We start from the raw sequence: 68784 nt of genomic DNA, 5'->3' as shown, positions 1-68784 counted from the left end.
CCACCAGGAGGAAGCCGCATTTGGAAGGAAATACCAGAGTTCGACTTAGATTGCGGGCTCACCGCAGCAGGTGATTCATCCTCCAAACCCGCTCTGTCTAACACGTGGCAGCCTGCTGCCCAACGCCACGGAGCCTTCCAAGCTGCTCCGCCACGCGGAGACCAAGCGCCTCGCATTGACACACGAGCCTCTGGAGTTTTTCAGAAGGAAAGAAACGTGAACGCGAAGAACAGGAGTGAGCATCGGAGGCCACCGCTTCATCGCACGCGGCCGCACGGAGACGCCGCCCCTCGCGGCTGCAGGGCTGGAGCGAAGCCCTTTCCCGCTGGTGCGGAGTTCGTCCCGCCTGCTGCTAAGGACACGTGTGGCGAACTTTCAGGGGGGGCTGCAGTTCGAAAGGTGGCCCGTGTTCCTCTTCAGGCTAGCAGCGAGCGCGACTCGATGAGCTGATGGCATAGAGGACGCAGAGGCACGACGGCTAGAGAGGCTCGATGAGGCGGCACGGTCCGCGATGCAGGCAGACGCGCCCGCCGACGCTCGCGAGGCGGCGGTGCCCGTTGGTGTGGGATGCTTTTTGGGAGGACGAGCACGAGGACCCGCCACGTGCGCTTTTGCCGCCAGTCGGCACCGCAGCTGCAGCCCCACGAGTCCTCGAAGGAGCACGCATCAGGAAGCCCGCGCCAGTCATCGTGGGGGCGCACGCATGGGCGGAGCGGGTGCGTGGCTGGACGGCTTTCTGGCCTCACCGCTCGGGTCAAAGAGGCCACTTCCGAACGTGAGTCTACGCACGGTTGTCTGTAGGGACATGCTGGCTAGCCGAAAAGGGCCACCTGAATGCGACGTTTTGTAGGGTGTGATTAAAGTGACCAACCGCATCGAAGCACATGCCCTAAACGCCCGTCTGTCCAGGCGGCTCTGGGATGAACGCAGAGATGTGCGTCGCACAGAGGGGAGCTGGCTTCTCCGGGCGACCGCTGGCCAGGGCGAGTCACGAGAGCCGCTCCGGAGAGTTCAGAGGAAGTCGCCACTGGCAGCACCCGTCAGCGACGGGACTTGTTTCAGTGAATCCGCCACTGCAGGGGGGAACGACGATCGCGCTCGAGTCGGCGGATGAAGTGGCTGCATTCGAAGCCAGGCCGGAATTATGGGGCGATGAGCGAACACTGGGGTTTTAACACTTCAGACATTAGCAGAGATTCTAAAAGCCGAGCCAGGGCCATCTCTCTCCCAGCTGGTGCCCGATCATCTACCTCAGCTTTTAGGAGAGTCTGAGCATTACCTCCCAACCACAAACGACCCCCAAACCAGGACGGAATGGATCCGCGACCCGTTTGTGAATAAGCCATGCGAATCGACTGTCCGTGCTAGAAGAGGGTCAACTCCTTAAGGTCGCAATTGACAGTGGCCTTGGAAGTACTGTGGGGACAACTTCAAAGCTCCGCGTGTCCTGGATTAAAGGTGGACTATCCCGCGATCACCGCGAAAGCCCCGAGAAGCCCACTTCCATTCCAACACTCAGTGTTTGTGAAGACTCTGCAGCGACGGCGACCAAGATCACGGGGTAGACTGGACATGGCAACACTTCGCATGTCACTGTCCCCCAGGGTCCCCCAACGGGACCACCTAGTTGCAGGAAAACGAGCTCAGGGCTCCCACTGATCCTGCGTTTATGGTGAGTTACACGATTATTTCATTACGTATTGCAGTGTAATAATAGAAGTAAAATCCCCAATACGCGTCATGTGCTTGAATCATCCCAAAACTACCCTTGCCCCACCTGTGGAAAAATCACCTTCCACAGAACGGTCCCTGGTGCCAAAACAGTTGGGGACCACTGTTCTACGCGAAGTCCTGTCAAAATGGCTTAACTCCTATCACGAAGGAACGAATGGGTGGGAGATACAGTGCGATGTTGATGACTGCCCTTAGAGTAGGCGAGTGGCAGCTTCCAGGTAACAAGGTCTTCTAGGAGACCCTCACGGCCCTTGCCACCTGTCAGCCACCACAGGCAAAGCTTGTAGAGAGGAAGACCCACCGCAGGCAACGCACCTGGCCGACCGAAAGTTACGAAGTCTCCAGGTGGCCCTCGAAGGATGACCCTGTGCCCGACCCCGTCACCCCGGCAGGTCTACGTGGGGCTCCAAAGGCTGCAGGGGCCCAGGAACACTGAGGCAAGAAAGTCCTCAATGTGCTTTGTAGCCTCAGAACCAAAGGTCCAACTGGCTCCTCTGTCAACTGGCAAGTGACTGAGGCCAGCAGGTGCTGGAGCCCCGGGTGGACCTGTGTGCCACTGCAAGGAGCTGCTGAGCCTCTGCTGGCTTCCTCCCAGGCCACCGGCCACCAACTCCCGGAGCCACAGGAGGGAAGACGGCTGGGCGGGGCACTGAGACTGACTTTGCCACCTGTTCAGGGAGGTTAGGTCCCTCGGCGGGGAGTATAAGCATCTTGCTTCGGCCTCAAGTCCCTCTGGCGTCAGGCAGGCTACCATGCCACAGCGGGCTCCGACTGTCCACGCGACCAGCCAGCCTTGGGCAGCACACAGCAAGCCGTGTCGTAGTGTTATAAGAAACTCCTCTCTCCGGCAAAACCAGAAAGGTCGGCGAGCGACAGAGCCTTCGGCCCTGTGGATCTGAGAGGTAAAGGTGCTCTCGCCCAGAGAGAGTCTGTCATGTCGGTGACGCTGCAATGTGGGGAGATGCGGTCAGCTGACTTCTCGATACGGCGCCCTCCCTCAAGTCTCATCAAGGATGCTGCTAAAAGTTCTACGATGAGCAGCACGGCCCCCCGCAAAGAATCACCCAGCCTAAAATGTCAATGGTGCCGAGGCTAGAAAGTACAGAACAAGCCGGGACTTTTGCAAGAGAAAAGCTGGATAGTTCAGCCTTTGGCATCTGTCCAGCACAAATAAAACCTTTAGAATTTTGAAATGTTCATGACCCCAAAGCAGCACAAAAATAAGCCCAACCCGAACTGTCGGAGCCAGTTGCCCAGAGCAGAAATGAGGCGTCTTCAGAGTCCCCCAGGCCCGTCTCTGCAGGCACCGCCGCCTTCAAAAGTTGTGTAGACATTGAAGGTAGCTGGCCATCGTCCTTCGTGCGGGGTAATTTCAGGAAGAGCACGGGGTCGCGATGCTGGAAGACACCTGGGCAGCCCGCGGTGCCGCCGCCCGCACTTCCCGCGGGCAGGCCGCGGCCGGAAGCGCCGAGTAGAGCCTCACTGGTCATGTGGGCGGAGGTTACCAGACCATTGCTTGAGGCGAACGCACAGACTCAGGCTGGACGTGCCCCTCTGCCTGATAAGGTTCGAAGTCCTTGTACCCCGACGAGCCACCTGGGCCACCTCCAGGGACCGTGTGTCTCATTCCCGCCCACCCGGGTGACTGTGCCCCAGCCCGTCTGCCAGCTGCTGCCACCAACGGGCCAGGGAGCTGTGCTGCAGCGTCACCGGCCCTGCTGGGAGGCAGTGCTCAGGAGCATCCTCGAGGCCTGTCACGTCCTCGACCTCCTCCTGTGGAGGACCTCAGGGCCCTGGAGCACCCCGCCTCAGGCCCATCTGTGAACTAGATCACTCTCATCAGCTGTAGACAGTCAGGGACAGGTGTGAGGCTAGAGCTGTAAGTGGTCGCAGAGGCAGTCACCTCATTTACGGTCGAGAAGACAGGAGTTCGAGCAAGAGCTAAAGGCCTGGGATCGGGCACAGCTTCTCGGCGGTCACCACCACCTCGACGCTCAGCGAGGCTCACTAAACCTCGGCTCAACGCGCGACAGCTGCAGATGGACGGCTGCAGTGCTGGGATCCCTGAGGGTACCCTGAAAAACTGTTGAGGGAAAATCCTCCCAAAGAGATGTTCGCCCAGCACACCTGGTCATCTGTCTCATGTGAAAGAAGGGGTCTAAAATGGATACTAAGAACCCTACGCATTGGCAAAGGGGTTGGGCTGGCCGGCAGGTCAAGGTCTTAGGAGATTAGAGACAAGGTTCGGGGAAGGGGCACGAAGCCAGACTTCCCGATCAAGACGGTACCTACCAGAGCATTCGTCAGAGACGGCAACGAACCATCGAGTGAACAGGGTGACGCTTGGCAGCCAGCCGGCTTCTGTGCCCAGCCACCTGCAAGTGCTTACGCGAAGGGTCTACGCCCCCCGTGGGCCCAATGCCAGGGCCTCCCGCTCACTGCTCCCTCTGGAGCAATCCCGGCCGGCAGTCCGGTGTGGGACAGCCCCGCTGCAGAGTGCCCCATGCGACACACCAAGGCTTGGCCAGTCTCCCATCCCAGTCCGGGTCTGCCCAGTCGTCCTTCCTCACCCTCCGAGGTATTTTATAGCCCGAACCTTTTGCATTCCTAAGTCTGCACATCGGAATACGTTTCCCAGGAGACTCAACGGCACAACCACCGTGAAGCATCAGCCGCCATGGACAACGTGGCCCAAGGGCTGGGAGGCACTGGGATCGCGGAGCCTTCGAGGCCACCGGAATTCGCCAGCAGTTCCAGGGCGGCGCAAGACGGGCAGGTTCTGCGGCTTGAATACACTGTACGCGTCGCAGGTCGGGGTTCTTCGCTTGCAAACTAATGGCCGCTACGTAGCACTGTGTCCCAGCAGCTGGAAGAGGTCTGGGAACCGAGCAGTGCATTTGAGTTTCTCCCTCGTTATTCCCAGAGACCCGACCGCCGAGGTTTGTGGGGCCGGAAAGCGCAAATTAAGACCAGCAGGACGAGAGGGCCCGGATCTCGGTGCTCCCGGCAGGGGACCCAAACAGCGCTGCCCGGTGCCAGGATGTTCTGGGCTCCTCGTGCTAATGGATCGGAGATGTTTTCTGCTACATAACACGGAACTCGTGCTTCCTCTTCCTGAGCACAGGTGTGTGCGCACCTGTCCCAGCCCTTCGGGTTCCCAAGTCTGAGTCGGCAGGTCCCCCCGCCCCCCATCTGAGTTCAAACCTCAGAGGCAGCGAATCAGGTCACTCTGAAGAGAAGAGAAACATTCAAGAGAAAACTCCCCGGGTCCGAGAAACAGCTCACCAGAGGATGGAAAAAGGAAGACGATAAAGCTACGTGGGCCAACATCAGCCACAACTGAGTAGTTTTCAGACGTCCTGTAAAGACGCCACCTGAACCCCCTTTCTGCTTGTGTTTGTCTCCGTCAGGACAATCCCGTCCTCACCTCCACTGACATGCATTTAGGGTGCTGTCAATGCATGCGAGAGACAGGAGCTCGAAATTGCATGCTAAGTTCCTCACTCTTTACCCCTCAGACTTAGACCGAGGCCTGGCCTTCGGATCCCGACGAGGCCCTCCGGTGCGAGCCCCACACTCCTGGTTCTGGGGTCAACGACCATCCTCTTCCAAACAGAAGCAGTCGACTGGCAAGCTGGACCACACCGAAATCTAGCTCACCGGTGGGGGCCTCTGGAGGAGAGACCACCTAGGGCGTCCCGCGAACCGAGCGCCTGAGACGTGGCTGTGGGCCATCGGAGCGTCACCTGCGCTCTGTGTGTGGAACGTTGCGATCGAAGCTTTGGACCGGCAGTGCACAGCCTTTGTGGCATCTAGCGCCTGATCTGAGGTGGAGCTGAGGTGGTGAAGCTGGCACTGGGGAGCGGCTGCGCAGACAGACGAGGCTCCGCTCGCTCACCTGCCGCTCACCTGAGCGGCCAGGTTCCTGACAGGCCACGGGCCCGTATTGGTCCGCAGCCCGGAGGCTGGGGACGCCTGCTCTAGACCGTCAGGACCACCCCAGGGGATTGGGCATCCAAATAGTAGTCAAAGTCAGTTTTTTGGGGTATCCTTCTACCCTCAACACTCAAATAAGACTTAGAATCAAATTAGAAGGTGGCAGCTGCCACCTCGCAAGTTACTGCAATTTGTCGCATTAGGCCTTTTGAACTTGATCGCGTGGCCTCACATTCTTCATTGTTATGTAACAGGGTCTTGTGTTTGCCTTGACCAGAGGAGATTAAGTTGGTTCCCAAGTTTTAATTTTACATTAAATAAAAATCATAAGGCAAGAACTTGTAATGGAGGCCATGTGAATCACATGATATTCAGTCAGCAGAATTTTAAGAAACAAGGTAAAGTGTTTAGTGCACAGCCCCCAGCATGGGAGGCAGTGGGAGGTGCCCGCCCCCTCCCCAGGACCCCCTCACCCCGCTCGTGGTGAGGTCCCCCAGCATGAAAAGTCACCTGTTTCGAGGGGACCCTTCTGAAGGAAAGCGGGGCAGGAGCCAAGGTCGGGCAAGGGAAGCTTCTACACTGGAGTCCTGGAAACCCGTCCTCCAGAGTCCTCAGGGAGCCCAGGACTTTCCTGCTTCCCCGCCTGGCAGCGGGCTGAGGGGCGTCCTCTGGCACCACCTGGTGGCCATAGGGCATAACAGCAGACTCACAAGCTTAACACTGGTCCCAGCCCCACCCCGAGGTCTTGCGCCCCCTCTGCCCATCAGACCTTATCTTTACTAGTGCACAGGTCAGGGGGGCACAACCATCCCCTGTTAGAGGGGAAAAAATCTAAACTCGAGTTGCGAAAACAAGACAGGTGCGGCCACATCGAAGTGCCACTAGGAGGCAGACTCCGGCCTGTGGCTTCCATGACGTAGGGCGCATGCTTCACACTCCGTCTTCTGAGGCTCCTCTCCCCAGGGACCAGGGCCGCTGGACAGGGAAGAGCATGCCCGAGGAGCAGCGGTGTGGGACCAAGCCCTGCACACGGGAACGTCATTTGGGGGGAAAGCTGGGCAGGGGACTTCGGCGATGCTGGCCGTGAGAGGTCGGGCTGCCCTTCTCCGCGGCCCCCGCACTGGGGACGCGGGTTGTTTTCAAGGAGGTGCTGTCACAGTTCTGAGTTCAGGCTTCTCGTTTAGCTTGGCTGAGCACTTTGCTAGAGCCCATGGCAAACTGGTAGGACCCAGCTGCCCGGGGCCGGCCCAGTCACCTCTTCCTGGAGAGGTCAAATCCCATTTAGACAGAGAACATCAAGATAATGCAGGGAGGAGGCAAGAGAATTAACAGAGTTAGTCAAGGCACGATCAGAGACAGCAGTGTGCTGATCGGCCCTGCGGCCAGGCCGAGGGGCCTGCGATGCCTGCCGGGATTACCGTGAGCCCACTCCTCACGCCGCGAAAGGGATCCGGGAACCCAGAGTCATTCCCTAGGGCTAACGCTGTGGGAACCTGTGCGCTAAGGCGGGGCGTGGCCAGCAGGCCTTTCTCTCTCCGTGTTCTGCAGGTTCCTCCCCACCCTCTGTCCATGTCAAAGGAAATGGGAACTGGGGAGTGACAGACTGAATTCCTCCAGCACTCCCCCAGCGAGGGTCCCCCGAGTGCCCTTTGCTGTCGCAGCCCCCTCACTCTGCGGAAGAGGGGACCGCACTCTAGAGCGGCACCCCTTTCTAATGCTTTCCTTTTGGCTCTAATGTCAGCGTGTGTGTTGACTTCACTCCCTGCCCAAGGACTCCTCTCAGTGTACGGCCTGCCCCACCCCCAACCTGGGGAAGTTTGCCCTGTTCTGCACCCCACAGACCGGCAACGAAACATCTCATGAGTGAAAAAGGAAGTTGAAACCACCACACAGCCGAGTGGCACTCCTGCTCCCCCTGCTCCCCCTGCTCCCCCTCCCCTCTGCCCCGGAGTCTGAGCTTTCCCTCCGAGCTGCCCCCAAGCGAGCATCTGGGAACTCAGGGCCAGCCTGGCTGCCCCCCTGGGCCGCCACTCTGGTGCTGTGTCCTGGGTCCCCTCAAGCCTCTTCCGATCCTAGTAAGGAAACTGCTCAAATCTCAAGGTCTGCTCAGGCCGAGGCTACATTAAGATAAACCTTTTCCGAACCCAGGTAGAGCGCGCCCTGTGCCCGAGGCTCCAGCCCGAGCCACGTCTGAGGCTCCCTCTGCTGGGAGAGCCCACGTGGCCGAGCAGGCAAGCAGGTTAGAGCCCCTTGTGTGCTAACAGATGCCGGCCTCGGCCAACGCAGGCACAGAGCCGTCTTCCTGCACCTGCGCCCCACACGTGCCAAGGATGAGCAGAGGACGGCAGCAGCTCCGGCCACTCCAGGAAGCTCACTTCCAGCATGCCGGCCCCCGGCTGCGACCGGGTGACTGCAGCGATGCACTAGGCGAGACGCTGGAAGTCCCACGCCAAGCTGGAGTCTGAGCCGAATTCTCTGAGCTTTGCACTGTAAAGTGGGTTCATCTGCCTCCGCTTGTCATGGGCTCCTTGAATGCACCACTTCAGAGACTTCAAGGGCAGGGGCATGGAGGTCAGATATGGGCACCACCGCCAGCCACCCCAGAACAAGCAGCTGAGCTTACGCGAGGAAGGTTTGCTAACCCTCACCCCCGATGCTAGGTAGAGTCCCAAGGCCATTTCCCCCCACTCCCCGCCCCACCCCCGGGGGGGAAAAAAAAATATCTTAAGACCACAAGAGGCAGGGGGCAGCCAGCCATCCCTCACCGGGGCTCCCCCGGCTTGTTCTAGACTGCGACCCTCTACCTCCCCCGTCCAAGTAATCCAGCCTCGTGCGCACAATAAAAGTCTCGCGAGGGCAGCGTCGGTCTCAATGCCAGGCCCCAGCCTCTGTCCGAGCACAGCCTGACAGTGGTCACGAGCAGGCCAGGCCGTCCTGCTCATCACGTGTATTTTTGGTCACGTTAGGGATTTGATGGGCCATGGGAATGCAAGTGTGTTTTTACAGCCAAGGTATCTTAAGTCTGGAGGTAATTTCTTAAGTTTCTTGTGTACTATCCTGGCACTTGGCTCAGCCAACGCCCTTTACACCAGTCATAGCTTAGCTCACCAAGGAGCTGGCCGCAGAGGGAACCGGTTGACGGGCACCCGGTCGGACACAGCTTTAGGGGAAGCCGCTGCAGGAGCTCAGCCCTCAGGCCCGACTCAGTTAACGGCAGTTCTTTCCGTCCAGGTCGTCAGCCAGCTGCGCACTCTAACCCAGAAGTCTCTGGAGGTGCGTGAGGAGAGCCTGTTCCATGACAGTGACTGCGGCCAGGCCGGGCGGAGTCCTTCCGGCAAACCGCCCCCTCTTCGAGGCTCATCATAGGTGTCCGTCTTACAAATCCGCCCCGCCGCCCCGGCCGCCCGGCCCTGGCTCCGGTGACAGCCGTTGTCCTGCCTCGGCCAGCCGTGACGTCCCGCACCTGGTGGCACGCAGTGCCAGCACCGGTAATGATCCTCCTTCGTGATTCTTTGGATCCGCCCAGTGGTGCTGGGAGCCATTTCATTTTGCCACTGCCCACGACGCTGATGAACAGTTACCAGCCTGGAGCGGCCGGCCCCTTCCTCGGCAGGGATCCAGTCCCAGGACTCATCCCCAGGTCTGCAGGTATGAACGTAGCAAGCCAGCCAGGGACCGACAAAATGGGCCTCGGGAAAGAGGCCCCTGCGGGGCTCTCCCAGCTGGCCACCTGCATCTCCGCAGGGAGGGGCCTGCGTGTTGGATACATGCGGGCTGCGGCGTGAGCACAGTGAGCCCCCCAAACGCTGGACGGCCTCGTGCGTTTGAGGAACCGTGCGCTGCACGCTGCGCTGAGAACAACGTGTGGCCGCAGCTGTAAGCTGACCACCAGTGCTCGGCTCGAGACAGAAGCCAGGGTCGGAAAACGGGAACCGAAATTAGAAAACGTTAGAATGCCTACAACTGTCAGCATCAGGACTAGCTGGTAGCATTGGAGAGCGAGACGGGGCGGCAATCTTAGCTTGTCCTTTGCCCAAGGTCTGGGCACCGGTGACTAAGCCAGTCCGGGATGGAACCCAGCAGAGAGCAAAGACAGTGAGACATAACGCCCCACGCCGTCCGACCCAATTCAGTAGAAGGTCCGTTAGCATCGAGCGCCCCAGGAAGGGAGGGGCAGCCCGATACAGGACGCCCACCCGGCGCGGAAGCCCTCGCCCGCTGAGCGAGTTTTCATGGGACACGGGTACACGGCACCCTCACACGCACTCCCTGGGCTTCCAGCCCGAGTCCTTCCTCCCGCGGAAGACAATCCAACCATCCTGCGGGAGTGAGGGGGCCTCGCGTCCCACGCTTCCTGGCCCGGTGCCCGGCGCGCACGAGGCGCTGCTCGGTCTCCCGGGTCTTTGCTTCCCACGCGACCGGGTCGCAGCGAGACTCGGCTTCTTTCCCGCCAGGCGCTCGGCTTTAGAAAACCAGGCTCCACGACGTTTTCCGCGCGTGTGCCCAGTGAGCATGCCATGCACGCGACGGGCGTCTCATCTTTCCTCGTCCAATATGAGATGACTGCTTGAGTCGGCAGTCCACGTGACAAATGTCCTGATACGGTGGCTTAATTTCTCCGTGGTCAAGGATGACACCCAAAATGTCTTGGTAGTAGACAGTGGGGCAGCTGGGGGCACCCGAGGGAGGGATCACAACACGGTGAGTCAACGTGCGAACGCTCGCCGCTTCCGAGCCTCGGCCGTCCCAAGGATCTCCGCCCAACGCCAGTCTCGGTTCCGCCACCCTCGGAGCGAGCCCCTTCCCGTCGGTGTCTGGTGGTGAGACCACCAGGCAGAGGCGGCGTCGACGCAGAGGTCGTGCTGCCCGACCTCCGTCGTCCGTCCCGCCACCTCCGTGTCTAAACCTCCGCTGTGGCCGGCTCCGCGGCGCCCCCCGGGCTTGGGAACCCCTCGGTAGCGCACGCTAGCGCGTCAGCTTCCTCAGAACGAAGCCACAGCGCAAAGACATTCAGGGCTTCAGTGAGACACACCAGATCAGACTGCGAACCTCATTTAGAATTAAAACCAGAGGCTGACTGTCCCCAGACGTTAATGTCCCCTAATTGATCCATTACCTTTGACCTCAGAGTCTGAGGTCACTCATCTGCAGCCACATCTCTGCCATCCCCTTTGAATTAAAAATATGTATCACATACAACAGCCATCTGCGTACAGAGGCCCTTACTACCCAGTCCCAGCAATGCCATCGGGAGGGGACCGGAGCCCACCCAGCCAGGAACGAGGAGCCTGGGGCTTTTCCACGCCCAGGCTCAAGCTGGGGACATCGAGACAGGGTGCTCCCGGCCACCTGCAGGCGCTGCCTGGCTCCGGCGGCACGTGGTCAGGCTGAGGAATGCAGCCCGCGGGCAGCGCCAGAGCAAAGTGGCCCCCAAATGTGTTGCAGTGGCTATTTTAAAGCTTATTCTAGGGGTAACAAAGAAACCCAATTATTGGCAGTGAACACATAATGCAATATGTGAAACTCACTAGGTATCACTAGCCAATGTCACCATAAAAAAAATTAGCAAACCGAATTTGATGACGGGATTATACATCTTGAAAATGAAGCCTACTGTAAGGTGCTGCATCTGAGCATTTTAGAGTAGAAGCCCAATCGGGGGTGGGACGAGGAGCGGCTGTTTCAGAAGCGTTTCTCCGGTAGGACAGCTGCCTGTATTCTCGGTCTGTGCCCTGCCCGGGGACTTTCCCACGGCCGGATTCCCTAGGATGGGCGGCAAACCTCCGGCCTGAGTGCCTGGGCCAGGGTGGACGCCTGCGAACTGGGATGTCATGTCCTTGCCTCCACGGGGCTCCGGGGCCCAGGGTTGGGGCTCTGGGCAGGGGCGTAGCAGGGCGGTAGGACAGGCCAGCCCCTTGTTACCCGTTATGAGTTGTGTCCCCCACAATCATACATTCAAATCCCAATTCGTAGCACCTCAGAATGGGAATTTAGAAATAGAGCCATTGCAGCTATGTTAAGATGAGGTTACACAGGAGATGAGCCCTAATCCAGCATGGCTGGGGGGTCTTCGTAAAAAAAAAAAAAAAAAGAAAAAAGGAGGGGGTGGAGTTTGGCTCACAGTGAGGATGTCATGTGAACACGGGCAGAGATCGGGCTGACGCTTCCCTCAGCCCGGCTGCCAGCCAGGCCCCAGAAGCTGGGAGACAGACAGGAAATCAATTCTTCCCTGGAACCTACAGAGGGCACCAACTCTGCCAATGCCCTGACCCGACTCCTAGCCTCCAGACGGAGACAAGGCCTGTGGCTCGTGACACTCGGTCACGGCAGCCCCCGCACACACAGCTTGCCGGTCACACGCAGGACATCGGGCCCGACTTCAGGGTGGGGATGTCCCGTGGAAGTAAGACCGGCTGGAAGGAGCAGACCTCAAGGGCTCAACTGTGTCTGGTCAGATCACCGCCCCCAGCCAAGAGGGAGAAATGAGTGTCCAGATGATCAACATCCCTGTCTCCATGGAAACGAGTGGGCAGGAGCCCTCTCACCTCGGGCAGCTGGGCCTCTGTCCCCACCTTAAAGTAGACTAGAGAGACCAGCAGTGTGAAGAGGGTTTAGGAACAGCCAGCGACGACTTCCAAGGAGCAGAAGGCAGCAGTCTGGAGTAGGCGGTATTGGCAGAAGCTGGAGGGGTTTCTGGGGTGCTTGGACACCCCGAGAGCCTCAGTCACTTGGGAAAGGGGTTGGAGCCAGGGCTGCAGAATTGGAGCTTGACCACACCCTGTGCCCAATGCACAGATGGCCGCGATTTCTCCATGGCTGCCCTGGCCAGGGGGAAGGACCCACGTGCTGACCGGACCAGACAGCGAAGGCAGGCCTGGGGTCGTACGGGGAGGCCTTCCGCGGAACGCAGAGCACCTCTGACCCGAGGCTCCAGGTCATCGGCAAGGGCACCAGCGTGACCCTCCGACCTCACATCCCACAGCACTGCGGGATGCCAAGGGATCACGCAGCACGTGCCTACTTCAGGGACGTGACCAGGACAGGTCAGTGCCCAGAGCCAGGCAGACCAGTGAGCCAGAGACAGCCGGATCGTCTTCTGGAACTAAGTCAGGAGAAGGAATAAGCAGAAGCACTGTGACTCTGGATGTCCGAAAGGGGACAAAGCTTTTCAGCCGGAGGGTGACTGACAGCCTAGCACTTGCCTAAGGAGCTAGTGAATTCTACCACTTCCTAGGACAAGTTACGTTCTTGAACAGGCAGCTTCAAGACTTGCAGAGTCAGCGCTTCTCTGCTGCGCTCAGGACAACGGCCTGGGCTCTGAAGGCGGATCCGAGTTCGCATCCTGGCTGCACACCTGCTTTTGAACTTGAGCGAGTAGATCTGACCCCCAGGGGGAGCATGCAAGCCAACGCCCGTCTCGAAGTGCTGCCAAGCCGAGGGCAGAGGAGCCTGCTGCTCTGGGAAGGGTCCCTCCGGGAGGCTGGGATGAAGACAGGCTCCGTCACCTGTCCTCAGGCCGCCACGTCACCCACTGCGCGGAGTTCCCAGGCCGCAGGGAGAGGCAGGGGCGCTGCGTTCATTCTACAGCTTATGGGAGGTTTGACATTAAGTTTAGTTTATGGAGGTAACATTGGTTCATACATGAAGTCCAGTTTTCTATTACCATGTAGTCGACCTATTTTACCCAGCTGACACGCCCCCCGCCCCCTCCCCCTCCCCCTCTGGTAACCATCTGTATCTGAGTTTTGTTCAGGTGTTATTTGCAACAACGAGAGTGGATCCTGGGAGTATTATGCTAAGTGGAATAAGTCAGATGGAAAAGGACAAACACCGCCATTGACTGCAGTTCTTTGTGCAAAATAGAGGGGCAGGGGACCAGGGTGACGGGCCCAGGCTCCTGCTGCCATAGAGGCACTAGTGCAGCAGCATAGGGCACAGGCTTAGGTCCACGTCTCTGAAACCGGGTTCCCTCACCTGGACCTTGGATCAGGTAATGCAGGTTTAGCCGCCCGCGAAGTGACAGTTTAAATGAGCCAGTAGATAAACCTACTGGAGATAAATGGAAAATTTACACACGAGGTTCCTCCGCTCACAGGGATCTGAAGTCTCAGCACTGGTTACAGGCGTTAAGACGTTCACCTGTTTGCAAAGAGCAGCACCCTGCTGGACCCTGTTAAATACTATGTGTTTTCAATTGAGCAGCCCGAGGAACCCAGCAAGCAACCAGCACTCAGGATTGGAGAGAATTCACTCCTTGCCTTGGAATTCTTAACCAGAGGTTAACATTTGTGTAGGTTTACGTGGGCAGGATTTTGCATCTCTTTTTTGACTAAGGCATGGAGGACAAAAGCAGCAGGCGTGTGCCCTAGTGACCGCCCAAGCCCCTCGGTAGCTCCAGCAGAGAAGCCGAAAGCCCCACCCCAGGTCTCCAGGATCGCCGAGTCAGTACCCTTGTAGTTCAGGACTTCGCCACCACCCCTATCCACAGCCGGGTGGACTACAGATGGGCCCTTGATCCAACATGGCACAGGGGCCCTGAGAACTTGGAGGTGAGACACTGCTCATGGTGCAGACTAATGGCAAGGCCGGCTTACAATAGAGGAGATGGAGGTGGTCCTTGAGTGAGGGTTACCTGCGCTTGTTTACGAGCTACAGGGAAGGACCCAGGAAAGATTCCTAGAAGGAACACTTGCCCCACTGCACAGTCCCTTCCGGGACCTGGCCTGGCGATACAGTGCCACCTTGCTCACTGTTCCTGGCACAGGGCCCTTTGCAGGGGCCACATGCGCCTGAACAAGGAGGTCCCTTTCCTCCGAGCCTGGACATGAATAGGTTTGTGGGCCCTGAAGAGCCGAGAACTCCTGGCCAATCCCATCTCTCCACCCTTCCCTGAAGCTCGAGCAGGAGCCTCATGTCTCCCGGATACTCTTGTTCACAGAGACGAGACAGGGGCCAAGGCTAAGCACACTCAGGAAGAGGGGGATTCCCACAGAGCCACATGCCCCCAGCCCTCTTCGCTACAAGGCACTGGGCAGAACTGACCTGATACCATTTCCCTCCTGTGATGGGAAAGGGTGAGGCCTCGTACACAGACCTAAAGCTGATCTAAGTATTTCGTCCAAGTTACTCAAGTAACAGCAACCAGTTTATCCTAAGTCGGCCTGTGAGTTTTCCTTAGGGAGGATTTGTCTGAGTTACCCCAAACAGTGTTTCTAAGAGATGCTACCTTATGCTTTAGATATTTCAATGCAAGTCCAGGTGATGCCTCCCTTGCTTATTGCCTCCCGGACGCAGATCAGCAGCTTCATGCGGCTCACTTGGGCCCTTCGTTAAGCGTTGGAAGAACACGTGGCCCCTGCTCCCGCTATGCTTACCAAGGGGGACGGGGAGGCAGGTCTGTTAATCTAGCAGATACAGGGGTGACTAACAAGCACTACTTGAGTAAAAACAGTTCGAGGCTTCACTTGAAGGGACTGGCCTTGAACATTCAGTCGATTACAGAAGTGAGGTGCTCCAAAGTGGCTGAACTAGCAGTGAGTCACTGGGGTACACGCCTTTCAGAAGGCGTGATGATAGGGGTTGACATGGGTGTGGGAGAAGAGTGGGAAAACCCAGTGGAAAGTGCTGGAACCACAGGTAGGCACAGCTGACCCCGCTCAGGCGTCACTGAGCCCTCACAGCTGAGACAGCCAAACGGAATGGCTCCGCGGAAAGGAACCACAGGAGACACGCCCCGCTGCCCCTCTCCCTTTCCTCCCCGGCGGCTGCCTGAGTCACGTTGTCTGTAGACATACTCATGGTTTTCATGCACACAGCAACCCCGCCCGACCCCAGGCTTAATTCCCCAGACCACCATTACTTCGAGCTAGGAGCAAGGCACAGAGCAGAGCAACCTGCCAGGGGCTTGGGGGACGTTTCACCAGTTTGCTTTAGTCTCGTTTCGAGCGGCATGAAGTCCAGCGAGGACTTACTATGCACTTGCATGAGGGTCACCAGCTTGCAAGAGTGTGAGGTTGGTGCCTTAGTTCCCCCTCCACATACACGCTCTGCGGGTGAACTTGTCACACCTGCTCTCAGCCCGTGTCATTAAGGTCTGATCATCAAATCCTGGTTTCTCAGGATCGTTACAGCCCCCACGTGCAGACCACTTGTTTTGCATTTCTGCTTCAGGAGTTTCACCCTTTTGAGCAAAGATAACATTTCTAGGGTCCCTTAGTTTACAAAGCTACCTTCGCTTGCGGATTAGCATTTGGGGTGTTGGGTTATCCATTTGAGTGTCTACAACGTGCTAGGGATATACTAAGTCAGGGGAAGGCATTATCAGAGCTGCAAAGCTGCAGTTTAAACAAGGTAGTCAGGATGGGTGATGAGAAGTTAACACTTCAACATTTAAGTACTTTTGACTAATTCCAGGTAGAAAACATCAGAGGTCCTGGAGTTGGGAGGTCAGCTTACAGAAAGAACAGGAGGGTACAGCCCAGAGCAGGAGTGTAGATGGAACCTCAGGTGTCCCTAAGACCTACGACGCAGGGCCCAGGAGACCATTTCAAGGACTTTAGTTTTTAGAAAGTTGGAGTTCCTAGCCGAGAAAGATTTGATTTTCAATCTAAGAAACTCAGGCTGCAATCTGGAGAACTGAACTGAAGGTGGGGGAGGGGAGGAGCACAAGACCATAGAGCACAGCAGCGGTAACCCAGGTGCGACTTCAGGGCTCCGTTCAGCGACAGGCAAGTGATTAACCTGGGTATATTTTGAAAGACAGCCAACGGAATTTCCTATTAGACTAGATAGAAATAGAGAAGTCGAGGATCACTCAAGCGTTCAAAGCCCAAGCTAGAAAAACCTTTAAGTACCCACAGGTGCTTCATGTATTGTCACATTTACTCTCACCCCCACAGAAACAGAAAGATGGTACCCCTTTCCCCACCAAAGGCAAGGCTCAAAGTCACACACCCGGGCCCTGGCTGCTCCCCTTATCTACGAGCCGCCGTCCCGATCTTACGAGTTCCCTTTTTTCCCCCTCCGGTTAGGAAAGAAACCCTGGTTTTCTTAGAGCCCACATCACGCCCGCTGCCGCAACCCTCACTCCCCGCTTTTCCTCTTCTTGGCTTCTTAGCTTTCTGAAAAAGTTTTGAGAGCTCAGGCCCAGCACACCACATCCCTAAAGTCCCTACTGCCGGCAACTATTTCCGAGAAAAAGGAAAAGGCACTCCTATGTTTGCAAACCCCGAGCTTCTGCAAACACCGGGCGCCGAGAGGGCGGGAAGCCAACGGCTCGGGAACGCCCGCTACGCAAACACAGGCACGAAAAAGGCTTTCCCCGCTCCCCCACCCCAAAGCGCTGGTGCCCTCAGCGCCCCCAAAGTTTCAGCAAGCAGCAGCCGCCAGCAGCCCACCCTGCTTCCCCCCCCAGAACGCAAGGAACTCGCCCCGACCCGCTCCCAGGACCTTTCTGGCCGAGGGAGCGGCCCGCGCCGCCTTTTCACGGGCGCGCGTGGCGACGTCACTTCCGGAGGCGGGGCGTGCGGCGGGGGCGGGGCGCGGCCCGGGCCGCGCAGGCTCGCGGCGGCCGCTGCGCCGAGCCGAGCGCTTGACTATATATGGTCAAAGCTGGGGGCGAGCCGCGCGCGGGGCCGCGCTTCCGGGTTCGGCGCGTCCGCAGCGGCAGCGCGCAGGGCAGGGCGCGAGCGGACCTCGGGCCCCGGCCTCGGACCGCCCCCTCCGCGCCCGGCACGCCCGGCGCCGCCTCTCGGTCCCTACTCCCGGCTCGGCCTCGGCCAGGTCTAGTTGGCGGCGCGGGCGGCCCGGAGGGTGTCGGAGAGCGCGGCGCGGTAACAAGTGGGCGAGGATGCCGTACGAGATCAGTAAGCGCCGCGGCCCGCCGCCCCCGGGGGTGGGCGCCCGCGCTGCCGGACCCCTCGGCAGCGGCGGGGCGTGGGCGGCTCAAGGGGGCGCCCGGGCGCGGGGGAGGGGTGCGGGCTCAGGCCGGCGAGCGCCGCGCCGCCCTCGGGGTCGACCGGCGGGGACTCCAGCCCGCGGGGACCCCGAAGTTGGCGTTGCGGGGCCGGGCGCGGCGCACCCGTTACGTCCCCGAAGGGCCCCAGCGGGGACCGTGGACCAGGAAGTCGCGCGGTCCGCTGCGCTCCTTCAAAGTGGCGGCCGCCCCTCCCGGTGGAGGCAACAGGTGACCGGCTGAGACCGGTCCTGGGTCCCTGCTCTCCTCTCCCCTCGATTCCGTCCTCAGCCCGGCGGGGGAGCGAGGCGGGGACTGCCCCTAACGTGCCCCGCCGCGGTTGTGTCTCTGCAGAGAAGGTGTTCGCCAGCCTCCCCCAGGTGGAGAGGGGCGTCTCCAAAATCATCGGCGGCGACCCCGTAGGCAACACTTTCATTTACACCAATGGGAAGTGCGTTATCATAAGGAACATCAACGTGAGTACCCCCTTCCCCCCCTCCCCCACCGGGAGCCGGTTCCGTCCTTGCGCAGTTCTTGGTTTAACTCTTCCCCATCCACCGGTTCTTCTCCGGCCCTGTGGCCTGGGGAGGGGCAGGACACCATACACTCTTCAGCCTGATGACCATAGCTTAGCAGCCCAGGAAGACCGTTTCAGGTTTATCCAGGCCCGATTCTCTTCATAGGGAAACTGAGGCTCAGATCGGTTCAGCCCATGGCATAAAGGCTCTGGATTTGAGGGATCAGACGGGCCAGTCAGCTGCTGCCTGACCTTGCAGTGGCTGGTGACTTGGGCCTCTCTGAGCCCCAGTTTCCTCATCTGTAAAATGGAGATGATGAAACGAGGCTCCCCCCACTTCCCCTGGCTTGCCTGGCCCACTGAATGAGATGATGCCTCTTCGCAGCCCAGCATGCCTGGCACACGCCCAGCTCTTGGTAAATGGCCCTTACTTTAATCATTGCGGACACCCAGGGTCTCCCAGTGCGACCGAGACCCGGTGCAAAACCAGGAACTGGTTAATTCCCATGAATCATTGGCACAGGCATCCTGTTCCCAGGCTGAGCATGCTTCTAGAGCCAGTTCCTGGGGAAGTCCTTGCAGATTCCTGTTACTCCTCTGTGATTATTGAAATGACTCAGTCTGCTTGTCATTCTCCCCACTGCGGGGATTGGGGATTGCAGGCCCAAATCATTTCCCTTCTTCAGTCCGAGTGACAGAATGGAGCATGGAAGGCAGGGGTGCCAGCAGCACCGTTGAGGGGGGGATTCTCCTGAGCTGGGCTTGGGGTTGCACCTTGTGCACAGAATCTAGGTAGATGATTTTGCTTGGCGATAATCCCCAGGGCTGTCAACTTAAAGTCACATCTGTCGTGGGTGATTACACTCTCTGGGTTGGGATTGTCACTGATTAGATGCGCGTGCCCTCAGGAACCTTACAGCTCCTTTGGGAATGAAGGGGTTCTGTGAGCCTCGGCTTCCTGGCTTCCTGTCGGTAAAAGTGGAGCCCTCTGCAGGGTCTGCTGCCTGTGCCCCCGCCTCCCTGGTGAAGGCCGTGCTGGGAGACACAGCTGTGTTTGGCAGCGCCTGCCCTGCCCTGGGTTGCTGGGCACCTCAGCCGAGGAGGTGGGTGGGTGTGAATGTGCTTCAAAGGTGCTAACAGCTACTCTGCTAGTCACACGTATTCCTAGAAAGGGGATCCAGTCTCACTCAGAACTGGGGGAAACATCGCCAGGTACTTAGATCATGACAATTGGAGGTCTGCAGAGCGAGGGCCTGAAATTTTGAGAACAGTCGAGGTGGTCCTGAGGGGATCCTCGCTTGTAGTTTGGCAAATAAAATGGATGAAGGCATCTCGGGTACAGACCATGGACCGCATGGGTTGTTCCCTAAGGAAGTGGGTGCATGTCGTGGCCCTGCGTTCACAGCCCGATGCGGACCCCACATGAGCTACCTGCTGTGCCTGGTGCAGGGAAACAGCTTCTTACCTGCAGCCCTGCAGTGGCCGTCCCTCTGAGGGGTCAGGCTCCGGAGGGAAGGAGGCCAGCGGCTGGAAAAGTCATTCATGGCCACGGACAGGCGCCCCCTTTGTGGGAAGCATTCCCTGACTCGTGAAACCCATGCCGCTGGTCCTGCCAGGGCCTTTATTTTTACAGTATCCCAGAGTTTACCATTCTCTTTTGAGGGTGCATTCTCTTCCCTTCCCACCTGCTTATAAGTTTCTGCAGGGCCAGGACAGCGCGGGATGCTGCTGACGACCATCGGGCACGTGGCCGCTTGTCTGACTGGTGGGCCCCTGGGACGCCAGTAAAAAGGTGGCGCGGTTGTCCTGGGGGCAGAGTACTCCGGTGAGAAAGCCGAGAATCCTTGTGGCCACTCGGGGACAGGGCAGGAAGGTGGTGAGTTAGCGTATAGGCTCGGGGACAGAAGAGACAGGAAAGGGAGGTTGGGACCAGACCCTGGAATGTCCAACAGGTGTCTGGTCAGCATCTCATACTTAACATGTTCAAACCACTTTGGGGCTTCCCACGTGTCCTCCGAGAATAGCAACGCAGTTCCTCCGGCTGCTCAGGCCCCGAGACTTGGACTTGACTCCCCCCTTCTCCGTGCCGTTTAATTCTTCACAGAATTCTTTCTGACTCTTCATCAGAATTACTTCAGAATAGGACAAGTTTTCACTACTTCCTCTGCTTCCACCCCCATCCAAGCTACTCTTCTCTCACCTGGATTGCCAAAAAGAAAGAAAGAACCCGGGCAGGTCTCCCTGCTCGCTCCCTGGCTGGTTACGTTAAAGTGACATGCAGTTGCTCCTTTGCTCTCCCTTCCTGCGGCTCAGGATCTCACCATCTAGCCTCAGGCCACAGCTCATGCTTAGCTCTGGGCGAGGCCCGTGGGAACCTGTCCTCGCCTGTCCTCGCGGTGCTTGTGGTCCAGCCGGGAAAACCAGCTCTCAGGAACTCTGGAGTCTAGACTGACGCAGGAAGCAGAAGTGCCTTGCGGTGCTCACCACAGGAGGCTCTGAGCACCTGCGGGCTCAGGAAGAGGCCTGGAGGGTCCGGGGTGCCGCAGGGTTCAGGTCCTGGAGAGATGCTCGGGGCTGGAGCACTGGGTGTGAGGGGACCGGATGGGACAGGCAGGACAGGTGTGCCGGGCTCTGGTGGCACGGGGTTAGGCAGCCCTAGTCCGGAGTCCAGCCCTGAGCCCTGGTGTAGAGTCGCCAGGACCGTTAGAGGAAAGCGTCCTGACTGATGTGAGGACAGAGGGCAGAGCCGCCCTCTGTGCCGCGGAGAAGTGGGGCAGGCTGCTGCAGCACGGGCACCTCGGAGTTGGGGTTTAGGGGACGAGGAGGAGCCCCCAGGAAGGGGATTGAGGCAGAGACAGCAGGGGTGGGGGAGAATCGAGCTGGAACCCCACGTGCACGACTCGTGCCCCTGGCGCCATCATGGCCCCCGCAGGGCGGCCTTGTCCATGTCTCACCGCGGCGATGGACAGGCGGGGAGGTCCCAGCGCCTTTGGGGCCGGTGGGGAGGGGTCGTGTTTCGGGGTGGTTTGCAGAAGCTGACCCTGCCTGGGGCTGGCTGGGTGCGCTCACCCAGACCTCTGCCCATCTGGACCCTGGAACGTGGGCCCCCCGACCCCCTGGGCTGTAACTGCAGACAGCATGCGACGTGTAGGCGCCGGAGCGGAAGGGGCCCTTTTTCCTCCTCGTCTCGGTGGCGGGTTCTCCCCAGCCTTGTGGTGGTGGCCGCTGTAGAAAGGCCCGAAGCCGCTACCCTCGGGTCCTACCCCGCGTTCCGGAGCCTTACGTGGAAAAGGGCAGTTCTCTGTCATAGGCTTGGACCGAGCATCCTGTCGCATGCTCTCCGGGCCCGCCCTGGTCTCCGGGCGCGCTGGCCCATCCAGTCCGGCGCACGGCCCCGAGCACCTCCCCGGGCGTGCGAGCCGGCCTTCGAGGGGCGCGTTCTGTGCCGGCAGCGGCCGAGCAGTTAGTGTACCGCTGGTTCCGTTCAGTTCGGTTTCTGCCTCTGTGAGAATAGTGTTATGAGGTCAGCGTGAGGTGTAACGGAGTTGTTGATAAGCGTCCCCGGAGGGTTGCCGGGGCTGCGAGGTCAGTGGTCTGCCGAGTCTTCAGAGAGGAGGACACCGAGGCCTCAGGAGGTGCTGGGCTGTGAACCATGCAGCTGCCCCCTGAGTCTTCCCTCATGACTCCCGAGCGGCCCCGGGCAGGCAGAGGGAGAGGGGAAGACAGGAAGGGAGCCGCGGTGTCCTCTGTCCAGTGGGCTGTGGCGCCCCAGGGTCGTGCAGGGAGCCCTCAAGGTGCCCGTTCTAAAGCTTGACTGGCTTAATTGGGAAAGGCCTGGGCTGGGAGGCAGGAAGGAAAAGGCTTTCAGGGCTAGGAGAGATTTTCCTGCTTGGAGCATCAGGGAAGGCTTCCTGGAGGAGGTGGGCTTTTGCCTGGGTGTTAAAAGATAATCGGATGTCCTTGGGGGTCGGGTAGAAGGGAAGGCATTCCCCACCAAGGGAGATGAGTGGAAGAACGTCAGGACGGTGCGGCGGTTTGGTGGGGGCTAGATGAGGGCGTGATGGGAAGTGTGGGCTTTGGAGCGTCCTCTGGGTGACAGGGCCGCAAGGTGGAGCAGGGTGATGGTGCTCCTCGGAGGCTGGTCGCCCTTTGCGCGAGGTCTTCAGTCACTGCTGGCCCCCGGGGCCTGCCCGGAGCAGATGCGAGGAGGAGTGGGTGGACCTCACTTGGTGCAGCCTTGCCTTTGAGGCGGTGGGTAGGGCTCAGCCTCTGGGTTCAGACCCGCCCTGGAAGCGCGGGGTGTGTAGCTGCTTTGGAGCTGGGTGCTTGGCAGGAATTTGGGTTTGGCCCTAGTCACCAAGGGGCAGGGGGCCCTGCGAGTCGTTAATACACAAGTCCACCACCAGTGGCTGCTTTCAGGAGCTGGGAGTATTTAGAAAGCCGGGCCACACCCACTTTGCCTGGTCAGCGTTCAGAGGACACCCCAGGCTATCCGGAGGCTCCTGGGGACCCTCGGCTGCTACAGAAGCGCAGAGGGCCCTGGGGTGCTGAGCGGGGTGGCGTCACACCGGCTGGTCACCTTCTGGGTCACAGTGGGCCGGACCTGGAGGGAGAGCTGCCATGCTCTCTGACCCCACCATCCCTCTGCCCTCACCTGTAAAATGGTGTGGTGATCTCTGACCACTCCCTCCGCACCCAGACCGAGGACGGGAGGGGTGCAGGGGAACTCCGGGGAGTGCGGGCGTGAGCGGAGCTGAGTCGGCCCCCCTTCCGTGTGGTCACCAGTCTCCTCGCAGGACAGGCGTCGGATAGGTGCCAGGGGAGTTTGGTTTGCTGGTCCACGGGAGGGTCTTGCATGGCTGGGCCCTGGACCAGCCCTCAGCAGTGAGGGGCGTGAGCCGAGCGCCCTTGCGTCTGCTCTGTCTGCGGCTTCTCCAGTGTCTCAGGACCCTGAGCTCTGCCCCTCCCTCAGCTAAGTCAGCACCTCCCGCCAGGCCCCGGGGCTGGGCCCTGAGCTCAGCAGGGGTCAGACACCTGTGGGAGGTTGTGGTGTAGGGGCAGCTCGGCCCTGAGGCGGGCCCAGGGAGTGGCGGGGCCACAGGGTCTAGGAGCAGTGGGAGCGGCGGGGTCAGGCCCTGCAGCTCCCGAGGGGAGGCTTTCAAAGAGGGAACTAGGGAGTGGGGTTGGGACTAGAAGCCAGGGGGTTGATGGAAGATGGAGATCAATTAAAAAGCTGTCATGGTCCCCAGAGGCATGGGGAAAACTGGATGAACTCTGCGGCTGGTGCGGAAAGTGGGTGCGTTGGGGGGCTTCAGGAGGACTGGGCAGGGGGGAGAGGGAGGGCCCGGGCCGGGGCGGCCGGCGAGGCAGCAGGAGGTCTCTGGGCCCTGTCAGCCTCTGCCCACATCCGCTCGGCGCCCACAGGCTGCTGCCTGGAGTCTCTTGGCCTCTGACTGCGAGCGCTAGTGTGGCCTGCAGCAGCACAGGAAGGAAGTCCAGAGGAGGGGCTCCCCCGCCTCCGTGCCGCTTGGGGGACAACCGGAGCCCTGTTCTGGAGGTCTCGCGAGGAGCAAGGGAGGGGCGCGGCCACAGTAGCAATGCCCCTCGGTGCTCCGGGCCCCGGTTCCCCGGCTTCAGAGCCTTCCCCAAGCCAGCCCCGAGCAACAGGATCGGGGGGAGTGGGGAGAGCTGCTGCCCCCCGTGAGGCTTGGGCGCGGGCACTGGGCCTGGTTCCTGGCGTGGACCCAGCTGATGCGGAATGACTCTGACCCGTGCGGCAGGACATGGTGGGGACAGGGGAGGTGTCCTTTCTGCCTCCAGTAGCAGGCCTCCCTGTGGAGCGGGGTGGGGGGGAGGTGGCTGCTGACTCAGAGGCAGTCATGCTCCGCCTGGAGACTCCTGCCCCCACCGGCCCGATTGTGTTCAGAAGGCAGACGACAGTGACATTTCGTGCAGCCCAGGAGTCTGGTGCTGAGCCTGCCAGGGACAGCTTGGGAGTGCCACACACTTGCACGGCGGACCCCACGCCCACTCGGGGAGGAATCCTCAGGGCGGAGCTTCCTCCTGGGACCACCGCCTCATCTTCCCTCCCCCCCCAGCGGCAACCCCGGAGCCTGCCCTTTCTGAGGCCCTGCAGGGTGGTGACAGGGTCACCAGGCTGAGTGCCAGCGGGCGGGCGATTGCCTCGGGGGGAGGCCCCCTCACCTGCGAAGGTGCTGGTCGTGCTCACCATGGGGGCTCTGAGACCCCCTCCGCCAGCCCCTCTGGAGGGGACGTGACCTCGTCTGGACGTTAGACCACGAGGGGCCAATCCAGGCAGGGCGGGCGGGCTGGCTCAGGCAGACATTTATGGGACACCAGGCGTCATCGTTTATTGAGGTGTGATTAGGATGCAAGAAAATCCCTGCCGTTTACGTACACACAGCTCGGGTTTTGACAAATGTGTGTGGCCCTGCGACCACCACCACCACGGTGATGGAGAACATTCCAGTCATTCAGCAAAGGCCCCGCCCTGCAGTGAGCGGGTCGGCCCCTCCAGCCCCGCCCCCCACTTCAGGTCGCCTTTTCCAGGGCGCATGGGAGAGGGGCCCTGCACTGTGTTGTCTCTCACTCAGCGTGACACTTTGGGGGTTCACACGTGTCAAGCGTGTGAGTGGCTGCTGCTCCTTTATGCCGGCTCAGAGCCCACCGGACAGACAGCAGCTGGTTGCTCCTCCCATCGGGAGACCTCTGAGCGGTGTCCATTTGGAGCTGTTACGGGTAGAGCATCCCTGACCATGCATGTGATTTTTTGTGGCCTTGTGCCTTTATTTCTCTTGGGTAAATACCGCAGAGCTGAATCGCTGGGGTTTTGTATGGTCTGTTCGACTATAAATAACCAGCCCGACTGTTTTCCGGTTCTGCGTTCCTCGCGGGCAGGGCATCGGCATTCCACCCTCCCGTCCCCCTGCACCCTCCTCGCCAGCTTTCGACGGAGTCTTTTCATTTTATTGACGCTGGGGAGTACAAAGCGGCATCTCATCGTCGTTTTCGTTTGCGTTTCCTAAAGGATCGATGACGTAGAACGCTTTTTTATTCATTTTTTTACTGTTCATAAGGCTTTTTTTTTTTTTTTGGATACTTGATACATTAGCAAATGTTTATTTGCACATGGAATAATTTATGAATCACACATTAAGTGCCTGCCCTGTCACATAATACCAAACATTAAGTCTTAGGGGCGAAAGAGAAGGACTGCGAAAATTCTTTTTAGAAACATGTGTCGAGCCCTTGTCATCTGCTGACGGCTGGGATGGGTAAAGAGATAAACGCACACGAAGCAGGAAAGTCGCGGGGGACCGGGCGGCGAGGGACCGCGGTGCGTGTCATCGCCGCCTCCGGGCGTGCGGATGCTTGGGACGCACGGAAGACGGGGGACCGGCCTCGCGCGGGAGATGGCGCGAGCTGGACCTGAAGCGTGAGCAGGACGCACGGAAGACGGGGGACCGGCCTCGCGCGGGAGATGGCGCGAGCTGGACCTGAAGCGTGAGCAGGTGTCAGCAGGCAGGGAGCCGCGTGGCTGGCTGACAGCGCAGCGTTTGCAGCCGTGGGGCCACCAGGATTGGCTGCTGGCTGCTGGCTGGCGGGGCTAGGGTTTAGGGTGTCCTGGTCTCGGTCGGGCGGGACGGGGGAGTGTGGGATCCTGTGGCCGGAGGCCAAGAAGAGCACAGACCTCCGATCTTGTCAGGAGGAGAAGGGGAGGAGCCTGCCGCCGGCCGGAACAGGTGGGACACTTGGGGCTCAGGGTGATGCCCGCAGCAGCCACTCTGGAAGCCGGAACCTGATGTGTCCGCAGCCTCGCCGGCGGGAAGCTGCCCCTTTGCAGAGAGTGCTTGGTTCACAGAAAGCTGACAGCAAGCGTCGGGGTTCATAACCGAGTCTCTGTTCCCTCCTGAAGGCCAGCTTGGCTGTGGAAGTGAATCCTGAGCACCTCAGTGCGTCTCAGGTCTGCTGGGCCTCGCAGCAGGGACGGCTCTGTGATCTGTGCTGCAAAGGGCGATTCCCAAGTGGGTGTTTTGACAGGAGAGGTTCCGGCCACCCCACCCCCACCCCCCCACCCCCCCGCCTGCAGGTGCCTCACAGCCAGAGGCTCTGCCGGGTCATACCCATACCTGCGTGGCAGCCAGGGCCGGGGCTGCCTCTGAGCAGGGGAGGCCCGCTCCGGTGGCGTCGGAAGGCAGCTGGCCGAAGCATGCTGCCCCGGCAGCTTCCCACAAACAGGAGAAAATCAGAGTCCTGGGTTTTTGTAATGACACTTTCGTGTACATGTTTCACAAATAATGGGAAGGAAAATCAACTCAAATTTGATGATCGTGGACTAAAGAGAGTTAAAGTTACCCGGAAACCTGTCCCCGGAAGGCAGGCCGGCAGCAGGCATGTCGGCGGGTAGGTGCATCCCGGGACTGTCCTCGGGAAGGCTTCGCCCTGCGTGTCCGTGTGCCGTCCCCGCCCCCCAGGTCCGCTAGTGGGGCAGGCAGGAGGCCGTCGCAGGTGCGTCTGTGTGCTCGCGTTCACGTGGGTTTGCTCCCCACAGTTCCCGGCCCTGGCTGACATCTACACAGAGCACGCCCATCAAGTGGTGGTGGCCAAGTACGCGCCCAGCGGATTCTACATCGCCTCCGGAGGTACCGTGTGCACGGGGCTGGGCTGGGGAGGCTGCCAGGGGAAGGGAGTTGGGTGTGGAGGGGTCGGGATGGCTGGCGGAACCACCATGCTTAGTTTTGTTTGGGGCCGACAAGAAAAAGTATAAGCCACCGAAAAGCTCCATTCCAGAAGTTTGTAGTTTACAGCGTTCCAGCCAGTTCCAGCCTCAGAGGTCAGCAGAACTGCCCTCGTGAGGCCTTTGTGGGTGGCCGTGTCGTGTTTGGGGCTCCGTGTGTGTTTCTGAATTGTCGCTTTGTCTTGCGTCACCTTTATCCGTCGCTCCATCCTGGTACCAGCGCGGTACCAGGCTCAGCCTCGAGACCACGCACCTCGCTGGTGCGGGCGTTTGCGCCCCCGCCGGCCGTGCGACTCGTAGGAGGCTGGGCAGCAGACCGGGCGCAGCGGTCTGTCTTGGCCTTGCAGGCCGCTTGCTTTGTTCGCCTGATCCCGTGAGGCAGGTCGTCGACCATTTACAGGCGAGAATGGGAGGCCCAGAAGTGAGCACCTTACCTTGCATCCTATTCATTCGCTCATTCACTCAAACATATTTATGGGCCGCCTTGCCTGTGCGCAGCCGGGTCAGGCCCCGGGGAGAGCCGGGCGAGTGAGCCGATGCCGGGGTTCGGCATTCGTACGTGCTGCTGGCTGTCTTGTGCGCCCTGCCCTCGCTGCCTGCACGGCCCACAGCACAGCGACCGGCCCCTCAGCGACTCCCCCTCCCTCGCCACGCAGCCTTCCTGGGCCTTCGTTTTCTCCTCCGTAAATGCGGGTCGCTGGTGCCTGCCAGGTCGGCTTGGGGAGGACCCAGCGTGTAAAATACCTAGGGCGGCCCTGCGTAGTGGACGCCTGACAACAGGTAACCACAGTGCGTCAAAACCAGGACACGCAGGGCAGCAGACGTGCTGGCCGACAGCCAGCGTCGCCGGCCGAGCTGCACGCGGAGGGGCTGGCCAGCGGTTTGGCCCGCCGTGGGCACTAACCGATTGTTGTGTTTCGGCCTACTCCAACTCCATCTGTACGACTGCTGCTCATTTATATGCATGATCTATTTTAGTGCCACGAATTTTTTTTCGTGGCCTTGCTTGCCAGCAAAATGCCTCTTCATTTAAAGCCCCCAGATTTGGCCCTGGTGCCCTTTAAAATTGTGTCTTCTGGGGAGAAGGATGTGTTTGGCGAGGTGCCCACAGCCTGCTTGGCACAGCTTCCCTGCCCCGGTGCCTCAAGCCGCGAGCCCAGGCCTGCCCTCCGCCGCGTCCCCAGGCGAGGGCGTCCCACAGGCGAAGTCAGTGCCCTCGGGTGCTGATGCAGAATCCATCCAGAGTGGTGAGGAGTGCTATGTGGGCTGGCCCAGGGGAGCCCACACCAGTAAAGACTCAACCTGGCATCTTCCTCCATGGAGGAACTGAGGGGGGTCTGGGCTGCGTGCATGTCCCAGGGTTCGTGGGTCGGGGTCACACCTCACATTCCTAGGGTGCTGGTCCTTGTGCTGGAGCGAGACCACAGAGCATTTGCTGCAGAGCTGGGAGCCTGAGCTGAGCAGTGTGGTGTGGTGTGCAAGGCCCAGGGTGGGGCGGGCTGGGAAGGTGCTACGTGCTCTGGCTGAGCGGGTTCCAGGTCCCCTGACTCTTCGGGTCCCCGTGCAATGCTGGATGCTGGATCTTTAGGTTCCTGTGAGTCTGGCTGGTCCGTGTCTGCTGAATGAGTGAAGTTTCCAGAAGGCCTGTTGCGTGAGGAAGCCCATGCCAGGGCCTGGGGCCCCGAGCCCAGAGAGGGTGTGAGGGCGAGGTACGCGGGCGGGGAGACCAGCCCGCGCAGCCGTGTGGGCAGATGCCACCCCGGTCCCCGTGTGTCCTCTTCCACCATGGTGCTCCCTTCCTAGTCCCGCGTCCTCCGACACGAGTGGACATGTGTGTGTATCACGTGCGCCCCTCGCGATCCCAGGCAGGTGCTTGTCTGCTGTGCCCCCAGCACTCTGCGCGGGGCTGGGCGCCCATGGCACTCCGTCACTCTGCGACTGCACCAGGGCTGCTGCCCTGGCCAGGTGGGCTGAGCACCTGGCCCTGCTGCTTCCGAGAAGAATGGTGAGCGAGCTGGGCCCGTGGAGGAGGCCTGGGAGCCCACTGCAGTGCCGGCCTGTGCTGGAGCCTCAGCTGGAGCCTCAGCTGGAGCCTCAGCTGGAGCCTCAGCTGAGAGCAAACTGCAGACTCCCGCGCTGGGGGACAGGGAATCCAGGCGGGGCCCTGGTCCCGTGCCCAGCGGTTCCTGTGAAGACCCGGACTGGGCTGGGCTGGCCGGCGAGCGCACATGCTCCCTCCCCCGACCCCACACACGGTGCCCCTTTTCGGGCAGCTTTCCTGACGCCGGCCTCTGCCGCGTCCCTTCCCCCGCTGGCCAGTTTGTTCAGCGAAGAGACTTAATGAGGTCCAAGTCATCTTTGGAACTCCGCTCTGGTGACACGCCTGGCAGTTTTCCTGGACCTTGCCCAGGGTACTGGGGGCCCCCGGGAGCCCCTCAGTGTTGGTCTGCGGTCCGATCCTTCCAGCATGTGCGTGTCTCGCAGAGGCTCTGCCACGCGGCTGGGACTGTGCTGAGCTGTAACGCGTGGGGGGCTCTGGGCGCCTGAGGCGTGGGCGCGGAGCCGTGAGGGAGCAGGGTCCGCAGACCCCCGGCGGGGTCCCCCATGCGCTCCTGGCTTCAGGGGACCTTCAGCGAGACAGCAGCTGTGCCCGCCCGCGCGGCCCTGGCCCGGCGGTGACCGTGGCTCCCACTGCCCCGTTTGTCCACAGACGTGTCTGGGAAGCTGAGGATCTGGGACACCACGCAGGCGGAGCACCTCCTGAAGTACGAGTATCAGCCTTTCGCTGGCAAGATCAAGGACATTGCTTGGACAGAAGACAGTAAGAGGATCGCAGTGGTCGGGGAAGGAAGGGAGAAGTGAGTCTCTGGCCTCGGCCCCTCCCTGCCCTCACCCTCTGCTTTGCTTGCTTTCCCGGGTGCCCCGGGTGGGGGTGGGGTACGGTGCAGTGACATCAGCGTCAGCTGGGACTAGTGTGTGTTGAGCCCCCGTAGGTGCCGTGCTCTCCAGTCTCCTTCGCAGAGGCCAGCCTGAGCCACGGGCTGCCTCGGGGTGGGCAGTGGGTAAGCCCCGCGGGGTTTGTCTCGGGGCCCAGGACCACCTCTCTCCGTGTCCAGAGTCCTAGAGCTCCGGCCATCGCGCCCATGTCCCAGGTAGCTGCAAGCAGGAGAGGGAGAGCGGGAAGGGGGTGCAGCTCGTGAGGGCAGAGTTGGGGTCCCCCCGGCAGTTACCCCGGGGCCACACCTAGCCACAAGGAGACTGGACGTTTTCTCCAGCTGGGCACTTGGGCTGAGGTTCCCTTACTAAGCATGAAGGGACAGTGGGCAGGTGGCCCTCCGGCGGCTCGGGGTCCAGGGACCAGCGGGGCCAGTAGCACAGGTTTTCTTACTCCAAGTGCTGGCAGGGCGCCTGCCACAGCCGCCACCTCGCACTTGACCTTGGCAGACGCACGTTTACCCCCTTCGGGGGAAGCTCTAACGCACGTCCTGGTGGGTGCCAGTTCTGCAGTGGTCCACGTCACTCCCTTCCGTCTGAATTCCTTCATCTGGTTTCCAGTAGTAACTAGAACTGCATTTTCACGGATGCCAGCGGGGAGCAAGGCCTCGCCCCCCTCCTAGGAGCATGTGGAAACTGCGTATTTCCTGGCCCCACCCAGCAAGGCTTAGGGCCCAGTGACGCCGCAGAGCTGGCCCTCGGGCAGGGCCTTTCCGAGGCACCTGCCATACGGGAGGCCGGGCGGCACCGGGCTGTGCAGACGGGGGCATCTGGTCCCTACCCAAAGGCGCCTGTCCTCGGCGCTTTGGGCGAACGCCGTGGAGAGCGGGAGTCACGGCCCCGTGCGTGTCGTGTGGCGCGGTCAGGGCCCCCCACCTAGGAGCGCTGGCGACTCGCCCGTCCAGGTCTCGTTGACCTTCCGGGACTGATTTTTTTCCCCTGTGACTCCTCTCGTCCGGTCAAGGTTTGGAGCCGTCTTCCTGTGGGACAGTGGCTCTTCCGTGGGCGAGATCACAGGGCACAACAAGATCATCAACAGCGTGGACATCAAGCAGAGCCGGCCATACCGGCTGGTGACTGGCAGCGACGACAACTGTGCAGCGTTCTTTGAGGGGCCGCCTTTCAAGTTCAAGTTTACCATCGGCGTAAGTGGACTTCTGCCTGTAGGGTGGTTTTAAGGGTGAACGTTGGCCTTGTTCATGACGCCAGTGGAGTCTAGATGTGGATGACAGAGGTCATGGGTGTGCACCATCACTAGGTAGACGGGAAGCAGCGTCACTGGGGGGACTTCACACGGGGGCGGAAGGGCACACCAGTCCCCAGTCCTTGGAGCCGAGGACGATGGCCCAGCAGGAGGGGCCCTGCACAGGAGGCCTTCGCCCTGGGATGGGGGCGGGGCACCTCTCTGAGCCATGTGACCAGGCAGGCATCCTGGCCTGGAAGGTGCCTTGTTAGCAAGGGGGGCCCAGGGCAGCTGTCTGTCAGCTTTCTCTCTGCTGAGCCACCGAAGTGGAGGAGGAGGCGGGCTTCCAGGGACATCCAGATGTGTTTCCAGTGCCTTCCTGGGGGCGACGACGTGAGCGGGACACACCTGTACAGTCATGGGCGATGAGAAGAGTTAGATGTTTCCCCGGGAGAGGCGGAGTCCGCGTGCCCTGGCGGAGTGTCGCGGGCTCTGGGTGTGCGTGGCCCTTTGGTCTCAGCCCCAGCTCTTCGCATGCTCCCGACTGGCCCAAGGGCCGGCCTTCTCCAGGCCCCATTCTCCCATCTGCAGCACGGGTGTGGGGGCCTCGGCATCAGAGCACTCCCGCTGAGTGCGGGCCGGCTCCCCCATCCTGCCTCCTCGGGGACTAAGTGAGATAACGTCCTCAAAGTGACTCCGAGGACTCCTGTTAACTTCCACTAGACAACGCCCAGGACGGGCAGGGTGTAGCTGGGAAGGGCCACTGGTCCCCAGACGGCAGGTCCTGAGCAGTGGCAGAATTTCCAGACCCAGATCTTGGCTCGGGTCCAGGCGGCTCGCCCAGGGCTCCCTGTTCGTGTGGCATGGGCTTCATTTCATCCTGGGGCCGCTGAGCAGGGCCTGGCTAATGCCCGCGTGGCGTGCACATGTGGGCGGTGTGCCCTCCTCCCCAGCACCCGGCAGTTCTCGGGGCCGGCTCCTGTGGCCACTGCCTCATGGGGGTGGGGGGAGTTGCTGAGGGCTGGGTTCACGATCCGCTTCCTGAGTGGGACAGAGACAAGAATGAAGGGCGAGTCACACTGAGTCATACAACAGCGTCTTGCTCTGTACCTTGGACAGAGGGGGGAGGTGAGTAGCCCAGGAGGCGGGGCGGGGTGGGGCGGGGCTCCCCCCCTGGCTGGGAGGGGGCGGGCCCTCTCTGCTCTGTGACTTCAGCCCTGCAGGGCAGCTCAGCGGGGCTCAGGGGAGCCAGGATCTGAGCCCAGAGTGGGCTCCGGCCTGGGCCCTCACCACCCCCCACCCTTCGTGCGCTCACTTAGCTGCACTGTTCTTTCTTGCTCTGTTCTTTCTACGCTGAGAACACGGCCCTCGCCCCAGGCCGCGGCCCCGGAGCGCTGGGTAGGAAGGCAGGTCCCCGCAGGCACCTGTGCCGGGTGGGCTCGCAGCTTACCCTCGGGCCTCCCTGCGGAGCCCGTTGCATGGGTCCTGTGTTCACACCTAGGAGAGGTCAGAAGGGGCTGTGAACCAGGAACGGGGGACACTGGGTGGCGGCCCCGTGCCGCAGCCGGGGGGCTGAGCGGCCTCCCTAGGAAGCAGGGTGGTGATGGCCGTTCTCCACTGGCCCCAGCGCTGTGGGGAGGGTGCGAGATGCCGACAGCTGCGTGTTCGCGATGAGTCCCATGGCCTCCGCCGGCAGAGTTCTGACGCGTTCCGTTGGCCTCGTGTAGAAAGGGCAGGAGGGCACTCGGGCCCCCCAGAGCCCCCCAGAGGGCCTCATCAGGGTGTCGATGGCTTTTGGGATCAAATCGCGACTTTGCTGTGTGTATCCGCCCTAGGCCCTCGCAACCCCGGAGTACAACTGTGATGTGGAGGGCCGGGCAGTGGGCTGCCCGCCCATCCAGGTGCCAGTTCCTGCCGCCTTCCTCCTGACTGTTGATCATGGCTGTGGAGTAAGGGGTGGACACGTGAGGAGCACAGAAGGGTCAGGTTCAAGGTGCCCCCTTGAAAGGGAGCGTCGTGGTCACTTCAGTCTGTGCCAAACCAAAAGTGATGCCTTACGAGCCCGCGGAGGAGAGAAAGCAGTTCTTCTGACAGAGCGGAGCGACTGTGCTTGTTGAAGTCGGGCCACGCGCTGGTCAGGGGCGGGCTCACAGTGCTTTCCTTCCTGGTCATGCAGTCGTTGGTTTGCTGGGGCCCTGCGATCCGGGTGGGACTGGAACCTTCTGCCGCCTCCACCTGCGTGTCTGAGCAGGGAGAGTCCACTTGAAGTGGGGGGCATCCGGTCCTCCTGGCTAAAGCGCGTGGCGCCATGGTGGCCAGCGGTTCTAGGACGAGCTTTTGCCAGCCTCCTAGGTGTGGTCTTTATACATCACAGCCAGCTCTGAACAGGGGCGTCCCACGTCTAAGTGATTGATGGCGAGTTAAACTAGAAACCCCACCTTGGTTGCTGTTAGAAATGTGGCCCTCCCAGACAAGTAAATGGCTCTAATATGCAAGGTTTCTTGTGGGTTTTTTGTTGTCGTTTCTTTACTGCTAGTAGCGCAGACGTTTTGGCGCTCTGTGTTTATCACGTGACCGCTTCGCAGCCGGCGTGGGGCTGGGCACTCAGAATGCCCTGGCCTCAGCCTCAGCCAGCCCCCGGCCCCTTGCTTTGGCTGCTCTTGCTCTTGCTTTTCAGCGTGCTTTGGTCACGGTCGCACTGGGATGTCCGCAGGGCGAGTGACCCGGCCAGGCTCCTGTGGACAGTGAGTGGGCCAGGAGCAGAACAAGCTTTTTGTCCCTGTGGGCGTCTGTCTCCAGGGGAAGGTGGTGGCGGCCAGCCCAGCCAGGCTGACAGGGAGGCAGGTGGAGGGCAGGCCCCCTTCACTCCTCAGCCGGGCCGAGGCGGCCACGCTGCCCCCAGGTACCCGGACGGCGCCACAGCGCGAGGAGGGAGCCAGGCTCAGGCGGGCGCGGGCGGTGGGCCGAGGGAGGGCGAGCCAGCGTTCAGGGGTGCAGACCCCTGTCAGCGCCCTGGCCAGGGAGGCCCGTGCTGCGCCGTGATGGGGGAGGGGAGGGGCGTTTCATTTCAGCAGGAGGGTCGGAAGTGTCCTGCGTACCAGGGACAGCTGAGGCCCATGGCACCAGTGGGGACACCTGAGCCGACTGGCCCGCCCGTGCACGCTGGCGTCGGGCCGTGGAGCCCCGTGGAGCTCTGGCCCCATCGGCGACACGCGCTCAGGTGCCTCACTTCGTCGTGAGCTGTTTGCTTCACATCCCGGTGTCCTCGCGGTGACAGGCGGAGGGAGGGCAGGTCGTGGTGGGGGGTCAGGTCCTGACCGCGGGGCCGTTGGGGAGCCTCAGTGAGCGCTGGCTGGGACTGAAGGGCGGGCCGCGGACCAGCTGCCTAGGACCCTCCACGTTGGGGGACAGCCTGACGGTGGGGGCCGGGCCTGCGCGAAGGTGCTGTGTCCCCACCGAGGTGGTTGCGGGGGAGCAGGTCTGAGCCCCGAGTTCGAGCCCCCTGCTGCTTCCCCAGACTGGGCCTGCGCTGTGCCCGGCCCCGCCTCCCGTGCACCTGGCTATTTTTAGTCCTGTCCTCCCTCTTCCGGGGGGCGCTGCGCGGCCTCCCTCCATCCGGACGGGCTATTTCAGGAGCACACATCAGTCTCCTGCTCATTTGGACACTTGGCTCGAACCGCAGGAAAAGCTGACAGGAGTTTCTAAAGTCACTCAGTGAGGCGTCTGTCTGTCCATCCAGCCCCCGCTCGCCCCTGGCCAGTCCGCCCCGCCCCCCGAAGCCTGCCTTGTTCCGGGGCCTGGGCGGGGCGTGCTGGTGGGGAGACAGACCCCAGACAGGGCAGCACAGGCTGCTCTGACGCTGGGCCGCTGGGCGCTGTGGCTGAGGACGCGGATCCAGATGCGACGGCCACTCAGGCGGCGGCGGCGTGACAGGGTCTCTCTGGCCGTGTCGAGGGGCGGGCGCCGGCCTCGGTGTCCGGGGCTTCAGGGCGGGCGCCCTGACTGCTGCGAGCCAGCGCGTCCAGGGGCGGGCACGCTCCCCTCGTGTCGGGGGCCCGGGCAGCTGCGGCCGGAGGCGAGAGGAACAGCACAGCGTGTCTGGTGCACAGCCTGTTCCTTGTGCCCAGCACGGAGGGGCCAGCGCCCACCATGGCGCCCTGCCTCTCAGGGAGCCCCGCCTTCCCGGTCTGCCCGGCACAGGGTCCCGCGGGGGAGCAGAGAGGTCGGGACAGGAAGCAGGCACACAGGGGGAACAGTACCTGCCTGCCTCCCCCAGGGGGCTCCGAGGGGCGAGAGGGGCACGTGGACGGCCTCGTCCCACTGGCTCTGAACCACCGCTGGCCCCAGGGAGGGTGGCGTGGGCCCCGTGTGCAGCTGGGTCCCTTGCAGCCTTGAGTGACAGCAGAATGGTGGCTCCCAGGGACTTAGGGGTCTGACCACTGGGGAGCTCCTCCCGGGGCCCAGAGCCGGGCTCTGGCACAGAAACTGGAGGCTGGCTGCTCACAGCCCAGCCTCTTGGGCGTGGTTGTCTCATACCGGGCGCCTGGAGGCTCCGCGGCCCCTCGTGGACAGCGGGCAGCGGGCAGTGGTGGAGGCCGGGCGGTCCTGGGCCTCGGAGTCAGGTTGGAGAGTTGGCTGGTTGTCACTCTGGGTCGCCCCTGCTGGGAACGCTGGCCCCAGACCACGTGCCCAGGGCTGCCGGAAACGGCACACACCTGAGTGCAAGGGTCATCCTGCCAAACGGGGAGTGACACAGGAAGCCAGAAAGGCCAGAACCACAGCCGAGCTGGGACACGGGGGGGCCTCACGGTCACTTGACCTTACCTGTCACTCAGTGGAGCCTCCGCACTGGGAAGCGGCGGGTGGCAAAGGGCCGGCCCAGCAGGGTGCTGGCGCCCCTCAGCTCCTGCCCCACGTGGCGCTCACCGAAGCGGGGCGACGTGCTCCCCTACCTGGTGGCCACCCAGCCGTGTGTGTTAGCAGTGATCGGTCCCCCCAGACCCGCTGCCTGGGATTCTCCGGCTCTCCTCTTCCTCAGCGGGCTGGGCCCGACCCCTGTGGGTGGGCGTGACCCCTGAGGACAGGTCCTGGGGCCGGATGAAGCGCAGCTGTCTGGCCTTGTCAGCGGTTTAGTTGCTGGTGGGTGGGAGACCCCAGCTGGCTTTGTGCCCGGGCCCTGGGAGCGGTCTTTTCGGGTCACCACAGTCTTTGACCCGTGACATCACAGACGGACAGACCCTTCCACGCAAGCACCTCACGTTTAGAATTCAGTTGCGTTCTTTTCGTATGTTTTAAGAAACACGTAAATAACATCGTCAGTTCTTTACGTTGGAGGGTCTGTGGGGCAGGCGACAGGCGTGGAGTCTGCCTCTCCTGGAGGTCGGTGTGTAGTTGAGCCCCCGCCCCTCAAAGAGAGTCGAAGCCGGTGCAGCTGGCAGCCAGCGCGGGAGGGGCCTGGCGTTGGGGATTTAGGGGACCGTTCTCTGACGCAGATGCTTGAGTGAGGAGGAAATGAGTTTATGGCTCAGGTGAGGGAACCGCCTTTGGAGGTCATTTCCCACTCAGGTTCTTATTGCTCGTGAAGGTCATCGCCGTTGACGAGTGTCCGTAAGACCTCAGTAGTTCCCCGCGAGCACCTGCCGTGTGGGGCCTGGGCCAGGCCTGGGGACTCCAGAGGAGCGGAGGGCGGCTCAGCTGGGGACGGAGCGCCTTCCTGGCGGAGCGGCCCCCCAGCTGAGCCGGGAGCCGCCTGGGACTTGCTGAGCTCCGGGGTCTCCCTGTGCCCCGGCGGTCCACACTGGAGCAGCGGCTTCCGCAGCAAGCGGGCACTTCACGCAGGACTTGCCCGAGCCACCTGTGACCAGGGGGTGACTGTCTGCTTTCCCGCAGGACCACAGCCGCTTCGTCAACTGCGTGCGGTTCTCTCCCGACGGGAACAGATTTGCCACGGCCAGCGCCGATGGCCAGGTGAGGGCTGGGGCCGGGGCTGGGCTGGGGGGCCCTGCAGGGAGGGGGCTCCTCCGATCGTCCTCTGCTGCTCGGAGCACACGGGCCTGCCGAGCCGGTCTCCGTGTGGCACGCATGTGTCACCCTCGTCCTCGCCGCGGCACCAGGCTCGGTCACTGCGCTTCACCGCAGCACAGGGGACGCGGCTTCGTCTCCCCGCTTTTAAACGGCGCTCAGAACTCAGTCCGCGGGCGCTGTCTGCAGAGTAACCCTCCCGAGTCCCAGTTGGGTGCTCTGCTAGCGCCGACGGGACGAGCGCTCGCTGGGCCCGCTCACCGCTGAGCGCACACGCACGCGGGTAACCTGCGCTCGCCTTTGTTTCTTGAAAGATATACATTTACGACGGAAAGACGGGCGAGAAGGTGTGCGCCCTGGGAGGAGGCAAGGCTCACGACGGGGGCGTTTACGCCGTGAGTATGGCTTCGGGCTTCCCGGGGGCCGTGGCCGGGTCCTGTGGGTGTTCGCAGTCATCTGAACGGGCTCCGCAGTTAGACGCTCTGAAGCAGGCGCGGTGGGGCAGAGCTTCAGGGTCGTGCGAAGCAGGCGGCGTGGCCTGACGCCCCCTGGACACTCGTCGCAGTCTCGCCCACCGCCTCCCGGCTTCTCCCCGCTCAGACGTGGGCGCCGGGCTCGGCTGCTGTCTGAGGCCCCTTCCCACAGAAACTGGCCAACGGGTGACACGTGTTTCGTTTGCGCAGATAAGCTGGAGCCCTGATAGCACCCACTTGCTTTCTGCTTCCGGAGACAAGACCTCCAAAGTCTGGGACGTTGGCGCGAACTCCGTCGTGAACACGTTTACGATGGGCTCCAACATCCTGGACCAGCAGCTGGGCTGCCTGTGGCAGAACGACCACCTCCTCAGCATCTCCCTGTCTGGGTACATCAACTACCTGGACAAGAACAACCCCAGCAAACCCCTGCGGGTCATCAAGGTAAGGACGTGCGGGGGGCGGCCCCGCCTTCGGGGAGGCAGGAGGAGAGGTGTGCCGCCTAGGAGCGGGGAGACCCTGGGGGGCGGGGTGGGCAGCAGGAGGCCTGGCCTTGGGGGTTTCGAAAGGGCGGCAGGTGCTGGTTGTGTTTTGGGCTGTGAGTTGAGCAGAGGTGGGTGGGAGTCCAAAGGCCCTCGCCCCCCCTCAGGACCTCACGGGTTCTGACGCGGTGAGGGCTGAGGGGATCCTCGCTGCAGATGTGGGCGGCCGGCGAGAGCCCGGGGCAGGGCTGGCCCTTGGCTCTCGCGTGTGAACAGCTTCCGGGGTCTGGGCTGCCCCATCAGTCTGCATAGAGGGGGCACTCGGCTGCGGGGGCTCCCATTAGACCCCTGTCCTTGGCCCGGTGGGTGTTAGGTGCCTTGGAGGGAGGGGCCGTGTGACAGGGGCTTGCCAGGTGGTCAGGTAATGGGGAAACCTGACGGGACCTGGCGGAAGGTGTTCCGGGCCCGTTGGGCTGCGGGGGCTCGGCACACGGCAGCTGGCGGGGGGCCTCCCGCTTCTCCCTCCCGCCCAGGCGCGATCAGCCGAGTGCGGCAGGCCCCAGGCCGGCGGGCGCGTCCCCACCTCACCCCGCCGCGTCTGTCTCCTCCGCAGGGCCACAGCAAGTCGATCCAGTGCCTGACGGTGCATAGGAACGGGGGCAAGTCCTACATCTACTCCGGGAGCCACGACGGCCACATTAATATCCTTCGCCTCGCAGAGCTGCCTCCGGGCCCTGGCAGGAGAGCCTGAGGGGAGGCCGAGGAGGTCGGCTGGCGCGGCCGCTGAGGTGTGCCGGTGGTCACGCCCTGGCCACGCCCTTGACCTGGTGGCTTCCGTCTCCCTGTACAGCCTCCAGTGGTTTCTGGACTTCCTGACCTTGAGCTGTCGCTTCTCCCTGGGGACACTGGTGCTGGCCCTGTGCCTCTCACGAGCGTAGAATCATGGGCTCTTGGTGTCAAAGGGACTTGGACCCTTTTATTTTGTTTTTAGGTGAGGCAACCTTTGGTTGATCTCACAGGTGGCAAGAACCTTGTCAGCTCAGCTTGCAAGCCTTATTTTTTTATTTTTTATGTCTATAGCACCTGGTCTTCCTAGGTGGCCTCCCACCCAAGTACTAACCAGGCCCGACCCCGCTTAGCTTCCGAGACAGACAGGATCGGGATTGCTCAGGGTGGCGTGGCCGGAGAGTGAACTTGGACCCTTTCAGTGGAACCCCCTTGTATGAAAGTAGGAACTAAGCTCAGACGGTTCGGGTGCTGTCCCTAGGTTACAGGCCTCGTCGGTAGCAGGTTGGGGGCTGGCCCCCAAATCCTCCTCCTGGTCAGGTCCTTTGCAGTCCCTGAGATGGTCCCTGGAGGGCTGTGTGGCAGCCCCGCCCCCTGCCCCCCATGTGTGGTCCAGGGCTGATAACCCCACTTCCCAGGACTGTCTTAAACAGTGGAGCAGCGTCTGTAGGGTCTCGGCCCTGGTGCCCACACGGGGCCTGGCTCCCAGCGGAGCGCCCAGCTGCTCTGCGTACACTGCTTCCTGGCCCCCGTGCTGCTGGACCTTCTGGAAGGATCTGTGTGGGAACTCCCTGTTTCTCACGCCTTCACAGACCCGCCTTGTCTCTGAGGGGCCTCTCCGTTCTCAGGAGACCCAGGTCTCCCCGTGGGCCTGAGCGGAGGGCACGGGAGTCGCCCTCCACCCGCCCTGTGAACCGTGGGGAGACGTGGGGCCCAGTCGGGGGACAAGGCGCCAGGCTGCCCCTCCTGGAGGGGCCTGTGTCCGCCCGCTCCGGCCGCAGCTGGCCCGCATTGCTCCTTTCCCTGCTGTCCGCAACCCCGGTGGCCGTGCACCGGGCCAGGAACCTCCAACACGTGACACGCCCTTCGGTGTCAGTGGCCGGGCTTCCCGGTGCGACGTGACAGCAGTGGGATGTGGTGACCTTCGTCACCGATGCGGTGGAAGCATCTCTTACCGTGAGACAGACTTCACACCCAGGCGCCTGGAGCCCGCAGTTCACACACCGGCCCCACCGAGATGGGCCGGCCGGGCATCACCTGGTGGGACCTGGGTGCCGGCCGCTGGCTGAGCAGCCCGGCATAGCCAGCCTCCTGCTCATGGTCGTGGGCTCCTCGGCAGGGTCCAGAAGGAGCCCGGGCAGCGCTGGCCCAGTTGCACAGGTGCTGGTCCGTCACCGCTCGGCCACCACCCCAGGCTGCGCTCTGTGTGCCCTGTGCACTGCGCAGCCTGCGGTCTGCTCAGCGGGACCGTGGGCCCCCTGGGTCCCGATCGGCCCGCTGCCTCGGACGTGACGTGCACGGGGAGTTCGCCTCGGGCCCGGCGCTTGCTGTCCCGTCCCTCACATGCCCCCCAGGACGGGGAGAGCCCACGGGCTCCCTGGGGGGCGCACAGCACGTCCTGGAGGCCCGGCTTTCCTTAACCGCGCCCCACATTACTGGGATTCCGAGACGGGGGAGAACGACTCCTTCGCTGGGAAGGGCCACACGAACCAGGTGTCCCGGATGACGGTGGACGAGTCCGGGCAGCTGGTGAGCTGCAGCATGGACGACACGGTGCGCTACACCAGCGTCACTCTGCGGGACTACAGGTGAGCGGGCGGGCGGGGCCCAGGCGCCCGGCCCACGGAGGCCCTGCGGCCGGAGCCGCGACCGCTCCACTCAGCGTCCTCTGCTCCTCGCCTCCGGCCCTGAGCTTGGCGACACGGCGCCGTGGCCTCCTCTCGCTGGGTTAGAGTCTGGGCGCCCGGCAGAGACGTGACCGGGCGTGGATGGCTGGGAAGCAGGCAGAACAGAGCTTACCTGCAGCCCCGCCCGGCTCTGTCCTCCTCGGTGAGGGAAGGGGACCGCGGAGCCAGGCAGGGCCCGAGGGCGGCCGGCGCACGGCGGGCCCCAAGGACAGGCGGGCGTCCGGGGACGGGGTGAAAGGCGGCGCCGGCTGCAGTTTGCCCCGGGTCGCTGACTGGCGGGCACGGGAGCCGGCTGCTTGCCGTCCCGGCGTGCAGTGCTCGGGCGAGGGGTCGGGAGGGCAGCGTCCACGTTCCTGCCTGCGAAAGGACAGGCTCCGCCTCCAGCGCCCCCAGCCCGGCCCTCGCCGGCCGCTCTCTGTCGAGTCATTCAGAGCCCGCCGTCCTGCTGCAGGCGGCAGGCGCTTGGTGACCCTCACACCAGGCGCAGCGCCTAACTGGGGACCGCGTGTGCCGTGTGCACCCCCCTCGCCCGGCGTGACTGGGGGTGGTCGTCACGTCTCGGGATAAGTGCAGAAGCCGCCCCAGGACCCCGGGTCCGGCCTCAGCCCTGTTCCCGCCGCCCCGCACCACCCCCGCACCGTCTTCCCGCTGGGGGCTGTGCAGCCACCCTCGGCTGGTGAGGGCCCCGCGGCAGAGCCACGGCCTGGTCACCGAGGCGCAGGGGCCCGTTCACTGAGCCTCTGGGACGCTGCTCGACCCAGTTATGTGGGATTTTCCTCTGTTTACCCTTTTCAAAAGTTTTTGTGCATAGATGTTTTAGGATGCTTTTTCATAGGCTTAACCAAAAGTAAAAACATGATTTTCACCCGTTAAAAATAAGGGATTGTTATTTTTAATTACTGGCAGAGAAGACCGGTTATGACCACGGGAGTGGGGGGAGCAGGGCTCAGCTCTGCCTGCACCCCGGAAACGCCGGGGTCTTCAGCCGACACACGGGGCAGAAGCAGTGACCGGGCGCCCTCCAGGGTGCCGGGGGCTCACCAGGGGTGACGCAGCGGGATGTCCTCCCTCTGCTCCCGCCCCCGGCCCCGCGTGGCTTGCGCACCTCCTCCCAGACTCTGAGCTGTTTTTACCACCCCCCCCCCCCCAATGTTTAGCAGTCGCCCCTGTGGCGGGCAGCCTTCCTGCGCCATCCGCGTGGCCGCGGGCCTGCGGTCAGCATGTGTCACGCCTGCGCCGAGCCCCTGGTAACGCGTTTTCCCTTCCCACAGCGGACAGGGAGTCGTGAAGCTGGACGTCCAGCCCAAGTGCCTGGCCGTCGGCCCGGGAGGATACACGGTGGTGGTGTGCATCGGCCAGGTACGGCCCGCGTCCGCGCCCAGCGTCCGCGCCGGGCCTCGTGCTCACGCCGCGGCCCCTCCCCGGGAGGAAGCAGGCACGCTGCCGGCCAAGGGCCTTCGCTCGTGGTCCCATCCCGGCCGAGCTGGAGCCGTGGCCGCCTCGCCCTCCGGGCTGACTGCGCACGGGAGGGTCACGAGGAAGGACATGTCGCGCTCCTGGCTCCTTTGTAAGTTCTTCCGTAAACGAGGAGCCTGGAGCTCAGAGCGACCTGGTGACTTCTCCACGGCCGCGTGGTGGTGGCGGGGCCCTAGGCCAGAGCGGGGTGTGCCGTCCCAGCTCCACAGCCTGGTTCTCATTCAAGACAGTGAGCCCTCCGTGTCCTTCTCTTTGGGAATTTCTGGAACGAAGGGCCCTTGATGGAGGCCCCCTGCCTGACCCGCTTTGTACCGGACTCTGCTCCGTCTGTCAGCAGACCTGGGCGTCCCGGTGTGTGGATCAGAGAAGGCAGGTGTGGCTGAGCCCCTGTTGGCACGAGTGACAAACCCTGCTAAAGACAGCTGCCGTTCAGGACCACGGCCCCTCCTCCCTTCTGTGAACTTAATTGCTTGAGGGAGAATGGATTCTGTGTCCTAGATAACGCGAACCTCCTGCCAGGCAATTGCTGTAGACAGCCTGGGCGGTCAGTGGGGCACAGAGAAACAAACGGGGAGAGACCGGAAGGCGGGGTCCGTGGGGCGGGCTCCCTGCCGTCCCGTGTCGGGCACCTGGCCTTTGCAGGTGAGAGAGGGGGGCTGTGGCCCAGGCGAGAGTTCTCGCCCTGCTCAGCTGTGGGGCTCTGGGCACCTGGCGGGCCCTCTCTGTACCCTGTGTCTTCTGTAACGGGGAGGAGACGCCACCATCCCCAGGGGTGCAGCACCCTTAGGGGCTGTGGCTCCTCCTCTGGGGACACTGGCCTCTGGCTTCGCTGGCTTTTATCAGCTGCCCACCCTGAACTCCGAATTGCATCTTCGCACTGGCTTTTACTCCCTGGGAGGCTGAGTCTCAGGTCATTTGTGAGCTGTCCCCACAGGCCGTGGTGGCTCAGCCACAGCGGGCCCTGGTTTTCTGTCTCCAGAGCCCTTTGGTAGGGCCTGGACACCCAGGCACTCGGCCCCGCCTGGGGACTCTCCTGCCCCCAGAGTAGGAATCCAGGTGGGTGCTGGCTGAGGTGGAGCACGGGAGAGGTGCACAGGGCACTTCCAGGCCCCGCCGTGAGCCCTCTGTGCAGTACCCCCCACCCCCTTCCAGGCTCTGGTCTTGCTACGGGAGAGCCGGCAGCCTGTGGGGCCCCGGCCCCAGCCCTGCGGCCCGCCCGCTGGCACCAGCCCCCAGGGCCGCGCGCTCTGTGAGGTGGGGTGCCGGTGCTGGCTGTTCACAGACGCAGGTCAGAGCCGGGCGGGCTGTTTCCTTGGTTCTCGGGACCAAAACTCGGTGCGCGTGTGCCGTGCCCAGGGCGGCTCCGAGCCTGGCACTGCCGGGTGCTCTTGTCGCCGTGGACCCCGTGAGCGCGCCGTTCTGCCGGGCGCGGCCACCGTGCTCGTGAGCCTGGAGGAGCTGCGTGCGGTTCCCGCCTCACACAGCTTCCCAGGAAGCCGGGGCTGGCGGCGGTGGCGGCTCAGCGGAGCGACGCCGTGACAGCAGCCAGCACCGTCCCCGCTGGCCGGCGAGGAGGGAAGCACGACCCGGGGCCACGGGGCTGAGTCTGCGGCCCCGGCCTGCCCTCGGCGAGGTCAGGGACGGAGCCCAGCCCGGGCCCCGGCGTCACCTGGCCGCCCGCCTGCGTTTCAGATCGTCCTGCTGAAGGACCAGAAGAAGTGCTTCAGCATCGACAGCCCCGGCTACGAGCCCGAGGCGGTGGCCGTGCACCCCAGCGGCGACATGGTGGCTGTCGGGGGCACGGTAAGGCCCTTCTTCTCCACGCCCTCTCTCCCGGGTGCCCGGGGAATTTGGGGTGACGGGAGCTGTGTGCGTGCAGGACCGCCTCGGGGAGGTGGGGCCGGGTTTCTGGGATCCAGCCTCCAGCGCCTCCTGTCACCCGTCGGACAGCCTCCGTGGGTGACCCTCGCAACCCCCAAGGGGCCCCAGACAGTGAGGTGGGCCGTGCCGGGGAAGGGACCTGCTGGACGCCCCAGGGGACGCGGGTGGTCAGTGGACGCACGGCCGCGCCGCGGGGCTGGTCCCGGGCGCGCCTCCCAGGGGGACCTCGGGCCGCCTCAGGGACCCCACCTCCCACTCCCTTGCAGTCCATCCCGCCCGCCCTCAGCACCCTCGCTGATTCATTCCCGCGAGCGCCAGACTTCCCGGGGCCGGGCTCCGGGGTTAAAATCCTGGTCCCTGCCGCGGACGGGGGTGCAGGGTGCAGCGCCCTGGCAGGCGCATCCCTGACCCGAGCACCCCTGGGGTGAGGTGACAGCTGGTGGCCGAGTGGCCCGACTTTCCCTGAGGAGAGGCCCTGGGCCACCGTGAGGGCGGGGCGTTTGCCACACGGAGGTTTCCCAGGGGAGCCGGGTGTCTGAAGGAGGCTGCTGGGTCCTGGGCGCGGGGGCCCGGGCAGAGCACAAGGGCAGGTACCCCCGGCGCCAGAAGGGTGTTTCTCAAAGCTCGGCCTCCGAGCCGCCTGCACTGGAACCTTCTGGAGTGTTGTGAATTACTCAGACTGCTGTGCCCCACAGCACGGTCAGAGTCGGGGGGCCTAGGACCCCACATGTGTCCGGCTCCCCGAGTGGCTCGTGTGTGTCTGTCTCTCGCGGGGGAGCGGCTCACGGCCCCTGTCCTCTGCAGGACGGGAACATCCGCCTCTACTCCCTCCTGGGCACCACGCTGAAGGATGAGGGCAAGCTCCTGGAGGCCAAGGGCCCCGTGACCGACCTGGCGTACTCCCGCGACGGCGCCTTCCTGGCCGCGTGCGACGCCGGCAAGGCGGTCACGGTCTTCAGCGTCGCCGACGGCTACTCGGTGAGCGGGCAGTCTGTCCCCATCCCCGTCCCGGGCAGTGCAGGCGGTGGGAGGCGGCTGGGGCTCCTGTCCTGTCGTCCCCGACTGGGCAGGGGCACCAGACCACGCGGCTTCGTTCTTCTTGGAGCACACATGACGTGGGACCAGGCCCCGCTGCCCGGGGGCTTGAGGGCTTGGGGCGAGTGGTCAGCCGCCGGAAGGCCGGACCTGGGCGCGGGGGGGCTGGCGGGGAAGACGGGCTCGTCGTCCCAGCTGGGCGGCTTGCGCCCGTGGCGCCTGGCCTCCGAGACCCTCTGTCCCCTCTGTCAGACTGCTTAGGCTGCGTCTTTCTGGTCTCGTTGCCGTTTGAGGTCTAGGGGGCGGGGGGCGGAGCCCATTGCCAGGGCACCCGGAGCTCCTCCCGCTCCAGGCAGAGCAGAGTGTAGGGGCAGCGAGGGCACGTCCCGAGGGAGGGCGGGGGGTCCGGTCCTGTCCTCAGACCCGTGCTCCAGGCGGCACCAGCCTCACTTCTCAGAGGAGAGACTGCGCCTCGGAGGGCTTCGGTCCTTCGCAGGTGTGGCCAGAGCAGGCAGCGCTGGACAGGGGAGGGGCTCCTGTCCCCGGGCCCTCCACCGCCAGCCGGCCCTCACCCTGAACTCGGGACCGTTTCAAAACGTGCGGCAGAGTTGGCGTAACTTACTAGCTAGACTCTCAGCTGACGCTTTACTATAGCACGTCATCCGCCCGTTCAGTGATGTAGCTTTTGATGTGTTTAAATTTTCCATTAAGTGTCTCAGCTCATGAATTCTTAACTAGGGCGTAACCGTTTCTTAGGTTTATCTTTTGCTGTAAAGTTTACATATGACAAAGGTAGACATGAAGGAAAGTACACGTAGAGGGCGTTCTGTAACCCACACGCCTGTCAGGACGAAGCGCCCCCACCCCAGGGTGCCCCTCCGCCTGGCACCACACGGTCCCGGGCTGAGCGATTCCATTTGCGTGTAGCGAGCCTCATTTAGGACGTTCTGAGTAACACACAGAAGCAGAATCAACAAAGCACATAGAAAATCACAGTTAAGGTGACTGTTTCTAGGGACTAAGACAGCCGTTCCCATGGTGTGGGAGGCCCCGAGGTGGGCAGTGTTTCAGGGCTGGGGCGCGCCCTGGGCAGTGGCTGCGTGCAAAGCTGATGGCTCAGCCTGGCCACCCCGGCCACCCCGACCCCGGGCGGAGGGGCGCCGTCTGGGGACCATGTGCTTTGTGTTCCTCTCCTCCGGCACCTCCGTCTGTCCCTTCGCGGGGGAACTCCGTGAAGGGCGCGGGCGTCCTGCGGGGACTCGGGGGGGGGGGGGCCGTGGCTGCTGCCCGGTGCGGGGCTGCCCCTCCGAGTAGCGGGCACCTCGTGTTCTCACGGCGAGGCTGCGGCGGCCTGGCCCTCGTCACCGTGGGGCGAGGGGGCGGCGGGGACGATGCCCGGCCCTGGCTGGGCCTGACCGCCTCTCTGTCCACCCGCGGCAGGAGCACAACGTCTTCTACGGACACCACGCGAAGATCGTCTGCCTGGCCTGGTCCCCGGACAACGAGCACTTTGCCTCGGGCGGCATGGACATGATGGTGTACGTCTGGACCCTGAGTGACCCCGAGACCAGGGTCAAGATCCAAGGTGACTCTCGCACCCGCCTTAGCCGCCCACGCAGCTCCAGCGAGGCTGCCCCCGGGCACTGGCCCCCGGCATCCAGCGTCCGGGCTCTGCTTCTGGGGAGGCCACCGCAGGCTCGTCCACCAGACCCCGGGCTCTGCTGGCCACAGAGCCTGAGCGCGGTGGCCCCCACACACAGGACAGCGCCGCGTCAGGGGCCGCTCTCGCCGCGCCTCCCTGCTCGGGCTGCTGTAACAGAAGCCGACGGCGGCAGGGGGGCGGGGGGCGGGGGCTGAAAAGCCGCAGGGAGTGACTGCTCACCGTCCGGAGGCTGGGACCGAGACCAGCGGAGGGCCCTCCGGGGCCCCACGGGGCACGGGGCTGGGACACCGGCGTCTCCTCAGACGCTTCTCATGCTGTCTCCCCGAGCTGGCTTAGGGTTTTAACTCAGGAACTTTGGGGGGGCGGGCGGGCACAAACCACGGCCCCTCCCCTTCCCGCACGCCACCCCCTTCCGCCCTGCGCGGCCTGTGGCGGCAGTGTGCAGTAGAGGCCCACGTCGACTTGACGTTTCTCTAGCAGCCACATTTGAATAGGTAAAGTTATTTTTGATAGTAAGTTTCATTTAACCCAACTTGTGATCTCCACGTGTGGCCGCAGCTCGCGTCACAGGCTCGGAGCCCGGGGGCCGTGCCTGTTGAGGGCGGCGCCCGGCTGTCTGCTGACATCGACACCGCCTGCTCCGCGGCCTCATCCTCCGGTCCCTCTGAGAGCGAGGACGGGGACTCGCCGCCAGGGACCCTGTCGTGGTCGCGGCACGGGTCGCCCGGTCTTCCCAGCTCCGGGTGTCCGTAGGAGCAGAGGCCGGCCTCTCAAGGCGTGTCTCTCTTCCTTAGATGCGCACCGGCTGCACCACGTCAGCAGCCTGGCCTGGCTGGACGAGCACACGCTGGTCACCACCTCCCACGACGCCTCCGTCAAAGAGTGGACAATCACCTACTGAGGGCCGCGGGGCCGGACCGCGTCAGGGACGAGCGCTCGGCTGCAGCATGGCCCGCCGTCCCCCAGCCGCTCCTGCGACGCCCCCGCCCCCGTCAGGAGGGGCCCCCAGCTCCTGATGCCCCCCCTCTCCGCAGGGTGTTCGCGTCTGTTCACATCCTCCGAAAGCTTTAGACAGTGACAGTTTGCACATGAGAGCAGAGCGGGCGCTTAGACAGTGCGTGGAGCACGACTCACTCCCACCGCCCAGCACAGCCGAGCGCGGAACATTCCAGAGGCAGCGCCTCGAAAGCACACAGACCCACCCCGTGGCTCCTGCCGCCCGTCAGGGAGGGGGCCGCGCTGGGCCCGGGGCGCTCGTGGCCGGGCGGCACGTCACCCCCAGAAACCCCCAGAGCCGCCCCCGGAGCAGGCAGGCGCACGCGTGACCTGGTGTTACACTGTCGGTTTCGGTGCTCGAGTCTGAGAACGGAGTTGCGAGGTTATTTTTTTTTTAACGTGTCTTAACTGTTGCTTGTCATCGTTTACGCGCTCGTGGGTGGAGGGCGCTGGCTCCCGGTCTTAGAGCCCCTGACGGCCAGACCGAGGCGTCTGGTCACCGTCTCACTGTCATGCTTTGGTGTTTTCCCGTCTTTCTTTCTCCCATATGCCCCAAGAGCAAAGGTTAATTTAAAGGTAAAGATGAGGTCACTGTAATCATCATTTTCACCTGCATTTTCTTTTTCAGTGAAGAAATTAAAAGTAAGTATAAAGCACGTGATCTGGAGTTTTCTTGCGTGTGTCGGACTTACTGATCAGTGTTGGCTGAGAGCAATCCCCACTGCCCCCTGCACCTGTGGAAACACTGAGCGCTTTACAAGGCTAGACAGATAATTAAATATCTTTTCTCTGCATTGTGGATCGCTGGCTCTGTGTGGTGGGGGGGGCCACGTGGGCCCTCGGGGCTCTGGGCGTCTCACTGCCTGCAGCCTCAGAGGGAGACAGTGTAGGATCCAGGGGTCCTCAGACCCACTTCGGTGGGAGGGAGGCCCCGGGGAAGGGGCTGGGACCTCTGGGCGCATTCCCGTCCCCACCACCAAACCACCGAGACCTGGGCCACCTCGCCTGCCTCCCTGGGCCCTTTGCCATTGTCCCTGAGGTTTCCTGAGCTGACTTAGACAAGGAGTGGGGTGCAGTGTGCAGTTTCCACACCTGTGAAGTGGGGGTGACGATGGTACGCATCTCACACGGCCGTGTCGGGATCCCACGGCGCACCCCGGGGACCCCTAAGTCGGCCTGGCCCGCAGTGAACACAGCGTGGAGGGCGGGCAGGAAGCGGGGCGCCTGTGCGGGCCGGCGCTCGGAGCAGGGCGCACGACGAAGACCAGCTGAGGATGACAGGCAGCGGCCCACGCCCGCAGGCACCCCGAGGCTCCGGGGCGGGGACGTGGGGCGGGCCGTCCCTCAAGGCCGTCCGGGCCACTCAGGGCTGAACAGACGGGACGGGACGTTGCTCTCGAGTGTCCGGGCGGGGTTTACGGCCCCCGGCGTTCTTGCTCGGACTCCCGTGGAGAGGAGCAACGGTGACCCCACGTTCCGCGTGAACATCCTTTTCCCACGAAGCCCTCGGCCTCTGCGCGCCCGCGTTCTCCTGGCGGAGCCCCCGGCGCCCCGCCTCCCGCCCTCCGGCTCTTCCAGCCCCGCCCCGGCCCACAGTTGGGACGAGACGATCCCTCGTCGGGCGGCCGTCCTGTCCGCCGCAGCAGCATGGGCAGCGTCCGCACTGTCTGCACACGAGGTGCCGGTGGCACCCGCTGCCCCAGCCGTGACAACCCAAAACGTCCCCAGACATCGCCAGTGCAGACAAGAGGGTCTCTTACTTCGAAAGCTACGGGGTTTTGTTTGTTTTCTAGGTAGAAGAGCATTGCCACTCGGTGACCCTAACAGTTTAATTCTTTTTTTAATTTATTTTTTTAATCGAAGAAATTATTTAAATATTTTTCCCCCTCTACCTCTCCCCTTCTCCCTCCCCACTCTTAAGTCTCTTTAAAAGACATGATAACCTACAGCCACGCCACCCTGAACGGGCCAGATCCCGTCTGATCTCGGAAGCTAAGCAGGGTCAGGCCTGGTTAGTCCCTGGATGGGAGACCACCTAGGAAGACCAGGCGCTGTAGGCGTAAAAAATAAAAAAAATAAGGGATTGTAAGCTGACAAGGTCCTTGCAATCTGTGAGGTCAACCAAGGGTTGCCTCGCCTAGAAATAAAAATAATACGAAAATTAAAAAAAGACATGCTTGTGTGGCTTCCTCGGGTCGTTCGATCAGACGGCCCACTCAGCCGTTTACCCACATAACTCGTGGGTTCTGTTCCGCACCAGACGCCACAGCTTGGAGACCACGGTTTGTCTCGTCTCGCTGCCTTCATCGTACCGGGGGACGGTTTAAACGAGCGGTTCCAGCGCAGTCGTGTTATGGCCAGGGACACCGAGCTATGGGAGCCCAGCGAGGGACATGACGTCCAGCCTGGGTGGGTGGGGGGTGGGCATTAGCCCACCTTTCGGGGTTCCTGAGACCACGTCCTCCCACTCCATCCTGCCCCCGTGCCAAAGGGCTCCACCCCTTTCCGGAAGCCTGCTGCCGTCGGGTGTCCGAGACCCCGGGTCGCGGTGCTCCGCTCGGAACGGCAGAGAGCAGCTCGCAGTCCCAGCTGGGCCTGCTGGGAGCTGCCGAACCGGGGTGGTGCCTGGCTCCTGGCGGAGCAGCCCACGAAGCCACACGTGCCCGGCACACCGGGCAGGACCTTCCCAGCCTCCGCCAGCACAAGGCCCCGGCCCCGCCCGACCACGGAGAGGCCTCCGTGTCGAAATGGCCAGAGCCGACCGGCGAGGACGGTGTCCTGGCAGCCGGCCTTCGTCTACCCTGCCGGCCCCAGCGGGACGAGCCCGTGTCGGAGCGTGAGGAACCCGCTTTGCAGTTAGCGTAACACGCGTGGAAGGGACAGTAAACCCCACGGGGACAGCCGAAGGGCCCATGCACATCCGTGTCGCCAATGAATTCGGACATCGTTCTAGTCAGAAGTTGGGATGGCGGGGGGCCTTGGCTGGTGGGGCTCAGGGAGGGGGCACCTGGCTTCACCTTCTCAGCGCCATCGAAGCCTCCCTGTTCGCAGCAGCTTCTCTCGGGCAAAAGAAGTGAACTGTAGGGCTTTGTTCCAAAGAGATGCTAATGGACAAAGTCGATTTAAGTTCTCATCCTCTCTTCCCCCAATCACCTCGCTGGTATCTCGGTGGGGACAAGCCGGTGCCCACTCGTAGCCCAAGGAAGGACAAACTAAAGGGAGTATGTTCGCCCACATGATGGGGCTTCTGGCTGAGTCGCACTTCTCGAAGCGTGGTCCAGGGCCGTCTTCACCGGGATCTCGTCCTGCAGCTACAACGCCCAAGGCGCGCACATGTCCGCCGGAGCTGAGCGCACGTTCGCCCCGCGGCCCAGCAGCCCCGCTCTGGACCGCAAGCAGGACAGCGAGGCCCGCACACCCAGTGCAGGGACCTTCGGTAAGAGCCTTTGCGCAGCACTGTTCAGGGGAGCCTCGAACTGGGGCCGACCCTAACGCCCCCAACAGGAGAAAGGAGGGACACACTGCGGTCTCTCCACCCTCGGCGGTAAGGTGAACCAGCTGCCCACGCAGACGGCAACGTGGGGCTCGGCTCGTCACCCCAGCGTGGTGCCGAGGAGACCCAGACACAAAGGCGCGTTCCCTTGCTACGAAGTTTACGTGCAAGCTAAACCGACGAATAATGGCCACCTCGAGGGGGGGCCGGGGGTGTCGATTGGGGGGGGCATTTGGGGTGTTGGAACTGTTCTATATCTTGCTCTGAATGGTTGTTATACGGGTATACACATGTGTGAAAAATGCACACGCACAGGTGCATGCATAGGCGCCAGGTGGTGTGTCATCGATGTCCACGGATGCGCCGAGCTCTGTCTTAAGGTTTCTAGGCCTAACGGCTTCGTCCCCGACCTGCCCGATCAGAGCCTTGCATGCGGGGCCTGGGAGTCTGCGCCTCGCTCCCGCGAGGGTGTCGATGCGCATGGCGGGCTGCCCGCCAGCGTCGCGGGCTCTGTGGACGGTGACACGGGGGACGTTCGTCGTCACCGCAGTTCACCCCGGACCCCATTTCCCACTCGGGCTGAAGCGTGAGAAGGTCTCCGTCAGGCGGTCACTGGCGAGTCAGGTCGGTGCGAGGCCTCGCGCCCGTACGAGCGGGCAGGACCCTGTGCACGCGGCCTTCACCGGCTCCACCCCAGGCAGCAGCCACAGACACACGACGGTTTTCCGCTTGCCTTTGAAAACCGAAAACTAAAACCAACTGTTTTCATTTTTCTAAGCCTTATTATGTTTTTAATTCCTTTTTTTTTTATTATGATGACATCGGTTAATGAAATCCAGTAAGTTTCAAGTGTACAATTCCACACAGTAAATCATAAATAGGTATTTTAAAACGACAATTGGTCTGTACGTGGTTTTCAATTCTACCCCTTTCTCCCCGAGTGCCCGGTAATCCCCACATTCAGCATTATCAACGAGAGGAGGCGCAGGTGACCGTCATCAGGTGTCCAGAGTACACGGGATCTCACTAGAGCCTTAAAACAGATCTGAACTGAGGCTCCAAAGGCTGCAGCATCTTCCCAAAGGTCGGAAGCAAACAGGTTGCAGAGCCGGGATTCGACCTGGACTGTCCAACCCCACTGACAAGCTGCTGGTGGCTTTGGGGGCGGAAGAGCCTCCTACGGGATTGCAGTCTTATTTTTGTTTAACTAAACAGCATAAGAATTTATCATGGTCCTTAAAAGCCATAGTAAATGAACATCCTCGTAAATATCGGCATTTATCCAAAAAGTGGATTAGTTTGCTTCATCATTCCCCTAATATTTACTCTGTTTCCACGTTTAGCCATTGCAAACATCTCGGTGAACTTTTTAGCAGCCACCGTTGCATTCAGGATTATCACTTGGGGTCGATTATTACAAACGGAATAACCAGAACAAAGACGATGCCCATTTTTAAGACACGGGGACAAACCGAGCCCAGCTGCTCTCCACAGGCAACCGATTACTTCGCGTTCTCCTCAGCCTCGTTCTGCCCTCGCCGGCGTTCAGCCCCACGGCCCGCGAGCTGCTGCGGCGCCCCAGTTCACTTCGCGCTAGCGAGGCGGGTCATTCTTAACACGTTACTTTCACTTTCGCTTGTATAAATGTCTCGGTCCTTGGCGTGTGTGAGCCCTCGATGTAGATCTCAAGAAACCGATCCTGCTTCGTGTTTGTTGTGACTATGTCTCGTGGAGTATTTGTCTAATTTCGTTTGGGTTGCCTTCTGATAAAACGAGTTCAATCTCTATGTAGTCAAAGCTATCGATAAAGTCCTTCGATAAATTACCTATGATAGGTTTCACAATTTAAAAACAAAAATGTTTAACTGGGAAGCAATTTTTTTTTTTTTTAATAATTAGGAAATGAATGTGCACATATACAGCCAAGTGACAAGAATCTCCCTGCCTTAGGCGGCGGAATCTGAAATGAAATCTGGGGATGACCCAAGTGGCCAGGGGGCCTGGCTCTTCACTCCTGAGGTAGCGGAAGCTGCCGTGAACTCAGAAGGCACTCTGCGTCACACCTGAAATTTTTGACTTGTTTAGAAATTACGTCAATGCCTAATTTAGATTTGAAAAAAAAAGGAGGGGGGAATTGTTTTAACCTATAGCTAATTCGCAAGGAATCGACATTTCGACAGTATCTGCCATGTGCACAGAACTTCTCTCCAAAAGTCCCACTAATGCAGGGAGGAGGCAAGAGAATTTAAACGTTCATCAAGCCGCAATCAGAGATAACAATGTGCTGATCAGTCCTGCAGCCAGGCCAGGAGGGCACCTTCAGAGCAAAGGAAGATTTCTGCTGGGTTATATACGGCCCACTCCCCACACCGTGGAGGGGACCCAGGAACCCAGAGTCATTCCCCAGGGCTAAAACCACGGGGGGCCTGTGGGCTAACGGCGGGAGCGGCCAGCAGGCCTCTCACTCTCCATACTCTACACGCTCCTCCCCGGCCTCCTCACTCTGTGTCCATGTCAGAGGAGATGGGTTAACAGAGCGTTTTAAACTGTAACTCACAGGAACTGAAGAATGGTCTAGAAACTGAATTCCCTGGATCCTCGGCCCCCTCTACCCACTGTCTTTCCAAGCCTCTCTCGGTCCCTCTCCCTCTCTGCCTGAGAGGAGCCCACACTCTGTCTGGGGACAGCGACTCCTTTTCTAAGAAACTTTCCTTCTGACTCTAACATTGGCGTGTGTGTTGACTTCTCACTCCCCGCCAAAGGACCCTCTGCTTCCCCCGGTACAGGGCCCCGTCTCCCCATCACCTGGGGACATGTGCCCTGTCCTGCGCTTTCTTTAATTCCTCAGATAAGTCTTCCCGTCGTATTTATTCACGCACCTCACCGTTCTTGCCAAATTCATTTCCAGGTATTTCACGTTTTTGTGCCTACCGCGAATGAGCTCTTTATGTTCAAACATGATTTCCAAAGACTGTGGCTACTCGCCGGGACTGTGACTGATTTCCGGATGTGCACCCAGTCTGTACTAAACTCCCATATTAATGCCCCCCAAAAATTTTATTTCTATTTCTTTAAGTTTCCTTAGCACACGATGGTGATAGCTGGGGACTATGGCATTTTTGCTTCCTTCTTCCCAGTGGCCATGACACTGACTTAGGTCCTCTGAAAGCCGGGTGCTTACAAAGCCCTAACCTGTAGTGTCAGCTAAATCCCAGACGGCCTCGGTGTTCTCATTGTAAAGCGTGGACAAGAGTAGTGCACCCTGGAGGTCAAGGCGCCCGTCGGCGGACAGCTCCAGAGTGTATCCGTCGATCCGGAACGCTCCCCTCCGCTCCAGACGTGCACATCCAGCTGTGCACCTGGCATGACCACCCGCCGACTCACAGACTCCGGGGTTTTTCCTCCAAGCTCTCCCCGCTCCGTGGTCCCGTGAGTGGCGGCACGTAGCTCACCAGCGTCCTCGGTTGGCTAGGAGCCTCGACGGCCTCCTGAGTTCCTTCTGCTTCCTTTGCAATGTCGTCAATGCCTCAGCGACACTACTGATTTGAGATTCGAAGTGTCTGTCTCTCGACGCCCTCCCTTCTCTGGCCGGCTTCCCCCGGGCTCTCGGCGCCTCTCCTGCAGGACCGTGGCATGGAGAGGGGGGGCTGCATTTCCCTTGATTCCCATCCAGCCCCTCGTTTGCATCCTTCCTAGCGCTTGCCGCGCCTCGCGGTCATTCTGTCTGCCAACGTGATGTTCCCTGGCTTCCCCAAGCAGGGAGCATCTGTATGTCTGTCTGTCCTGACCACCCGCAGCCCCCAGCGGCCAGCATGCTAAACTCTCATATTAATGTCGGGGTCACAGGAAGTTCTCAGTGAAAGCGTGGCGACTCAGTGTCGAGGGCGCCGTTGAAGGCTGGCCGAGCCCACACGGGGGCAGGTCTGGCACAGCCCTGACACACGGACAGTGCAGCCCACGCCTGGCGGCGAAGCACTTGACCTCATGTTTCCAAAACATCGTTGGACGAAGTTAAACACAAGGCTCAAAGGCACCGGCTTGACATCACTGGCGGCTCATTTCCGTCCTGGAAATCGGAGCAGTGCCGAGTGCGGAGCCCAGGGCCTCAGCCAGCAGATTATGGCCTGATTCTTCTGTGCAAATCGTCGGCTCCAAAGCCTCAGGGAGGATGCCCGGGGGTGGGGGGTGCCCCTCAGCTCGTCTGGTTAATGTCTGACAACTTTGGTTAAAGCCGGCTCCTGTCCTAGGCCACCTTTCCTCCTGTTTCTGCTCCAAGGGATCTGAACTCCGCCGTTGCCTTGGCAACACTGGGAGTCTCGGTTCTCCCTGCTGATGAAGAAAAGAATTCCGAAGAAATCCAGCTCAGCGAGACTTATGAGAGGCAGGATTTATTAAAGGCATGTTTCGAGATAGAAGCGGGTCACGCCTAACCTGGCTATAACCGCGTGGAAATGAAAGTATGTCCAGGCGAGGAGCGAGCGGGTTGCAGCAAAGAGAGCCGTAACCCTGTGGAAGGGGGTGGTCTGCATGACGTTAGGGCCGCCGTGGGTTATTACACAGTCTTTCCTAGATGATTGGCACACGAGGTCATTTTGATTGACATTCGGCTGTTACACAACTCCCTGCCTAGTGACCACGCAGCTACCCAGGACACAGTCCGTTATAATTAGATTCATGAACGTCAGGACATAGACATGATATTATAGTGATGGTATAACGAGGCTGAGGTTGCGGGCAGGTTAGGACAGTACTTGCTGCACAAACATCTGTGGCCAGACTAAACCAGCTATAAGTTTCTGCTCCTCCAGCCCTTTGTCTCTTAGGATGTAGGAGTGAATTTCTAACTACCAAAGGGGTGTTCTTTGGGGGGGGGTGTCTCTGGGCTGGGCCTTCATTTGTTTATTCCCTTGTCACTCGTGTCTGTCTAACTGCCTAGCATTTCCCCCTCCCCCACCCTCCAAGTACTGGTGACCCAAATCATTCAGATTTGGGGGCAATGACCGCTCTAGCTACTTCAGGATGAGAAGGGATGAAGGTGGAGGTTTGGGGCAAAGGCTGTCGATGCCTGTCCAGGGGATCACAGTATGGTACGGGATCCGTTAACTGGGTTGAGTGATGGTTTCCTCGAAGGACCATCTGGAGGCGAATTGCCCGGTCTCGAGAAGAAACAAATTAAACCAGGCGATTTAGAGAGTGGTCGTCCTGGGATGAGGAGACTCAAGAGGTTCGGGGAACAACAGGCGTCTGGAGCATGGATTGTAACCACGGTTGTCGACTTCCGGTAAGAGTGCCTATGCCAAGGCGTTCTGTCTGGTCTGCAGATTTAAGTGTATTTTGGATAGATGGGGAAACTCGTCCTGATCAGTTGACATAGAAACAGCATTTTTCTTCGCGGTAAGAGCTTGTTCCTCCTTGTCCTGCCGTCAGAAGATCTAAGGCTCTTTGACTCCGAAGTACTGTATAGCCTGCTAAAGAATCCAGTTGTTCCTGGATTTGGGTCGGCGAAGGCCGTCTCTTCGAGGGCCTTGGCGGTTCCCTCTGACAGCTCTCTTTGAAGGCCGAGCACCGTGCTGCCGTAATTGCCTCTGCAATACAAAACCTATCCTGGTTTTCCTTTTTTGAAGAGGAACCTCAGGTCTTCTGTCTTTTTTCAGCTGTTAAAGGTAGAGTCCGCCGTAGGGGCCTCTTGAGCGTCAAGATAAGGTTTGACTGGAGAGCGGTGGATGCAACCGGAAATTCCGGGGACCTTCCCTGGGGAAGATGCAAGGGTGGGGTAAAATCCCTTCCGAACTGGCTGTCGCTGAGAGGCTGGGAAGTTATCCTCACACACCTGGATTAATAAACCGATTGAGTGGCCTGTCATAAGAGCCTAGGGTCGCAGAGCCGGCGCGGTAGGAGAACAGAGAAGATTGTCTGTTGGCTGTAACGTGGATCCCCCTGCAAGGCGTACATCTTGTAAATCATGAGCTAAGGCTTTGCTAACGAGGGGAGGACTGTCCCGGAATCCCTGAGGAAGTGCTGTCCAAGTCAGTTCCCAGAGGACTCCCTTAGGGGAGCCCCATTTAAAAGCAAAAACAAATTGAGACTGTGAGCTACGAGGAAAGGAAAAGAACGTTATCTCCTTGGGAATTCGGGTGTAATGAGAAAAGCCTAAGTAAAAGAATGCCTGTCCTACAGGCAACATAGAGGTAGAGTAAAAGATGGAGAAGTCGGCTTACCAGGGACTCCCCAGACGGGGTAGGTTCGTGAGGAGAAGGGTCCGGGGAAGAAAGTAAGGACAGAGTGGATGGCCCCTCTCTCCGGAAGGAAAGGGATCGTCCCACCTGCCAGTCCATTTGCACCCTCAGCTCCAGTCCAGTGATGGAAATTTCTTGTGATGGGGCCGACTGGAGGCGGGGGGGGGGGCCTCTTCTGCCCTTGCAACCAGTTGGAAGCCTGCGAGTGGGGTCCTTTGATCCTCGGGGCAGAGGGCAGCCCAATGCCCCAACTGCCGACATTTGCAGCAAGTGGATTTGGGATGCTTGTCCCCAGTGGGACACATTTTGCCCCGGTGGCCAGGCTGGCAGTAGGTGGTGCACTTCGATGAATTCTTTACAGTTGGGAATGGGGCAGCCATAGATGTGGGCTGAAATTGACCTTGAGGGCCGCTAACATTTGGGCTTGCCTAGCCTCTTTTCTTCCTTCTTCTCCTGAGCCTCTAGCACCTGGTCCAATGTCTGTCCCAGAGTAAGCATGGTGTCCTTCTAGGTTAGGTTATAAACAAGCACACTATGTTAGAAGGTATCAATATACCCATTGGGGTTGTCAGAACAGCTCCCTAAGTTTGCTTGGATCTGTTTGAGTTCTATAAGTGATAAAGGTTCACAGACAAGTCGGGGTACAAATTCTCCTGTGCCCACAGAGACGCTGCTTCGGACCGCGCTCAGCGCGCCGGCCTGCAGACCGGGCTGGCGGGCGGCCAGGCGCAGAGAGTCCTCCTTCCTCGCTTCGGAAAACACACAGTGCAGCATCTCGCTGCTCTTCGGCTGGTCAGGAAATGTGAAGCTAATTAGAGCGGATCGGTCGACAATGCGGCCTGCTTTCAAACTGTGAACAGCTTTCACAGAATTAGGCTTGGCGGGGAACCAAAGGTCACGGGCCAGCCCATTAGCCACACGAACGACCGAATAACGACACATCTGATCGTTACGATGCCCAGTAAAGCTCGGCGTCTCTGACGGCAGTGAAACTGTATTCCCTGTTTCTGATCTTAGAAGAAATTAGAGGAAGCTGATAATGGGGTGAGCGCGGTAAAACCAGGCTGCGTGCAGAGGGGGGCCCACGTCCGATGCCTGACCCCCGACGCCAGGCCTTCGGAAAGCCTCCTCTTCGCAGACGTCTGCCCGGACAGAGCCCCGTCACCCCTCAATCTACCCCCACCAGAAGGAGGGCACTTGCTTCTCTGCCCCTGAGATGGGGCAGAGTTGACTGGCTAGAGTTGAATGCTCTGCAAGTAACTTCCTAACTCCAGAAGAGTCGACGTTTGGGAGCCTCTCAGCCTCAGTTTCCCAATCTGTAAAACAGGCTGTGATGATGATGGCCTTCTGCCTTGGAGTCATGAGGTCACAGGTGCAGTGGCCTGGGAGGGTCTGGTACATAGGACACACTCAAGGAGAGGGATTCTGTCTCTTTCTAGACATGGACCTGAAGATTGGTGTGTGTAGAGGGGCGGGGTCCCATCTGGTCCAAGGTTTCTCAAAGCATGGAACCCAGGGCGCTTGTTGGTTGTTTGTGGACGAGCACGCTTGGTTTAGTTTTCATGCGTATATTTTAATGTCTATTTGATCTCATGCACACCGTCGCTAAGGCAGTGGTCCTTACCTGTGCAAACTGGCAGAAATGTTATTTGTTCCTGCTATAATTTAATTCAATGGGTGTCACTCCGGTTTTCCACAGCAACCTGCGAAACAGGCTCGGGGAGTCACATCTCCCGCCCGGAAGGCCCAGAAGACACGTTCCCATGTCACCAGCTCTCGCTTTGCTTGAAGGGCTCCTCCCTGGGCACGGGGCTGCGTTCCCACAAAGCTCGCCCCAAGTGCGAGAACTTCCCCCGGGGGGCCGGGGGCCCAGACACCCGGCTCAGCGCGAAGCAGCCCTCAGTGGCTGCCAGCCACCTCCACGCGAAGTGTCTGTCACAGTTAAGTCCCTCTTCCGCTCTGCGGCTCTTAGTCATGACTTATTATTTCTTACACTGGTCCTCGCTTCATGCTTATGAGTGTAGTGTTATTACACGTTGACTTGAAATTAGAGAGGGCGGGGAACGCAGAACCCCTGGTGGGCGGCACCCCCCCCCCCAATCACTGAAGTTTCCCACGACCAGAAAATCGTTCAATTTTCCAACTTTTTCAGGGATGAAATTCTGAGGGCGTCTCCAGGGCTGCATTTGAGTTCACTGACTTTTCTCACCAGAAAGGACTCATTTTTGCTCATCATTTTCCCACCCAAGTGGTCAGGCCCACACCAAGACTGGCCCAGGCAAACGTGTCTGGACCCGTGGGCTTCCTGGTCGACCTTCCTGGTTAGCGGCCTGAGTGTGGAGAGTCCTAAACGCAGCAACGAGAAGGAGCTGAACGAACCGGGTAGGGTCCTGGTGACGAACAATTCAACCCCGCCCCGGTGGATTTGGGCAGAAAAGGAGTTTGCTGGGCGGAGAGTGAACGCTCACGATCAAAGCTACGGACCTGGGTTCCTAAAATACGCAGAGAACGTGGGAAGCAGGCGGCGGGGGGCCCTCCTGGTTAGGGGGCCCCTGAGCCACCAGTGCCAGACGCTTGGGGCCGTCACCACCAGACTCTGACCGGCTGTCACCTCTGGGCAGAGAATGCTTCCTCGGCGGCCCCTGCCTGTGTGTGTCAGACCCAGGGTCCTGCCAATGGGCCCACTGCGCTGACATCGTGAACCTTCGCGACTGCTTAAGTCACAGAGCTGGGGGGCAGCGCCGTCTGAATTCGAACCCAGGTTGGGGGTGACAAAGCCTCGCTCTGGCTTTGTGCGAAGGAGCAAGGAGGCGGGCCCGCGTCCGGGCCAAGGGCCCTCGAGGCTCCTGGGCTTCAGCGTTCACGGCGAAATGAAGATCAAGTAATGGCTGCGTCGGGGGGCGTTGTGAAGGCTAAACGCGAGGGCCGATCTCGGGGCCCCTCTCGGCGACGATGGACGCCGAGGCCGCAGCGCCCAGCCCGCGTCCGCCGGGGTCACCGTCACCCCGCCCCCGACCGTTACCCTCGTCCGCGCCTCCTCCCCGGAGCCTCGGTCGTGACTGCTCCTCAGACTGCAGCGAAGCGGCTTCTGCACAGCCGTCGCTGTTCACGCGCTTGTCTCTGGAGCAGAGGAAACACGCGAGAAGCCGCGGGGGAGCTCGCAGGGCCGCAACGCCAGACCCCGGGTCGTAATCTTGGGCGAGCCGTGCGATCACACTCATCCGATCGGCGGACATGGCCGAGCGCGTGCGGGAGCCAGGCCCTGTGCGTGGCATTGGGCGTCAGAGGCCAGCGTCTGCTGCCTGCCCAGGGCCGGTGTTCTGGCGGGGGGTGGGAGAGTGGGGTGGGAGAGGTGGGGGGGGATGGGGCAGGCTCCACGCACGTCCCTGTGGAAGTCACGGCTCTGGGAAGTGCTATGGATGCCTAGCAAAGGTACGAGAGGCCGTTGTCATGTCCCTTAGTTTTCAGATCTGTAGAGCTCAGATAAGCAAACCCACCTGAGGGAGCCGCTATGAGGATCGAGGGAGATAATGCTGACAGAATGTCTCATGCCACTCGACAGGGCTTTTCGAGAGCCTGGGACAGAAGCCCAAGTCGAAACAGCTTAGGCCCCAACGGGAACAAACTGACTCACATAACTGAAACATAACGTGGTGGAATCCGGTAGTTCATACGATACCACGAGAGAACCTGTCTCTAGGCTCTGCCTTGCTTCGTGTTGGCTTCACGCACAGGCCGTCGTTCCCCGGGTCGGCCAGATGGCCTCGGCTGCTCAGGCTGGCATTGGTCCGGTAGCGTGCCCAGCACGAACTTCTTCCAGTGGTTCCGGTACATTTCCCAGGCTGGGATCCCATCTGCCTAAGCGAGGGTGCGAGCCCTCAGGGCTGTTCAGGCAGCGGCGACTTTCCCCCATCGGGACATTTCTGGTTGTCATGACCGAGGGTTGCTACTGGTACCCAGTAGAGGCCAAGGATGCTGCTAAACATCCTATAACGCACAGGACACCCTCCTACTACAAAGATGTTCATAATGCCAAGGCTGAAATGCTGGCAAATACGTACTTTAAAATCACTGTGTCACGTGCCCATTCCTGGAGCCACCGTTGGGTGGGGACATGACCACCAGCGGCCCCCACACCACGCGAGGGCAGGGATGTTTCTTGGAGTGGAGGGCCTCCCCCCAGAAGAGGAAGGATGGATGATAAACAGGCACGCCGGGCAAATATCATTTTCCTCCTCCTCTTTCTCCGACTCATTCTTTTGAAACATGCCTTTATTTCATGGCAGCAGGAAAGAACGTTGGCTCCCCAGTGCCTGCTGGAGGAGCCTGCATCGCATGCATGCGGCGAGCCGTGATGAGTGTCACGGGCTGAGTCCCCAGTATTCAGAGGGCTGGGAAGATGGTAAGGGTCGGCCAACGAGGTCGGAGCAGACGCGCCAGTGAGCGAGGTCCGGGAGGCCATCAGCTGTGTCTGGCGCTGTCAGGAGGCAAAGACGAGGCCCGAGCTCTCTCTGGTCAGTGGACTTAGCACCATGGAGGTCGCCGGTCACCTGGACAGCAGCCGTTCCAAGGGCACGTGGGGGCGTTGGTCATTGGAGTGGGTGTAAGAGAGGGAGAACCGGAGACAGGGAGTGTAGATGGTGGTTTCTGAGGGGTTTACGATGCAGGGGAGCAGAGACAGGAAGGTGGGGTGTGGGGAAAGTCGAGGGCCAGGAGCAAGACTCGAAGCTTGCTGGAGCGATACCCTTGAGCAGCGGCGGGGGGCGGGGACCGGTAGGTAGGTCTCTTGGAATTGCTTCTGCTTTCTCCGTGGGATAGAAAGGAAGGTCAGCTGAGAAAGGGCACAAGGGGATTTGGAGAGAGAGGGTGCGTGGAATGTCCCCTAGGAAAGCAAGCAGGAGGCGAAACGAACCAGAAACTACAGAGTGGTAACACCAGAGGGCGCTAAAGACCACTCGAGGCCCTTGGGCATGAGTTCGCATGAGATGAGTCAACACCGTTGCGGGTTTGTCTCCGGCCCGGTGGGTGGGGCTTCGGCGCGCGTGCGCGAGGCCCCACGAGCTCGCGCCAGGGCTGGCGTGTTGCGAGGTGCATGTAACGAACGGGGGAGTGAGTCAGCGGGCCAAGGTGTGGGGAGTCTTTTGAATGTTTAAAATCACGGACCTCGGCGTTGGAGCTGGGAACGTGGGAGTGGACGGAGGCCAGGAGGGGGACCCGCAGAAGGAGCCGGGGGCCGTCTCAGCTTATAGGCTCGGTCGGGCTCAAGAGTCGTTGCAAGGGCAGGTGGCGGGAGCCGGGGTCCCCGAGGTTTCCCGTCTCGCCAGGGCTGAACGCAAAGGCCTTTCTAACGCCAGACTGAAGCGTCGCCTGCATTGCCCACCGCTGACCCTCGCCCTGCGGGTCACGCCGAAGCGCGGCGCGGTGGGGGGCAGCGCGCCCACATCCCCGAGCCGCCTCCCACCCAGGCTAAGCGACCCCGGTCCCTTTGACCATTTCTCAGGGGACGCGGGCTCCACTCTCCTCGTCACCCCATCACCCTTCCTACATTCGGCCCCTTCTGCCAACAGCGGACGACCTCTGGGTGGCGCAGGGACGGTTCTGCGCCGCCCACGGAGACGGGAGCAATGACCCCGCCGTCCGGGGCCCAGCGCCGAGGGGGTGCGGGCCTTCCGCTCTCCTGGTGTCTGTTGCCGTGTTCATCCCTGGGGGAGAAAATGGAAACACCGTGATGAAAATCCCCGTCTCGGCACCCCAGCGAGTCAGCTTGCTGAATTATTCGCAAATAATCGGGACACCGCCCGGCTGGGGTCATTTGGGGGAACGAATGTATCGACAGGACGCCCTTGTTCCAAGGGCGCGGAGCCCCATTCGCACGTGTTTCGAGTCAGACTTGTGCGGGCCGAAGCCCGCGGCGGGTCCTCGGCGCCTCCCCCTCCCCCGCCCCCGCCCGGCCCACCGGTAGATCCCCTCGGTTGTGTCCCCAGAACACGCCCGGATCTGAGCGCCCCTCGCGCCGAGCGCTGCCGGCGGCCGGTCCAAATCACGATCACGCTCGCCTGATGCCGCGCAGCGGCCTCCCCACCGGAGTCCACGGCCAGCGTGCAAGGCCGCGTGGTCTGTTAACGTGTAAGTCGGCCACGCTGTCCCTCTCCGCGGGCGCTTGCAGTGGCCGTCCCTGTCACTCAGGGTAGAGACCCAGGTGTCGCGCTGGCATGGCCCCCCTGCCGCCCCTCCACCCTCACCGTGTGCGGCTCGCTCTCCGGCCCTCCGCTGCCTCCGGCCGCGCCGGCCTCGCCGACGCTCCTGCCCGCGTCCAGCTCTGCGCACCTCTCTGCCCGGGCGGCTGCTCCCCGAGACCCACGTGGCTCATGCGCTCTCCGTCTTCCAGTCTGTGCTCAGGGGTCTTCTCGGGAGGCCCTCCCAGGCCACCTGTGTCAAACCGTACCTCCTTCCCTGTTTTACCTTTCTCAACAGCGTTTATCACCATCCGACGTGACGCGCATGTTTTATCTTTACTTGTTTATTGAGAAGAGCATAAGAGTAGACGCTTGGTCGTGCTCGAGGCTCTATGCCGGAACCCAGACTGGTGTCCAGCACCCAGCTTATACGCAGACGTGTGCATGAGTGAATGCCGTGCCAGATGAATGAATGAACGATTGTCGAAAGAGTAAATGGCTGTGCGCCGATCTGGCAGCCAGCATTGTGGGCGGCTTGGTATCGTGGTCGCTGGAATGCTCATTTTCCATTTAATGGCACGTGACCTTGACCAAGGTCTTAACTTCTACATCTGTTTCTCATGTGAAAAACGGGGTCACAAGATCCCCTCACTCACAGGGTATGCGGCGAGTAGAAAGCACTCGGAACAGTGCCTGGCACGTCGTAAGCCCTCGGCAAATGTTAACTGTCCCCACGGGGTTTATTTTATTTTATTTTTTTAAAACTTCTCGAGGCTCCACATTAAGTTCCAGGTGCCATCCTACGCACTTTGTGTAAATCGTCTGAGTCTCACAGGACAGTTACAAGATCGACGTGATTTATATCCATTTTATGGGGCGGGCGACCGAGGCTCAGAGGGCTTAAGGCAGGTGCCCAGGGTCATTTGGTCTGTCCCAGCAGGAGTGTAAGTGGAGGTAGAGTCCGGAGGACATCATTGGTCCTGGCCGCAGACCTGGACACTCAAGGGAGGCTCGGGACAGGCGGGAGCTGAGCCCCGTGGAGGGAGTGTGGGCTGGCAGGGCGTAGCTCCTAGTGCCGGTCCCTTCATTTACGCGACGCCCGTGCGGAGGACGCCCGCGCGCAGCAGGGGCCGATTCAGCGGCCGACACCGCAGTGCCGAGACACGGCCCGCTCGCGCGGAGCTCGCGTTGTCGTCAGGGAAGACGGGCGAGGAGCGTGAAAGCGGATGCGTGCGGAGGACAATTCCCTGGCGTTGGGGCCGCGAGGGAAATAAAACGGAGAGGTAGGACGGAGGGGGGTGGATTCTGCCGCCGGCAGAAGCAGCAGCCACGCACGGCGGGGCTCCAGAGCCGGCGTTTACGCTGGGGCTTGAGCGAGGGGAGACTCGCGCAGTGACTAGAGAGAGGTCTCCGAGGACAAGGGCCGTGAGTCGGGACCCACGGCGTGGCATTCCCAGGGGACGGCGGGCAGGATCCCGAGCATGTAGGCAGGAGTATCGGGTGACGTGGCGAAGGCCATCTCAGCCCGGGGACTGTGGGGCTCGGCGAGGGAGGCCGCCAGAAGGTTTTAAAGAAGAGGAAGTAGGTCAGCGTTTGCTTCTTTGATTCCTGCCACGTGGCCCGCGCGCCGTGCGGCAGGGCAAGGCTGCACAGGTGTGGCGGTGGGAGGGGAGGCTGCCCTGGGCCACCGCCGCGCCCCGGGACCGGGGGCGGGAGGCGCGGTGTGGTCTCGGATACGTTCGGAGGCCGTGTAGACAGGCCCCAGTAGTGGATTGTGATAAAAACAAGAGCCAAATCTTATCCCCACATTTTGGGCTTAGCCGCCAGGCAAGAAGCAGCGTTATGTGCTCAGCCGGAGAAGGCTGAGGAAAGAGGGATCGCGGCGAGGAAGACAGACGACCCTGGAGAGAGAGGAGGCGAGGCTGGAAAGGAGAAACCGGGAGAGGGCAGGAGGCCAGGCGTCTGGCAACGACTGTGCTTCAGGAGTGCGTGGCCAGCCGTCTCCCACGCTGCTGAAAGTCTGTGCCGGGCGCCGGCACAGGGCCGGCAGCTGTGTTTGTCCGGGTGGGTGTTGACGATGACTGTCGCAGGAGCAGTTTTCTGGGAGTGGTCGGAAGGACCGGATCAGAGGGAAGGAGAGAAGGTGAGCAGACAATGCTTATTAAGGAGCTTCACTCAGAGGACGCCGAGACAAGGGACGGCGGCCGCGGGGGGGCGAGGCGGCGTTTAGCTGCGCTCGGGGGGGCGGGGGGCGCTGTTGGACCGGGAAGAAGCTCAGCCTCCCCTGGGGGTAGCCAGGAACCACTAGCATTGCCAGCTTTTTGTGTATCTTCTCCAAGGTTCGTGTTTATCTACACACACACGCACACACCCGTTTGGCACACATATCGTCCCGTATTCCATACAGAACTCTGTGCCTTGCTCTTTGCCCTTGACAAGGTACCTTGGAGATCTTTTTATGTCAGAGCACAGGATGTTACCTCTGTTCTAATGTTTGCCTGATGCGCCGCTTGACAGATGTATCATAACTTATTTACATAGTTCTCTAGGAATGGGCGCGTGGGTCGTTTCGGTCACCTGCTATTACAAACGGTGTTGCAATGAGCATCTTTGAACCATCATGCCTGAGCTGCAGAACTCATTAGCTTTGGGATTCTCGAAGAAGATACAGGAAAGGGAAACAATTAATGGAAAGTTTGAGATAAGTCAAAATTACTGGAAAGAGCTCTCGCCTGGAGGCATCTAATGCCTAAAAGTAATAACGAAGTCCCCTTTTGAATCCCTAGGTGCTCATAACTTATAAAACAATTTAATATCTGTTAACACATCGAGTCTTTGGGGGGGGGAAATCCCGCAAGAGGCTAGGATGTTTCCCCAGCTCCTTGACTCAGAGTTGTATGACCTCGAAAAAGTTCTAATTTGTCTGTGTCCTGGTTAACTTCTCTATGAAATAGGGGTAATACGATCACCTACCTCGTAGGTTCGTTTGGAGCGGTAGACGAGCTACTCACGTAAGGAGCTTATAATGAAGTCCGTCATTTAGCGAGAGTTCAGTGCACAAAGGTTAGATCTTTTTGCAGGCGAGGAAGGAAAAACAGAGCAATAAAGTACAAGGTCTCCTAAGTCATAAGAGGCAGAACTCTGGGGGTGCAGGAACCGGGGCCCCAAGTCATGCTTCTCCACCATGAGGTCTTAGGGCCAAAACCGTGGGGCCTGTGGCACAGAGCAATTAATGGCCGTGACAGTGGACGCAAGCGGTGACCCCAGAGGGAGGAAGAACCTTGCTCAGGATCACGCCACCGAAGGTGGCGGCAGGGGCAGCGAGGGGCCCGTGGGGACCCCGCCCCTGACCCTTAGGTCAGTACGCTGTCTGCTGCGCCCGAGTCTCACTCTGCCGACCCTTCGGAAGGGCCTGGCCCCTGCTCCTGGGGCTCGCGGGCTAGTTAGACCCCATGGTCGGGCTTCCTCATTCAAATCCTTCTGTTCTTTCCGGAAGTATGCTTTCCTGGTCAACGGCGGGTTCGCCGGTTCGCCGTTTCCGCCACCCTGCTGATGGCCTGTCCTCCCCAGGCAGGACAATGCTCATCGTGGGCCCGCTTCGTCATGGGCGTGGACGGAGGTGAGGCTCCCCGTGGCCGCGGAGGGGCAGTAATGCAGTCCTGGGGTGGGGGAGGGTTTTACGTGTGAGGATGCCGAGGCTCAGGGACGGGTGACCGTAAAGTGGTTAGGGCGAGGGCCATGCATTCAGACAGCCTGGGGTCGGCCACGTACCTAAGTTAATGTCATTACCTTGCTTGTTACGTTAGGTTTCGCTGCACGCGAAGAAAAAGAAAATACAGCCCAAAACATAATGGCTTATGGCAATAACCGTTTTTACTGCTCTTGCAATTCTGGGAATGGCTGGGCCGGTCTTCTGCTCTGGGCCGGCTCTGCTGGCCTCTCCGGCATGTCCGTGGGCAGCTGCAGGACGGCCAGTGGCTGGGTGACTTCGGATGTCTCACTCGTACGTTTGGTTGTTGGCAGGGGGGTCGGTTTCAGGGGGCCCCTCGGGACCAGCTCATCCCAGCTCTACGTGATCTCTCATCTTCACTTGGGGGCCTGCTTCTTGACACGGAGTTCTCGGCATTCCAGTAAGCAGAAAGAGGGGGAGTCCCGCTGGTGAGCTCTTATCAAGGGTGTGCTTGCAACACCTTTGGTCACCCACGTCCCATTGACCAAAGCAAGTCCCACGGCCCGGTGTAGAGTCAGGGCCAGAGGACCTGACTCCCCAAGGCTGCGGACACATGGAAGACACACGCCATCGTCCTGGCCTCTCTCTCTCTCTCTCTCGTCCCACAAAAGGGCTTAATCACAGGGCCTCACTGGTCGGGCGCGTGGGTAACAGCTGCCTGGCTCCCCGTGTGGGTGGCGCGCTGAGCACACCCCAGGCGTTGGGTGCCCAGGACCAAGGACAGCAGGGCTGTCGTTGGTGAGTTTGTCGTTGCTATTTGTGTTGTCTGTGACTGGGGTGCGGGTCCAGGATCTGGACCGGCACGGTCTGGTTTAAGTCCTTGCCCGCTTAGAAGAAAGGGCGGGGAGCTGCGGCACATGACCTTGGAGGCGGAGGCCAGTGACGGTCTTTCTGGCCGCTCTGGGCTTCATCCGTTTAGCCTCGTTCTGTCATTTTGACTTGTAGCTGCTCTGGGAATGGAGGCCCTTACGACACACAGCTAGCTGCTCTCTGAGTCCGTTTACTGAAAAATAAGCTAGATCCGAGGAGAGATGTCATCTTTACAAAACCACTTCTTTAAGGCAAATGTCTTTGAGGTCCTTTTTCCTGTGAGCTTTGTAAAAAGAGGTAGGAAAAAAAAGGAAAGAACAGGGAGTAGAAAAAAAAAAAAAACATGCTTCTCATTTCTAGAACGTGGCCGGTCGGCGGCACCGGGCCCAGAGCTCCCACCACAGCCCTCGAGGCGGAGACGGGAACCCGAGGGTGTCAGCGGCGGGGCGGCCGGTCAAAGGAAAAGTGCTGATCCCGAGCTGGATCTGCCGCCCGCTCGAAATGAACCATCGGCAGCCGAATGGCAAGCCGGCAGGATGTTCAG

General features: G+C 61.0%; 1 protein-coding gene and 1 pseudogene across 2 annotated transcripts; both read left to right on the top strand.

The window, feature by feature from the left end:
• Positions 1–17324: 17324 nt before the first annotated feature.
• WDR1 (WD repeat domain 1) lies at positions 17325–48589 on the top strand. 2 transcript variants are annotated; one of them, XM_016128468.2, is made up of 15 exons: positions 17325–17534; positions 17978–18099; positions 26713–26803; positions 29609–29756; positions 30857–31037; positions 36965–37042; positions 37411–37491; positions 37780–38013; positions 38665–38752; positions 40489–40645; positions 42016–42103; positions 43913–44023; positions 44906–45079; positions 46577–46721; positions 47594–48589. In XM_016128468.2, exons 1-15 carry the CDS (start codon positions 17519–17521, stop codon positions 47698–47700), a joined length of 1821 nt encoding a protein of 606 aa, XP_015983954.2. In that variant the 5' UTR covers positions 17325–17518; the 3' UTR covers positions 47701–48589. The 2 variants fall into 2 exon arrangements, with proteins under 2 accessions (XP_015983954.2, XP_036083405.1); XM_036227512.1 differs by lacking the exon at positions 43913–44023 and having other exon boundaries at positions 17385–17534.
• Positions 48590–49736: 1147 nt separating this feature from the next.
• Positions 49737–49855, top strand: LOC118608939 (annotated as a pseudogene).
• Positions 49856–68784: the final 18929 nt, after the last annotated feature.

The sequence above is a fragment of the Rousettus aegyptiacus genome, unplaced genomic scaffold (assembly GCF_014176215.1).
Source record: "Rousettus aegyptiacus isolate mRouAeg1 unplaced genomic scaffold, mRouAeg1.p scaffold_m13_p_10, whole genome shotgun sequence".
Taxonomy (NCBI): domain Eukaryota; kingdom Metazoa; phylum Chordata; class Mammalia; order Chiroptera; family Pteropodidae; genus Rousettus; species Rousettus aegyptiacus.
This window is presented reverse-complemented; position numbering and strand designations above follow the sequence as displayed.

Bases quoted from the DNA above. Each gene is read 5' to 3' on its own strand.
- WDR1 (XM_016128468.2), top strand. The intron at 26,804-29,608 runs GTACCGTGTGCA...GTTTGTCCACAG, and splicing joins ATTCTACATCGCCTCCGGAG to ACGTGTCTGGGAAGCTGAGG. The intron at 31,038-36,964 runs GTAAGTGGACTT...GCTTTCCCGCAG, and splicing joins AGTTCAAGTTTACCATCGGC to GACCACAGCCGCTTCGTCAA.